The sequence below is a fragment of the Chrysoperla carnea genome, chromosome 4, assembly GCF_905475395.1.
Source record: "Chrysoperla carnea chromosome 4, inChrCarn1.1, whole genome shotgun sequence".
Classification (NCBI taxonomy): Eukaryota; Metazoa; Arthropoda; class Insecta; order Neuroptera; family Chrysopidae; genus Chrysoperla; species Chrysoperla carnea.
Genome location: NC_058340.1, coordinates 30,897,878 through 30,952,401, shown reverse-complemented (window position 1 = coordinate 30,952,401; position 54,524 = coordinate 30,897,878). Strand labels below are relative to the sequence as shown.

Here is a 54,524-nt window from a genome sequence, read left to right as displayed (position 1 = left end):
TTACAAGCACAAGCACAAACATTTTTAATGTTTTTTCGCCCTTTGGGAAGTTAGTTGTGTGGACTTAAGGGATCGCACCGACTATGCACTGCCAATTTATTAAAAAGATGTAATTATGAAAATGATGAAAAAATAGAGCCCACTTTTAAAAATTCTTTCACTAAAATTTGAATCAATTTTTGTACCGTCTATAATAATTGCGAAAAATTTTGTGTGCTTATAAAAATAGAGTTATTATCATACAATAAAATAGGTAATATTAAAAATTAACTCTCCAAAAAAAAAAAAAAAAATTAACTTTTATCATTTCGCCCCAAGAGATATGTTGTTATATTATATTAATAAATATAATAAATTAATGGTAATTTTTATTTATTTTTTGTTTCAGATTATGTTTTAAACGGGGTAACATCTGGTAACTAAGCATCATATTATATTGTTATCATCTCATAAATTAATTTCCAATTAAAATATGATATTTATGTACACGAAAAATATAGAAAATTCAAATATTCAAATAAATTTTCAAATAATTATGAAGTATATTAAATCTTGAGTTTTTACCGCAAAAAAAATAAATAAATTAATTAATTAATTAATTAAACTAGAGAATTCGTTTAAAAAATATTAAAGAAGGTTATAAATATAGTGGTAAAAATGCCTACACCACCGGCAGGTATTGAAGATCATCGACAATTACCAGACTGGTCAATTGTGGTTGATTCAAATTCACAAGCAAATGAATCCGAATTACCAATTGATATGCGGTTTAATGATGGGCATATGTTATCAATTATTGTGTATAGTATATTAATGGTAATATCGGCAACTGGTAATATTACGGTGTTAGTTTTAATATTACAACGGCGTAAGAAGACTCGATCCAGAATTAATATGATGTTAATGCATTTGGCGATTGCTGATTTAATTGTAAGTATAATTCGTGAACTTTTATATTTTTAAGCTACATTTATATTTTTAAGCTAAGGATAGTGTAGGCGTTGAGTGGATTTTGAATGCATTCACAGATCTTACCGAACAGGGAATGTATTTCGACGTATTTTGACCCACTGAATTCGAATTTTCAACTTGCTCATCGCTCGAAGCATCCGTAAATATATAGCCTAAAATCCGGTACGAAAACCTGATAGATTTTGCGAAAACAAATTCTTTGAAACAATCTCAAAAGGAATACACCTAATTCTTAGATTACAAACTTCTATACCAAGATTATATTTGATCGTTGCTTAATCCTATCGAGACCTTGGCTTTGTGAAAATTCATCATTGTGAATATCGTCAATAGATAAAATTATTTATGTAATTTTTTTATCAAACACTTGTTTTTTTTTTCAACTGAGTAATTTTGGTCCTCATCAAAGTTGTTTTATTTTCCACTAGGATTAATTTTGTGTTTTTTAATTAATTAATTTTTTAATTTGTAATTTAGTGGTTTAGTAGATTCGGTCCATTAGTTTTTAATAAAAAATTTTAAAAAAACATTGTATTTAACTTGTAAAACTACAATAATAGGGTTCTTGATATCATCTCAGATTTATAAAAGATTCTACAGGGCCTTTAAAAAGTGTTTACTGTCAATTATTTTATGTATTTCTTCAAAAAGAAAAAAAAAAAAACAGTCGATTTAACCCGGTTTCAGAAATTTTTTTGTAAAAGGTTGCTGAAATGTTCTTTTAATAATCGTTACATGGTTCCTATACTTATCACGAGAAAGATGGAAGATCCAGCCTAAGAATCCTTTAGAATCCAACTACCTACATTTTTTACTTCATGAAAACTTTAAATGTGCTAATAAGTCACTGGATTGTATAAAAAGAACGCCAAAGTATTATTTATATAAGACAAAATTTTCTTTCTGAGAAATAACACATAGTTCATAAGTTTTCTTATTTTTTATTCCTGTTTGAAATAAAATATTATATAATTTATACAGTCTTTATACGTTTTTCTAATAAAAAAAACTTTTTGTTTTTTGAAATATATAAAACGAGCTCGATACGTGCGGAACTCCGCAGTACAGTACCCGTGGCTAAAAGCAAGCTCGAGAAATAATAAGTTAATAATTTACTTTCTTTTTATACATAGGCAATTTTATTACAGATATGATATACAAGTTACATAACAAACAAAGTTATATTAAAATACTATTTTTCTAACATGGTTTTTCCTAAACAGTATATTTTTAGCGAGTCTATTTTTGTCATTAGCCAGCACCATAAACTTGTTAATGATGTAACTCATGTAAACTCTAACGGTTTACAAGATAAGTCCGTAGGAACCAATTGACCTTTATTGGTCATTTACGAACTTCATATTTAAGAAAAAAAAACAAGACTTTTATTCAAAATTGTTCTGCCACTCGTATATCCTTAATGCGAAATTGTGAAGTCTATGTTTACTTATGGTTAATTCTTAGCCAACATGCTCATGTCGATAATATATTTACGCCCTTATTTTCCGAATACATTCAAACCAATTGACAAATTATATATCTTGACAAAAATATCAACCTACTTATTTGTGAAAATATTTCTTAGATTAACGAGAAGAAGAAGAAAAAACATCGACTTTATAAAGCTTTCAATAAAACAAAAAAAGATAAAGTAATATATTATAAACCTATGCAAAGTTTTTCCTTTACTTTTACACACAAACGAAACATAAACTGCCAAAACGTATTTACAATGAAAGAGCTATACTTGACAAGGGTTAGTTTTTCCGTTTTTGTATGTGATCCCTAAAAACCTCATTTGTGTGTTGTGGATACTTTGATCGAAAACAAATATTATTTTTCTCTAAGTTAATTTTCAGGGACTTTTTTAATACAACTGTAGTTTATTAAAAATTCATTTACATTTGAAGTTTGTCCAATAAAAATGAAATGTTAGTCGAAAGAAAATATGATCTTAACATGGAGGCAAATAAATATTTATAGGATTACTAGAACCAAGACAATTTAAGATTTAGAGTTGAAACTATTGGTACTTTATTTTCAACTTTGGTGACGAATTTTGTTATAACTACATAACTACATGAATGTAGACGAAACATACAATATCGAAAGTTAAATTTTTCAATTTTCGATATTTTGAAAATTACTCCAGATTCTATAGCTTAAACAACAGACTTTTTTCCGTTCTTGATTAATAAATGATACAGAGTAAAAAATAATTACTGAATTAAAGTAAATGAGTTTACTTCGCTAGTCATATTCTTAAATTCGTTGAAGTAATAAAATAAAATTAAAACATAATAACATAAAATTAAAACATAAGTAGCAAGCAAATATTTTCTAGAAACTTATATATAAAGTCTATAGAAACTAATATAAACAAGTGAAAACAAAAAAATGACTGAGTTAACTTTAAAATACCATGTATAAACAGTGTTGATTACTCTGTCACATTACACATACATACATGTCACACATATATTACTGATATACCCATATAATATATAGTATACAATTTACGCATAATTAGCCCTCTCACGGGTAAACAGTGATGTTTACGAAAAAATGTTCTAAACAAAAGTTGTTTTTTTTTTTTTAAAAAAGGAACATTTTTTATATTTAAACTTTTGTTCTATCTCTAACGGTTTAAAATATGGGTTCTACGGATCCAAGATCCAATTGACCTATGTAGTTCATTTACGAATTTGGCCTCACTTTTTACGTCTTCAACACGCTATAAAAATTTCAGCTAGATATCTCTTTTCGTTTTTGAGTAATCGTGATGACAGACGACAGACAGACAGACAACCGGGAATGGACTAATTAGGTGATTTTATGAACATCTATACCAAAATTTTGTTCATTGCATCAGTATTTTTAAGCGTTACAAACTAAAGACTAAACTTAGTATACCTTTTTATATTTCATATACATGGTATAAAAAGTATCTGGAAGCATATAAAGTATTTGGCAGTTTTTCTGTACTTCTAGCGTTCCACTATTCAAAAATAATAATTATCTGACTTTATGTATTATATATGAAATATTTATGTAACGTATATATTATATATGAAATATTTCATATTGAATATTCGTATAGGAATGTAGACAGATTTTTGGAATTCAAAAATAAATAGAAACATAGACGATTGAAGAAATTATTAAAATAAGTATATTTTTATTACAACAAAGGTTTTCTATTTAAATTGATATGAGACTTTCAAGCTTAAATTTAACTTGATATATAGTAGAATAAAATTACACCTTGTGTATGGATAAAAAGTTCGGGCTTTGAAACTTTGGGGTTTTTCTTTTCACATCAAAATAAGTATTTTATGAAATTTTTTACTTTCCCGGAGTGATGCAACATGTTTTTCAGAAATTTTATCATTTTTATTTTATATTCGCAAGAGGAGACATCGGTGCAAATCAAAATTTGGTAGGTTTGTAGTCAATGCTAAGAACTACTCCTCATATTTTTTTTGGGAGGTTTCGCCCTTCCCCTCCCAGTTATATATATATATATATATGTATACATACCTATGGTAAAACAGTTCATTTGACTGTAACTTGAAAAATATTTGATTGATTTTAATGAAATTAATACCAATAGTAGGTTTTATTATTTACAACTTTCGGTTAAAATTTTAGCGAAATCCGTTAAATAGTTCGGATCCAAAATTTCTAATTTAGTGAATTGTTTAAAATGGCTGCCATTTTATGTCATACGATATTTGAATTTTTTGAGTCAAAAATAAACTAGAAACTGATTTTTATCCAAATCGGAGAGAATTTTTCTGGATAGTTCATAATCGGAATCATTCAATTTATTTAATTTTTTCGTACGGAACCTTTTAACATATACAAATTCATTCTTAGTCGATTTCATTTGTAAGTAAAGCGTGATATTAAGGATCGTTAATTATGAATTAGAATCTAAAGTTGTCATAAGTATTTGTATTTAAATATGTAGAAACATTTGTTGTTAGATGGTAGTTCTAAAATTAGTTTCTAATTTGGATGATAATTATGCCGTTGTCATTTATATAATACTTATTCCTGTAGGATTTTGAGATTCCTTCCTTCGATGTTGTACAATTAGTTTATAAATAAATAGAATAATAAATAGTTCACATAACAGTACATTTATGCTGTATGCACGTTACGTAGTAATTCAAAAATCAATGGATCGAAGTAAACGCCTTTATTTGGTTGTTGATATTCTTATAACAAGTAAATGTTTCTTAACTCAAGAATTTCAACATTTAATTCAAGAAAATGTGCATTTGAAGAATTTGAGGAATTTAATAAAATTGAAATATACAAATATGCAACAAGGTCTTAGTATTGTCCACTTTTGTCACAAGTGTACGAATATAAAAGCATGTCTTTATGGACTTAAACGTTCATTCTCCTTTAAAAATTAAAGTATAACAAGTAAATAGTTTTTTGTATCCCACGACAGTTTTCACAAGTAACAGGTCGAAATTTCGCATGTGGTATTGCTAGGACAAACTGAAACATTTTTAATTTGTGAGCGTAGGATATTTTCTTTCATGGGGCTCCGAAAATTTTTAACTACATCAATCTTTCAAATGATTAATAACTCTTTTGTTTGTTATTATAATAACAAAAATAATTAAACAATAAACAGAAGTGGTTGTACATTTTAAAAAGCAGAGTGTTAGTCAACCCAAAACCCAGAAAATTTCCAGTTTTTGGCATCTAACGATCGGGTGTCAGTCATGCCAAAAATTACTTGTAGAACAACTTCCAGATATTCCATAACCACGAGCTACGATCTAGGCAAGAGATGGATCCGCGCTTGTTTATTAATTAATTTTTTTTTGTCCCCAGGTTACTTTTCTTATGATGCCACTGGAAATTGGTTGGGCGATAACAGTGTCATGGAAAGCAGGTGATGCCATGTGCCGTATAATGGCATTCTTTCGAATGTTTGGTTTATATCTATCCAGTTTCATTTTAGTATGCATTAGTGTCGATAGGTAAGTCCGTAAAGTAAAGAAATATTATTTTTGAGAATACGAAATTGAGCTTCTAATTGAAATTTTGAAAGTTTTTCAAATAAATATTTAATTTCTACGGTTAAAATCTCTGCTTTTAAAGTAAGTTAAGTTCGTTTAATTCCAAATTTTTTTTATAGTTCATTTTACTTACGAATTACGAATTTGGGAAGTTTGTAGTCATCGTATACATTAAATTATTTTATGTTTCAAAAACGTTTTTATTCACGTGTGACTTCCAACATTTTTAACATGTTACCATGTAAACAAGTAACAATCTTAAATAATAAATATTTTACAACAATATGCCATAAATTGTTCACCATAAGTGATTATTACTTCCAAGTAATCGTATACGACTGTGTCACATATCTTCACAACGTTTCCTATACGATATTTTTCGCTTGACTATAAAATAACAATACAACAATAATTACTTTATTATATATTATCGTGTTCAATTTTCCTCAACATATTTTCCATTATAGTACGAGAACTGATAACGTTTTCGAGAGTTTATTTTAAGTTGAATTTCGAAGAGATGTTTCTAACTTAGGAATGGATGGAATACGTCTTGCATTTGAGAATGATTGCGTTAATTAAAGTGTGATTTGTATTAGTTAAGCAACTGAATTCTTAACTATAATTATAATGCTAAATTCATTTAAAATTAAAGCATCACTAAAACCATGCCGTTAATCCATATAACTTTGGTATCATTATTATAAAGATAAGTTTTTTTAATTGATTTTTATAGATATTATGCGGTCTTAAAGCCCATGAATTTTTCTGGCATCGACACCCGCGGAAAGTGGATGGTAGTTGGTGCATGGATTGCCTCAACAGTTTGTAGTGCTCCCCAGGTTAGTTTATATTTTAAAGTTTAAAGTAGTTCGATGACGATACAAATAGAGGTATATATATCGTCAAGTATATGTTTTAATATTTAATCACACCTTACAAAATATTGGAAACTAAAAAAAATTTTGACATTTTCCTTATAATACCTGAGGAAATGTAATTTTATGAATATTTTCCCTTTTACATCATTTTGAATGTTTGACTTTTTTTGTAATTCACTAGAAATTTAATTTTATTCGTATACAAAGAAAAAAAAAATATGATTTGCGACCCGAGAAAATACAATTTTCCATTTTTCAACACAATTTTCAGTGAATATTCAAAAAAATAGAAATAATAAATTTATTTTTATATAAAAATATCTCATTGTCTGTCATACACATATTTTTAAAATATTCTGTTCCGGTTAAATATAAAATTTTTGACTTTATTTTGTATTTATTTTTTTTATTAAATTTAAATACATTTTATGATTTAACTTCCGGGAAATATTTGATAAAAATATCCTTTTATTGTGAACATAAACAAAAATTTTTATACAATTTAAAAATTGGTGTAGATGTAGGCGTTATAGGTAATCTACAACACTACAAAAAAGGCTATAATGAGAGAGTTGCGCTTAAGTTTTGGGCTCGATATTATTTAATTGTTCCGCCTGCTCGAAAATTGAAGAATATCTCGACTAGAAATTACTTGGTGCTAGCTTTAGGTTTATAAAGCATCGATAAGTTGTAAGGTTAAATAGTTAAAGCATCAGAGTTCTTAATTTAAAAGGGTTCAAGGTTAGGATTTAACTTTAGTTTAGGATGCAAAATATGTATAATTTTGAATTTGATTCCAAAATTTAATATTTAATGTGCGATACTCCTTTCTCCGCATTCAAAAGTTCGTACTGTTCAGAAAATTCAAATTTTGAAAATTAAAATTAACCATTTTAATCTGCCATTTTAAAACAGCCAGAAACTCTATTTCCATAACAAAATTGGAAGCAATAGGTACTTTTTGCGTTACACGTTGTATTATAACAAAAATCCATTTTTCTACTTTGATTGATTACGAAAATAATAATGCTTCCGTTGTTCGAGGAGACAAAAATCACTTTCAAAAAGTGGCTAGGTTCGTCACCCAAAATAAATATATCCAGTTTAGTCATAATATATCAAATGTCGGATATCAAATAATGGAATATATGAAAAAAGAAATTGCTGAACATAAAATTTTCACATAGGTACATGATGAAAGGATTGCACGCATCAAATAAAGAAGAAGGTTGGCTATTTTTTCGTTACTATGATATTAGATAAAACACATTGATTATGACATCATTAATATAGAGAATGTTTTTTTTATCGTCTTTTAGAAACAAATTCACCAAAAAACAAATCATGATTTTCTGTCAATGCTCGTTCATTGACTCCTGATAACTCTTTAGGAAAAAATAAATTACAACTACTTTAATAGCTTTTTTCAAATAAATGGAACTTTGTATGAAGAATATCATTTTTTTATTTTATGAAAGAAATTGTAAAGTCGTTAGAATCAATTTTTCCGAAAATTTTTAAGAGTGGGAAGAATCCAAAAGGCCACCAAAAGCACGAAAAATTTTACTTTAATGTAGATTTTCCAGGAAATATGAAATATAAGAGAAAGTTTATATATACAAATCGATCAATAATTTTACGCTCCATAACTTTGGTTCAATTATTTTTTTTCTAAAACGCAAAAGTTTCGAGTAAATTGCAAAAATTGTGGAAAAACGTGGAAAATCATTGTTTTTTTTATCAGGTGACATAATTGGTGCACCCAAACATTTATCAAGAATATCTAGAAACCAATTGGAAATTCATGCACAGGCCATTATGGGATAAAAATTGTCTGAATAAGCAAAAAATGTACATAATTTCTTATTGACAAATTGTTAAATACTCTTCTAAGCTGCCAATTTGATTCTTAAAAATGGGTATTTCTCAAAAACTTGCATTTTAAATTGTCATACAGAAAACTATACAAGTTTTCTTTTACTAACACATCACACATTTTAGTTTGCTATAAATAGAAATTTCTCTATAGAAATAAAACACCGTTAATAAATACCGTTATTAACGCACGCGTTAATAGTCGCAATATAGACTTAGAATATGGTCTAAAATAGAACTGTCAATCAATACGGCCTCTGTAACTTAAATAAACGTTATAAAACCTGTACCTATATTACAATTCTCATAATTCAACTTTTATTAAAAAACATAAAATTATGTAAATCAGCAGCCGGCTTTGTAAAATGATAAAACTAATTAAAGTTTACCTGTATTTATACCAAATATATTTTTTATTCTAAACGAGTCGGAAAATCTTTTGAAACATCACCTGCACAGTTTGTTTTTTTCATGTCTAAGCTTTTTGTATTTTCATCGTGAAAATATAAATCGTTGTAAATTTATGTAAGTAGGAAACAATATTTCCTTTTTTATAATTATTACTAGCAGATACTCAACCGCTTTGCTGGGCAATTTCTCCTTTGAAAACAAAACTATCACGTTATAGCCCTCACTCATTCTCTCCTTTGTTCACAATTATATGGATTTTAATTTTTTGGTGGGGAACTTTTTTGAAAATGAAGCTTTACCCATGATACTCGCTGACATTGTAACTTTCTTTAGGTCCAATTATTAAATTGTCCTGATTTTTATATTTACCCGTTAGAAAATTGCAAAATCGAGAAATTTTTTTATTACCAATTTCCAAAAAGAACAAAAATCGGGTGCATTTAATGCCTGTTCAAATAGTTTTTGACATAGGGTCTAAAATCGATCCAAATATTGCAATATCTCAGAAACTCTCTGCTTTTATACTTTTTGGATCAAAATTACCCCATCCATCGAGTTTCATCAAATTCCAATACAAAATTTTTTTTTTGATTTTTTACTTAATGAAATTGCAAAAAATTGAGAAATTTTTTTTCTCTCCAATTTCGAAAAAACTCAATATATAAGGTAATTTTGACTCAAAAAGTACAAAAATTGGGTGAATTTGATGATTGGTCGAATAGTTTTTGAGATACGGTTGATCCGCTTGGGAACTACGATGCCATAAACCAATCAATCAGACTCGATTTTCTTTCTGGAATCAAATGAGGCTCAAAAGTACGTACTTTCGTTACAACCATGGACCACAGACCTTTTTAATTCATTTTGCACTCACTTGTCTCTCTTTTTGGGTGACTAAAAACTTCATTTTCAAAATTACTATTTTTGATTCACAGATGGTTGTTTTTCGTGTCGCACAACATCCAAATGTAACATGGTACAAGCAATGCATCACGTATGGTTCTTTTCCAACGTACGCACATGAATTAACATATTCGGTATTCGGTATGGTTGTCATGTATGGAATACCATTGAGCGTTATTATATACACATATTCATCGATATTATTGGAAATATTTCGAAGATCACGTGAAGGTACTGAAGGCAATGGTAGTGTATTATATATATTTTTTATGATAGAAAGCAAAAAAAAATTAAAAAATGAAATGATTGATGTATTTTAAATTGAACTTATTATTATTGTTAAAGAGCTGTCTTGTTAAGGTATTTCTATCGATATGCGAAGAAAAGTAGGTAGTTTCGCTCGAAAAATTCCAGAGTGGTAGTTTTAAATGATATACCGCTTTAAAAAATTGAGGACCGTTAACTGACTCTATTAGATGCTATAAATTTTTTAAGTGGTCGATATTTTACATGTAAAGGATGGAAATTCATACTATTTAAAAGAGATTTTTTAGCAGTTTTAGTTCGCCTTTTTGCTACAGAAAGAATCTTTTTCAAAAAAAATTAGATATATGTAAATAAAAAAATTAGGGGTGCTTAGAACAAAGATAACTTTTTGAAGAACATTTAGACTAATTCAGAAGTGAATTGTACAAGCGACAATGTTGTACACTTTACTCTGTGTGCTGAGATGATGGAATGCTTGTACACAGTATACGCAAATGAGCAATATTTGATATTATTGTTGTAGCGTTGACAGATTTATTATAGTTGATATCTTTAATACAACAACTAGTTATAGAAGTATGTTTTTGTTCGATCTAAGATATCGCGTTCTTTATTATGTTGATAGAAATACCTTAATAGAAAAGGCTGATATACTTTTAATTTGAAATAAAGACAAAACGGTATGAGATATCAATATGATTTCTTTTTAATTTAAGACATTTGATGTACATAATTCGCGGTTACAACAATGCTTTTGCTTTGTAGAGGAAATCAAAATCTTACCACCAGCGAGCCATAAGACTTATAACCCAACTAGCCATAAGAATTTAGTATATACAAATGCATGTCACCTCCAAGAATTAATATATTTGATATGTGTTTTTTTATGTCTAATCTATTTGCAGATACTATAAGAAGATCCAGTTTAGGATATTTGGGTCGTGCCAAAATACGAACATTAAAAATGACAATTATAATTGTTTTAGTATTTTTTATATGTTGGACACCATATTATGTTATGGCGTTATGGTGAGTAAAAATTAATTTTTTTAAATATTTTACTATATCTAGTTTTTTTCCGTTCTATTTTAATAAAGATTTTATTCTTACACTATGAAAAAGTAACAAGTTAAAAGAAAATATGTTTGCACTTTAAGGCACTGCATAGATTGAAATTTAGGTTTTGATATGTTGTTAATTGCTAAACTAGTAGGTATAAAATAATGTTTTGAGAAAAATTTTACCAAGGGTTTTCTTGTAATTAATCATTGAAATTTCAAATTTTAACATGTTATGAATAGCAAATGTTAAATTATTGTAATATCTTCAATAATGTTACTCCACATTCAATAGATTAGAAAATAAAAAATTTGTACTTTTATAAATTATATCTCGATCATATTTTGTATGAAAAATTATAAATAAAATCGTCTGGCGAAGAGTTGTGTTAATTAAAAAGATAAAAAATTCACGAAAATTTCCGTCCGGGCAAAGTCAAGAGACGATTATTCATTAATTTTTTTAATTAAATAATTATATGAATCCGATTACTAGTGAGCTATCTAAATTTAAATAATTAATTTACAGATAAAAGTTTTTAATTTCTGAGTGTATTTTAAAATTTTAGTGTACTGTTGGATCAACCCTATCAAGTAATTATTTTCTTCGTTGAAGAAAATTTTTAAATATCCAAGTACTAATTATCTTCTTGAATTAAGTGTTGAGAACTTTAACAGCCAATTAAACCCGATTACTTCAATTCACTAATTTATTTTTTAATGTTTATAGAAACAACGAAACAAATCTAAATTATTCATTTTCAATGTTCGTGAACGAAAATTATCGAATCCAAATCATTTCGTATCAGCAAAGGGAATAAAATACTTTTTGAGTTTGCAGATAATAATTTAATATTTGGCATTTCTGTTGAGATTTCATTGTTATAGGGATTTAGGAAAATCATCCTCCAAGAGGAATGGATGTTAAATTAATTAAAAAAATTTTTCATTTAATAAAAACTAATCATGACTTAATTTATTTCTGAGTCCAGAATTATTGAGTCTGAATTAAATAACTTTAATAAATAAATCGTAGTTTTTGATTATAAATCAAATCATCGGATTTGATTATGTATTTAAAAAAAAAATTCCTTTGTAAAAAAAAGAAACTGTAGATTTTGATACTAAATGTCAACTTTGGAATAGATTCCAAAAAATAACTCAAGAGTCAATGTGTCAAAGATGCAAAACTCAGGCAGTATACTATCTTAATCCTTGTTGATGTGACATTTTCAAAATTATTTTTCACAACCTTAAAATCATAAAGATTATGCCGACAATACTATATACAGTGTGTTTATTTTAATTTAGCCAGTATTTCTCTGGTAATTAATTAATTGTTTGGGATACAAAAATAATTATTTTCATCTTTCCACAACATCTTTTTTTATCTAACTATATTAAAAATATGAATAAAACCATCCCTGAGGCTGGTTATTTTTATTGTAGTGCCTCTTCAAATTTTTATTTAAATCCTTTGAAATTATTGTCTGATGAACATGGATAAATTTATTTTTCTTTTGAAATTCCTTTTTTTATGAACTGTAATGAATTTATTTAAACATTTTTGAAATGTAAAGAAAAAAAACGACTTTTTCAACACGTGTAACTGAAGGGCGTATTTATCTCTACATTTTTAACACAAATAATATTGCACTAAGGCTATGTTCAAAAAGATGTACAGATTGTTTAATATTATTTAAACGAAGTAAGAATCTCTATAATCAAAAATTTTTTTATTCAAACATTACCTCAATGAAAAGTGGTTAAAATAATCTTAAGAAATTTTGAGATTCGATTTACCACTAAATGGCATATATGTGTATTGTGCTCTTATTACATGCCACTTTTTAGATGCTCTTGTATCTCAAAAATTTGTACGAACAACTTCTCCTTAGAATCGGTCCTTGTAAGCTAGCTAGGGTAGTACTAGACATCGGTTCAAATTGTTCACTTTCGAAGTGTCTGCTGACAAAGCAATTCGGTGCATCATTAAGGTAACATAATCCAAAAATATGTTAGATAGTGCTTTCACTGTCCATCAAATACGCAATAACCATGCTAGTTAATTCCGAAATTCTTCCATTTCCATTTCCATCATGGTGATAGAAATTTTATTGTAGATAAAAAGTTGTGAATTTTTTCACAAAGTGATAACTGTATTGTATAGTGAACTGTAATAGTCTTGTCGGCATGTTGAAAATGCTGAAAAATAGAGATAATGCTCTTAAAAATATGTGCGATAAATTTTCTATTTGGGATAATGTCTAGAAAAGTGCACATTTTCTAGACATTATTCCGAATGCAACGGGTTATCACACATATTTTTAAGAGTATTATCTCTATTTTTTACCATTTTCAACTTGTGGTCTAGACTAGTAAGAGGTAAATTTTGGTCACTTGACGATTCGTTAGAGCTATGCAGCTGCTTATGCTTAAGTTTCAATTTTGTGTCGCAAAGTTAGCTTTCCTGTCTACGCCGAAATCGAAATAGGTTCATGTACTTTGCGACACAAAAGCATTGTCCATCAGGTAATGGATTGAGACCCACAGGGAACGAAACTCAGAGGGTGGAGCAAAACGCATCTGAAAAAAAAAAACGTTAAGGAAAAATTATTGGAGAAAGAATTAGGTACAAGCCTAGTTGTTTTAGGTACGTCCCTCTACTTGTGATATTATTTCTATAAATGCATTTCATTTCCCTTACAATCATATTTAAAATACAGAATGTTCAGAATGCAAGAGGGAGCTCTGATTAATTAAAGCCCTGATGAATCTAGTATTAATTAACATTCTGTATACAGGTGTATGCATATAGTTACAACATGTGTCGTATAAAGTGATGATACACTGTATACTCGTATATGTATAACATTATAGTAAAGTAATGTCTCATTATGATTGTTGAAATGTCATATATTTTAAATAAATAATAAAGGTCATACAGATTGTTATGAAAAATCAGTCTGATATACAAAAGAAAAACATATTTATCATCAATAAAATATATATGTATATATGTATGTGTATAAAATGTTGATTTATTTCTTATATCTCGTAATCTTTGTCTGTCACGAAACAATATTTATTGTATACCGGTGATAACTATAAAGTGTATCTATTGCATGTACCTATGTATATAGAGGTCTACACCAATCAGTGTCCGGTGGTGTGAAGAAAGACTGAAAAATTTATATACATGCGGCTCGAAAAAAGTTCAAGGTTTATATTGTAATGATCTACTTTTCGTAGGTGCAATACAAAATGAAACACCATCTTGGTGAATTCTTTGAAAACTTCGATATATTTTAATGTTTAATGCAAAGATACATTAATTATTCCACACAAAATCAATTTACAATATTTCCAAATATATCCACAACTAAAATATTTAACAATAATTAAACGACAACTGTTAACGCATTTTCGTAAATGTAGTTTCCATGGAAACCATGTTCTATTTTTGTTTTTTGTTATTGTATTCTTATAGAAACGACCATCACACACGATAGTAAACTTGTTACAATATGTCGTTTCAAATTTGGCTTTCTAGACGATGGCGACGATTTTCGTAACGGTGTTCTTTTGTTGGGGAAATTATTTTCTCTTATACAATCATTTTTTAGAGAGTTAATGACTGAATTTCAATGAGACCAAAGCTAATATTAATGTAGAAATTGCAGTACCTAATTCATTGTTAAGGAAAATGATCGAAGTTATTAAAACTATTTACCTACGATCATAAATTTATGAAAAATCGGTAATTCAGTAATATAGATTCGAAAATATATCCAAACTAGTGGTGCGGGCTCTTCGGAGAAAACAAACAACCAAAATCCAAGATTATATTCTCCTTATGCTAATATATTTATTATAAGTACACAGTTGTAAGTTAGCTCGACCCGAGAGGAACTCTGCAGTACCCCAGGCTTAAACAGCTGCTGGAAAAATAAAATAATATCAATAGTAATTTACTTTATTTTTATTTATAGGCAATTTTTTAAAAGATATGATACACAAATTACATAATGGACAAAGCTAAATGTTAAAATTATTTCGCTAGTTTTTTTTTCCTACGTGGTACCTTTTTAGATTGAAATTTGATATTAGTAACAAGAAAAATAAAGTTGAAAATGGGGGTAAATCATGGGATTTGATAAAGGATAATATGAATAGTATATATGTGCTTAAAATACGGAATCATAAGCTGTTACAAACTCCATCGATTCTCTTATCATCATGTAGTGGTTTATCACACACACTTAACACTTTTTTTTATTGATGACATTTGTGAACTTGGTCTTGAAGGTTGTTTACTGTTACAAGATATATATCAGTTATAATATAATATATACTTGGACATATTCACATATACATTGATTATACATTCTAACTATGTGAATCGAAGAACAACGACGAACGAATCGCTATCTCATCTTCACGATATACTTACTATACAAGACATTATACAAAATTGTCAATAATAATATTATTTTAAACTTGGTAACTTTCTATTAATCAAATATACTCGTTGTTCGATGAAATTCGAATTTTAATTAAGATATTAACACTTTGTTTTGTATGCTAATCTCCCTGTTTTGGAACAGAGAAGTCAAATTTTATCTCTGATAAGGTGACATTGTCTGGTACTTCATAAAGAGAATTTTATTAATTAACTTCTATTACATCTAAAGAGCAAATCTTTCAAATTTTTATTTTATCTTTGTATTTCCAATATGGACTACGTTAGGCTAAGTTGAATATCCACGAAGGACACATTTAGGCTATAGAGCCCATTGTGATACCTTATATGTGTCTTACCACCTTTTTGCTTATAATTTCATTTATCAGCTCTTCAATTTCAGAGGCTGAGTGCATCTTCTTCATGCCTATACCATGTACTACACCAGCCCATCACAACTATTAATTAAATCAATTTTGTTGCGACGACGGGAATCGAACCCGCTACCCTAACCATACCGCGGACGGAATTGGTTATGCCTTAACCAACTGAGCTAATTATTTCCAAAGTAAAATAAAAAACAATTTTGAATTTTTCTCAAAAATCAATTATTTGTGACAATTGTTTCGAGATCACAAACTGTTCTTTAAGGAAAAATTATGATTGTTGAAAATTACAATTTTAATTGCAAATTTTGATATATTCAAGTAAAATCAAATTTTTGGTAAATAAATTAAGTACAAAGCCAAAAATAATTATAGGTAATAAAAGTAATAAACAAAGCTTACAAAATAATACAAAAAATATTATTAATACAATAATAATAAAATTAAAACCAATACTTTGCAAATTTATATACACACCAAATAAACCTTTCGATTTTCTTCAAGTATACCCAATCATTACAAAAGTTTGTATTTTTAGTACTTTAGGCTTTACGCTGCATTATCAGTCAATCAAAGAGCTATCTATAACATGGATCGCTTCATATACCTACACTATTATGATTATTTTTAAATATCGATTTATCTTTGAAATAAAAAATGTGATTAGCTCCAGCGAGTGATTAATTCCAATAAATTCGAAGGATATTGAAAATCACTTTTGCGTAAAACAATTTATTTGATAAAGTTTTCTCTTAACAGAATTGAATAGCATTTGCAGAAAATAAAACTCAAAATTCAATTTAGCAAAGTATATACACAAATTTTTAATTAACAAAATTAATTAACAGAAAATAATTATTATGTATAATAGACCACAACAATTAATTTAAAATAATTAGATTTTTGTCCGTGTCTATTTTTGACATTTTTGAAGTGGTTTTTCTAAAGTTCAAAATCAAATCAAATTACATAATTTCTTGGAATTTTTCTTAATCAAAATATTTCCACTCGACTTAAGAAAAGAACTTATGTTTTCCGTATATTGTATACGTGTCCCATATAATAATATTAAATTAAAAATTTAAAGAAACTTCCGGCATAAAAATCAGATCTGATCGATTAATTAGTGACATTGCTGCTTCTAACCGGATGAACCGATTTTGTTTTTGTATGAATGGTAATTTGATCAAGAGTGTTCTTAGCTATGTTTCGATATAACAAACCCCCGACAAATGCAATTTATCCCTTGTAAACCGATTTTTGGAAACTTAGCTACAAAATGATCTCAATCAAGTCGGTACGACCGTTTATGGGCTACAATACCACTGAGAAACACACAGACGCACAGATAAAGAGTTTGAACTTATTACACTCTTTCTTAAATCAATATGAAAGTGTTGGTCAAGGACATCAGATGAGATGAAAAGGATACTTAGAGAGCTTTCATTTTTTGGGACAAAATTTTTGGAAATATTTTAATTGAAATTGAAATATTTGAGTTTACTTTCTTCTTTTAAATTATTGTTTTGAATTACCTAATTATTTTACCATTTCACTTTTTGAAATGAATTGAGCCAGGCTTATTTGACCATTGATATCCATAGTTATTATTCATATATTAAAATCAAATGTCATGCCTTTCCAAACTGAATCGATTTTGAAGATCATCGCTAAATTTTTAGTTTTTTCGTGGACGGAAACCTAAGCACGCACTTGAAACATAGCTATAAATACTCTATATCAAATTAACCTTCAAACAAAAAAATGTCAAAATCGAGTCTTTCGTTTAGGAGTTACGATGCCATAAAATCAGATCTGATCTATTCGTTTATGACATCGTAGCTCCTAAACAGATTTAAATTTTTAAGAAAAACTATTTTAAATCTCAGGATTCTAATATTTGATGCACGTAGCGTCGATATCATAGATCCTATCCATTAGGGACTTGTCTATATAAACAAACAAAAAAGAAAACGAGCTCATTTTTTACCTTTAGAAAAGAAGAGATCGAAGAAATTCGTTAATTAATTGATTGTTCTAAATTTTTTTAGGTATTGGTTGGATCGCGAATCAGCATTAAAAGTTGATCAACGTGTACAGAAATGTTTATTTTTATTCGCATGTACGAATTCATGTATGAACCCAATTGTATATGGTGCATTTAATATACGTGCAAGACGTGGTTCACGTGGCCAGGTGAGAGATCGTGCATATACTACTGCTTCTGTTACACGTGAATTAAATTATTCCGAAACAAATGGTTCAACAACGACACGGCATACGACCTTACATACTTCATTATCATTGTCGTTACGTGTTGTCGAATGACAGACATCTTCTACCAAAGTAGTTGATGTGTAGAAAATGATTTGTTGTTTCTTTCGATGTTTTTTATTTTTATTTTTTATTATTGTGCAAAGAATAAGAGAGGAGCTTTTATTCAATTTGTGTGTATGTGTGTGCAGAAAATACAGAAAGCTCACATTCTTACTTTGTTATTTTAAGATGCTTTTTATGCAAGTTTTGTTTTCACATGCAAATGGAATCGATGTAAATTTTTGTTTTTTTAAGTTGCACAAAGAAAAATATTGGTATAGACATAATACAGAATGATTCAAAAATTGTCTTATATTCTATACACTCTGAGATCGTGCAGCTGTACCAATCAAATGAGAGAAGAGCGGGAACTCTTCTCTTAATTATAATGCACCGGAATGGTCAATTTTCTCAAAACAGATATCAAAAATTCTTTCATGTGATAGGTCTCTCAATGTAGATATGTTTAAGTGATATCAATTCAATAGATCATAAACATAAATTTATCTTTTTTGCATAACTTATCCGAGGAGTCACAATTATTTTTTTAAATTTATTTTGCGTCCTGAAAGTGATTTGTTTGAATTAAGGATGTTAGAACCCACGCAGGCTTAGGATTATGATGAATTTTGAATCTTCTGTATTTTAAGGCATGCTATTTAAAAGTAGTAAGAATTTAGACTGGCAAGCCAATGGCACTTAAAATTATCTAGAAAACTGAAATTGATACATTTAAAAATTGTAAAAGATTGGCACTAATTTTCAATTCCTAATATTTGTAATAAAGACAGAGGGCTAAAATTAGCTCATGGTCGTAAATAAAAAAGTAAAAGAGAAATTAAACTTTAAGGAAGGAACGAAAGAGATAATTTTTATAAAGAACAACGTTCTAATTTTTTTTCTTCTATCTCTTACCTCCCTTTGCCTGGGAGAAATGGTGGAAATTGGAGTCAATCTTTATCTTTTACAACAAAAATGTATCAATGGAATATCAATGTAAGTTATAAGTCAATTATTACCCCGACTATTTTTAAATGATATTTTCTGAAAGTCTAAAACCTAGGTTTATAAATTATCTGACTTAAAATAAATATAAGTGTTAGTATACCAGAGCTAAGTAATTTTAAGAAATTTCTACTTAACATTTAGACTATAATTCATTAGTATAGTCCGGTATTGTCCATTATAAATGTTAAAAATTTTCGAGTCATTAAAAATAAAATAAAAACTTTTTTTAATTTAACTTTTAAATAAAAGTTTTTTTAAAATCAATCACCGAAAGAAAAAGCGGTTAACTAGAAAATTTACATAGGATTATTTTCATTTACACATAAAATTGAAAATACAGAGTGCATTTTTCGAATTTCGCCAAATATTTATTAATATGATTTCCATCTGAGATGATGAATTTCAAAAATAAAAGCAGAATCGTTTTGGTATTCTGTCAAATACTAGCTTGCGGCAACTCACCTTCACTAAAGTTAAAGATAGCTACCTAAATTGTACCCAGAGCTAATCTAGCTAGAATCAAAGTCTATGTTAACAAGTATTTGTCCTGAATGAATTGACAGTCCCATAGCTACTGTTTTTAATAACTCAGGTTGAAGGAGGCTTCTCTTTCAACGTTTATACTTCGTTTGCGTATGTTTTTTGTAGTCTTTAAAAAATAATATTATAATTGTAAAACATTGTTCATACATATTACAATATATCAATGGTACATTATGTTGTTTGATTCAAAGTACATCACTTTGCGTATTAACTTTAACTCCCTGGAATATGGTAAAATAATTTGCTCACCAATAATTTACATTTTTTATTTATTTTGCTAAAAAATTTTATTTGTTGCTTATCCCTTATCCGAAAACAAAGACAACCAGCCTCCAGCGTACCCTACTGCCAAATGATTTGCAGCCAGAAGTCTATCTTTTCGCTATTTACTTATATATCTGATCCTTTCTATGGATTGAATTACTTTTTTAGACTTGTGGTTCATCGAAATATTATTTATTATATTGGGCAAAATTTTAAATGGGATACACTCTGTATTATCAATAAACCTTTTTTAATCGATTTTATAAAGAAAAATATTCATTGAAAAGTCCTTCTATATCAATCCTATTTTTTTTTCATTGTTTTCACTACACGTGGGTTTATTTTAATCCTATACATATCAATTGTATGAGTGTTTTGACCACTCTTGTTTCGATTACGTCATAGTCACACCACCTTTATGTGAAAAGACGAAAGGTGGTCGAACTTTGTTTTATGTAAACAAATCGATGAATTTGATTCTTAAGGATGGATGGATTTCAAAGCATGTTGTTTACCATTCTTATAGAAGAACTCTTTTGGAAGATTGTAAAGGAAAAGGTCAAAGAGTCAGTACGGGAACTATTCCATAAGATTTTACCACGTTAATTTCGACCAAAAAGATGGTACCACATAAATGAGAGAAACACATTGTCCAAAAAGATATTACCTCATAAATGGGTGAGGCTTGTACTTTGAAATCGAAATGTAAAAGCAATATTTAATTTAAAATGTCTATAGGTACTTAAGTTGGCCTAAAATCTGACGTTATGAAGACGTGTCTACCTGTTATTCCTCCCGATGAATCCAGCACTGATTATGATCAAATTAGCTACCGTTGAATGAACTTTATGATGTTTAAATAAAAGTTGGAATGAAAAATAATTTTTTATTAACATTTTCCAAAGGATTGAATCAAAGGAAAGAATTTACAAACATCAAAGAACAAGTGAAAATAAAAAATTGATTGAAATAATTGTTAAACGCTACATAGGTTCACTATCATTTTATTCTAATCAACAAGAAAAGTTTAAAAAAACAAAAAGATTTATGTATAATAAAGTGGTGCCTCCCCCCGTTTACAAAAACTTTACTAGGTTTTTTTTTTTAAATCTACATGCTTTAAAACGAATTTTTAAACAAAAAAAATAACCCCGAAAAATGCCCCCTTTAACTCCCTTAATATTCGAATGGATTTAGTATGAATATCTCTGTCTTTGACAGTTTTTGGGAGAGGATAAACTCTTATACCATAACTTTGCTTGTAATATCAATATTTTTATTCGTTATAAACTTGGGACTAAACTTTATATACTCTGATATATTTGATTTACGTACTAAATATAAAAATGATAGACACTGAAAATTAAATGATGGGAATTCAAACATATTTCGACTTTTCTAAATATAATCAACTTGAAAAATTTACATGTATAATCGATTGGAATAAAAAGAAACACAATTTGATATGAATTTGATTAAATAGAAGCTTTTTTGTTCACTTTTTTTGAAACAAAGTTTTGATAACAACATTCTTTTGTTTCTTATTCCGGTAATTGAAGATTTGTAAACAAAAATTCAATTAGAGTAAAATTATTTTTTTTTTCTCAGAATAAGGTTCTCTCTTATTCAATTTATTGTCAGTTCACTTTTTATTCGCATTCAAGAAAAAAAAAACATTTCACATCATTCCTGGGATAAAATGTCAGATAATTTTAGTGGTTAATATTTAGCTTAACTTTAAACAAAATTTCACGCCTATATGATGTTTTAAAGTCCTAAATATGTGGACCAAATAGTTATTTATATTTATATACAATATAAACTAAAATATTTATGTACTGTGATAAGTGTTAAATTTTAAATTGTTATTTTTCAAATTTTCTACTTACAGATCTTGGGCCAGTTCTTAAGCTTTCCAACATTTTGTAATGTCTAATACTATGCCTGGCCCAAAATCTATTATTTTATAAATGTTTTGCATGTAGATATAATTAATTTTAAATGTATAATTATTATTATTTATATGATTCCTTATTCTTCTGAATATTCTGTTATTTTATTATTTTTATTTAATTTCTATTTTTGTTATTGCAATATATGCTTTGTAAATGTAGCTTACATTAAGCTCTCAAATATACAGATTGCTAATTAAATTTTTGTACCTATTCAGAAAAACGTATGGGTCCAAACTAGAATGAAAAGTTAACTAGGATCAAATATTTTGATTGACAATCTGTATAATATTATTTATGTTATGAAATATTTTATGTTGTTAAATGTTGAATTTGTTATTTTGTATACATAAAATAAATAATTAAAATTAATAACAAATAATTAAAAGTAAATATAAATATTAATAAGTGTCTTATTCTATACGGATGTTTCGATCAGATACCTAAATGTTTCGAATCGTTCGATAAGTTAAAAGTGGTTTGAGTCTAAGATAATAAAATGTTTTCAAAACAAATTTTTAATTTACAAAAATGCAGCATTTTGACAAGAAAAAAACCTTTATATTTTTAATTGACGCTTAATTGATTTTATACAGAAAAACGGCTGCATAGATTTTAACGAAACTACATTTTTTTTCGATTCATTTTTGTTCATTTAATTAAAATATACTACCAAAAGTGTTATGTTTAAAATAACGTTAGAAAATTTTATTTTCTTGTAAGAAATTATACTGAATTTTGAAATTTCATGCTTAAAGTATGTACCTGTTACATTTCAACAAACTTTCGTAGAGAGACTTCCGACAACTAACTTTATTATACCTATCCGCATTATTTAAAAATCAAATAATATAAACGTTTACATTGTAATCAAAAAATATTATTTTCGACACAAAATTCCTAGAAAAATTGTTATTGTTCATTGCATAAAGTTAGTCGCACATAAAGGCCACGTAATGAGACTAATAAATTTGTTTTTATAGTAATTTTGAGTGATGAATTGATTGAATTTATTATATTTAAAAACAAGTGAAAACAAACAATTGACTGAGTTAATTGTTGAAATACCATGCATAGACAGTGTTGATTACTCTATCACATTAAACATACATACATGAAACATACGTAACTGATATCCCCATATAATACATACTATACAATTTACGCTTAATTTGCGCCCTCACGGGTAAACAGTAAAGTTTACGAAAAAATGTTTCAGTCAAAAATTGTTTATTTTTTGATAAGGAACATTTTTTACATTTAATCTTTTGTTCTATCTCTAACGGTTTACAAGATGGGTCCTACGGACCCATAGGTCAAGGCCCAATTGACCTATGTTGATCATTTACGACCTTGACCTCACTTTTTACGTCCTGAGTACGCTGTAAAAATTTCAGCTTGATCTCTTTTTTCGTTTTTGAGTTATCGTGTTGGCAGACAGACGGACATACGAACAGAAGGACAGACGAACAGACAACCGAAAATGGACTAATTAGGTGATTTTATAACCACCTATACCAAAATTTTATTCATAGCATTAATATTTTTAAGCGTTACAAACTTGGGACTAAACTTAGTATACCTTGCATATTACATATATGCAAGGTATAATGAGTTAGTTCATGCTTGGAGCCTGCGCACATATTCCTATTATGGGTATTTTTCCCAGTATTCCATCAAAATGAAAAAGTCATTTTATTCGAGAAACCTTCTTAAATTATTTGAATAAATTGATTTGATTATATGATAGAAAAGAGCTTAGCAAAAACTAACAGCTTTTTAAAAGTGTATCGCGAAGAACCCCACATCATTTGAGATGCGTATGGAATAAAGTTTAACATTTTTGGTGGTGGCGTCCTGTAAATATATTATGTGTGCTTATAAAGCTAATTTAAATGCTATTACATGTTCTATGATTCTGAAACTGATCTACCTATTACAGAAAGTTTCAAGAAAATCAGTGCATCCGTTACGAAGTTACCAGGAAAGTTTCAAACCATCAACAATACACATCAAATGTATATACCCGTTAATAATCGTCGACGGAAAATACCCAACAAAGTAAACGAACAAAAACCAAATGTTTTTTTTGTATACACAAAATAAGAAATTGAACTTTTGTAAAAAACCACTTTCTTTTTGAAACTTTTTTTTCTCTCTGTGGTAGTAAAAATTTTATTTTTCGGTCAAATATTTTTTTGTTTTCTATATTCTAGATATGTTTTCAACTGAATTTGTTCTAGACTCCGGAATTAGGTAATTCGACACGTCTTCGAAGCAGTTGTCGGACAACAGTTGATAATGTGGATCTTGTTTGTATTGTATCATGGAAAAAATCATCGATATTAATTGATAATTATGCATCGGGAACACAACAATATATTGTTAATCATTCATGTTTAAATGAAAATGAACGATCATTTCATGTTAATCGTTGTTGAAATCTAAAATCTCCATCCTTCTTAAAAAAAAGTGTGAGTAGTAAATAAATAAATAATTTTATTTTTTAAATAAAAGACTTTAATGTAATTTTTTTAAATGAAAGGAAAAATACTGTTTTGTGTTCGCTATTAAATGTAATTTATAAAGTAAATGTAATTTTTTAATTTAATATTAGCCAAAATAAAAAAAAATGAACAAAAAAATATTATATCAATATGGCGCAAATGATATGCATTTTTTATAAATATAATTATATTCTTTTAACAAAACTATTTGGTTTTATTTATTTAAATTTATCAGGTGTGTTGTACCATATTTTCAGACTCGGATTAGGCTTCTGGATTAATTATAAATCCTGAAACATTTTCCTATTTCAAATTTTTGCCATCTATTATTATTGTTAGATCTGTAGCATCTATAAATAATCAAAATATAATCAGTTTGAATGAAGCAGATTATCTTTGCTTAGTGCATAAAATAAGAAAATTTCTATTCTATTTAACGGCTATACCAAAAAATCGAGCTAAGATCTCTTCTCTATGCAGGGTCAAAACAAGAATAGAACTAAAAATGTTTTTTAATTTATTCTTTTGAATAAATATACAAAAATTATTGAATTACTTCCTATATATTTATTTATTCTAAAAACATCAACATTTTAAAATAATTTGCCACAAAAATCCATTGAATTGTATCATCATCTATAAATTTTTGAAACAGGACTCCGCGTTTCTGTGGAACTTTTTCTAACCCACCCTAAAATGTTCTTTGGATCATTCCGATCAAAAATTCTCACGGCCACAAAAATCTTTAACGAGTAGTTTTCGAGCAACGGAGAATCAAAGCTACTAATATAATATAGTATATGACTAGAAAAATGGCTTTCTGTGAAAATTTTTCAAAACGTCCCAAAATGTTCGTCAGATTGTTTTGATCAAAAACTTTCATGGTCACAAAAATTTTTAACCAGTAGTTTTCGAGCTACGATCGCTTAAAGCCACACATTATAGTTCTATAGCCCGCAGCTCGAAAACTGCTCGTTAAAAAAAATTTGTGGCCGTGAGAACTTGTTATCGCGCAGAACATTTTGGAGGCAGTTTGAAAAAGTTTCACAGAAAGCCATTTTCCTAGTCATATATTAAAACTGTATTATAGTCGCAGCTTTGATCGCCTGTAGCTCGAACAGTACATGTTTAAAATTTTTGGGTCCGTGAGAGCTTTTAATCAGAATGATCCAAAGAAAAATTGGTTAGAAATAAAAATTTGTTGTAAATAACATAGGCCCTTTCAAGGCACCTATTACCATACACTTTGTATTGGTTAATACAGCTCTGGATATATATAAAATAACATAGCTATTGAGGTCACCCATAATAGTCCACGCATTTGCTTAATTATTGTTAAATATTTATTATATTAGATTCGTATATTTTCCATAAATTCTGTCAAATAGATTTTTTGTTTTATGCATCTGTAAACACAAGCCTCTTTTACACTCTATTTTCTTTTTTAAATATAGACTTATTTGCTGTAACGAGGATCAATGGAAAGAATGAGGTTTGTTATAAATCCACTTCAAGACTTCCAGAGCACAATTAAATCTGAAATCTGGTATATATTTTTCCCGTTGTATTCGTGTATCCCTAGCGGCTCCATTTTGTTCAAATGAACTAAACTCGGTAATTGGGGTTGGTTTATTAGGCGGATCGATATTATAAATTGGGCGCTTGATTGAAGACGTTTTAATAGCTGTATATATCAGAACAACCTCACGAAATTGGACTAAAGGGGCTTTTGAGGTTGTTAATTGCACAGTCCCCTTTCCACGTGATTTATGTTGAAATTTTGTGTTTTCTCACGATTTTTATGGCTTTGAACATCTGTACAGCCTATCCAAAACATGTTAAGTATGTGCTCTTTAATAAAAAGGAAAAGGAGAAAATAACGCCAGTGGTAGCATACCTTAAACATATTCTTATATTTATTGTATAATTTTAATATATATATATATATAATAAAAAGGAGTAAATATGACTTTAGTGATGGAGCTTTGCTGCTCATTAGTTTTTATTATCTGTAAACTTTTTAAATGCTTATAATTAAACAAAGTAGAATCAACATTTACCAATAAAATTTAAAAAAAGAAATCGTTTATATATTTCATTAAATTGCATTAATAAATAAATACACAACATAACTTGTTCTTGTTGACTCAGTGTACTACACTGAGTGTAAGTATAACACATGATAGTACAATGACAAAGTTATAAAGCTCTCCTTTATTACTTACACTTAAGGGTAAATAGTGTAGAAACTATGACAGGAAAAGAACATACTGAATATGTAGGTGTTTTCTGTACACAAAATAAAAACCAGTAATATGATAAGGTCTTCAAAATATAATGCCTTCCTACACGTTAATATGTCTTGTTTCTATATAAGGTCTGTCCACAAACATTTCAGTATAAAGTACAATTTTAGATATTTTTTATATGTACTTCTTCTGTATAAATTGTTACGTCATCAATTAGTATGTAAAATATATGAAATTGGTTAAAAGGTAAGAAAGAATTTGTAAGGAAAGGAATTTGTATCAATGTTTCAAAGTGTATGAGAAACTATTCAGTCTGCGGGCAAGCGTATAAAGCGATGTTAGCACTGCATCGTCAATCGTAGGAGAATTCAGTCAGAAATATAATAACAGAAAGAAATATCAATTAATATTTGCTCCAGTTTAAAAAAACTATAAGGGTGAAAGAACGCTAAACATTTTCTTACGTACAAAAGGTATCAAACATGATTTCAAAAATCTTTCTGGATTAAGCCTTTTTGAATTCCAGTTAATTTTTTTTCTTTTTGCGGATTGACTAAACTCCTCTATCTACATTATAGACGACATAATTTTTGTGATTTTTAGGCACAATTATCGAAATGGAAAATATTCTGAAATCAGTTTCTTAACAAGATAGAATTTTCAAAATAGAATACTTTTATAGAATATTTTATACTTTTTGGATCAAAATTACCCACTCCATTGAGTTTCATCAAATTCCAAAACAAAATTTTTTTGTGTGTTTTTTTCGATTTTTTCAAATGGGTAAGTACCTCTTAAAAAATTTCAATAAATCGAAAAACTTTTTTTATCTCCAATTTCGATAAAACTCAGTATATAAGGTAATTTTGACCCAAAAATCACAAAAATTTGGTGCATTTGATGACTGACTGGTCGAATAGTTTTTGAGATACTGTCTAAAATCGATCCGTATATTGCGATATCTCAGAAACTCTGCATCCAATCATTAAATAAACCTGATTTTTATACTTTTTGGATCAAAATCAGCCCATCCACTGAGTTTATTCAAATTCCAAAACATAATTTCTCTGCTAATTCCTGCGCTACGAATTTTTCTTAAGTTGAAATTGGTGCAGTTTTTTTGAGACAGGAATACAGACATGCCTTTCTGATCTATCTGCTTGCATCTTATTTTATTAAACGATTTTCTTTTTATTTCAACTTCAATTAATAAAATAAGGGAAAATGAATCAACTAAATACGAAGTACCTACTTGGAAATACTTTAATCAAAATCAAATTATGTTTGTATAAAAGGTTTTAAAAGTTTTTCATTTCTTTATTGATGAAAAATGCACGAACCTTTTTATATAATCCAATTAAGCAAGTATTAAAGTAATGAAAATAAGGTCAAATCTATAAGTTATATCAAGTAAAGTTATCAATTCATAATGTTTTTCACTTAAAGCTTGATTTATTACAAGCTTAAAACGGTACACGTGCAAAGGATAAAATAATGTTTATATATTAAACAATTGAACTTTTTCCGACATGAAAACATAGTTCTGATATAATAACGTATTACACATAACGAAATTAATTTATTTCGTATTGGGAGTTCCTAAATATTGAAAGCCAAATTTATAAAAGTTAGAAACTGTGAGATTGGTTATATTAAATTTTATATTGAACTAGCTGTACCCTTTCATGCTTCGCTGTGGCACATTATGATGCCATGAAAATAGGTAAGAAGTTTAACAGCTTGTAAAATTTTATAAAATTTGACAACCTCCCGATAAAAGAGTTCAGATTGTTCATCCCCACTTCCATTTTACTCCCATATGGGGGGTTATAGTTATGTAGGTAATGTACACGTCAAGCTCTTTTATTCGATACCTTACTTGGGTATATTTGAAAATAATTGATTGTTCATCCCCACTTCCCCCTTCATAACCCACTTGCGCGCAGGGTAAAAATAGATTAAAACCATCCTTTAAGCGGGTTGTATATCGTGTAAAAATTTGTGTCATCATAGCACGGGCTTGTCAAATTTGTTGACATACTGTATGATATTAATTACTTACATTTTATATGGTATTTCATTAAATTACGTCTTTTTTTTATTCTACGGCTTTTTATTAGAAAACTTAATAATCACGAGTATTTATTCTGTGTTGTAAATTCATTTTTTTAAAGCGTAAATTATATATTAAACTGTCACCAATTAACATATCACGTACTTATACGTCTACAACAGAGAGCGTCAAAAAACTCCGTTTAAATATCTCAAAATTATAATGTATTTTAAATATTTTTATTACACTTAAATACAGCATTTTTAAGCAGTATTTCTATTTTTTACTTTCTTATAACGGTGTAAACAATGAATTAAAAATATAAAAAAAATACATGAATATTCCCTATTATTTTTGAAAGATGACTGGAAGTTTTACAAACTTATTGTACATTTAAAATAGTTAATGTTTAGTACTCGATCAATGTTTTAGATAAAACACATTTGCATATTATTAATTATACAAAAAGTATTTAACAAATTTATACTATCATGCATTTGAATTTTTTAAGGATTTAGAGATCAGAATCTGATACATCATAAACAAATCCAAAGTGAAATAAACAATTAACTGAGTTAATTGTTTAAATATCATTTATATATAGAGTAAAATCGTAATTTTAAAAATTTTTCTATTTGATAGTTGACTATTTAAAGCTTTCAACAAATTTTCTTTTCGTCTATCTTGTATAGTTTTGGAGATCCTGAAAACTTAAGTTTTATCCTAATTTGCGCTCTTACGGGAAAACTATGACGTTTATAAAAAAAGTTTCAAACAAAAGTTGATTTTTTAACATAAGGAACACTTACTTTTTGCATTAAAATTTGTTCGTTTACGAATTCATTTTTTTCGTCCGGAACACGTTTTAAAACTTCAACAGACTAACAGACGGACGGATGGACGAACAAACGGGAATGGGCTAATTAGGTGATTTTATGGAATACCTATATCAAAATTTAAATTGTAGCATCAAAATTTTTAAGCATTACAAACTTGGGACTAAATTTAATATACTTTAATATATTTCATATACAATATCCGTATTCGCACCGTGCTTGAGTTATATTGGAGGTGTTTCCATGGTAACGATACACTACTTTAATTATAGAATTGTATGGATTGCATTTATGGCTTACATTAAAAATTTAATATTATTTTCTTACAAATTTAAATTAATAATTATGATAATTTACATTTAAAAAATAATATTTGTGCAATTTGATTTATTATTTTCACAATTTTTAATACATTAGTGTTTTTAATTCAAGTTTAATTAATTAGTGTTTTTCAAAAATTTTAATTTGACATTTACTATAACATTAACATGTAAAGAATTGCAAATAAGTCATAACAGCCTTCTTTATCGCCGAAATTTCACTGGAAGCGCTGGCATCGAGTTTATTGTCCCTACCATGACATACGCACACAACGAATAATAAACAATCAAGATTTGTTTTGTGGTTGTAAAAACCCAAGAATAGTGGAAATGATTAAATAAGGTTCCATGATTCATAATAACTATATGGAAAATTAATTAATTAAAGTAAACAAGTGTAATAATATTCTTATTTTAAGAAACTTTTCTATCAGCTTGAATTTATACGATTAAGTATTTATTTTGATAAAAACATTCAAAACCATAAACCTATTATTTTACCGAAAATATATGTTCACATATAAAATTTTTTTGAAGCGAATAAAAGTAAATAAATGTTTAACTAGATTAAAATTATTTTTACTTGGATAAATTTTACAAATTAAGTTTATACGAGTAAACGTTAAAGCAAAAAAAAAAAAACATTTTACAGTAAAACTTACACATAAATAAAAAATTTCAAAAATTTGACTGATTTTTTTCAATCAATTTTTTCAAGAACATAGCTCAGTCATGGGAAATTTTCTTTCAATTACCTACAATTTGTAAAGATAATTTTCAACTATCGTCAAAAATAAGATTGCCATTAGACGTCTGTCTGTGACTCAAAAAAGTGTTATATTTTACGATGGAAGATTTCTCAAAGGAATTGCGTAAATACTTTTAAGCCTTAGCTTCTTCATAAACAATGCATAGATTCTACTAGATTTCTTTGTATTCTCTGGGATATTATTTTTATCTGAATGCAAAAAAATATGTTACTTTAAGCTTATTTCATAATTTTCAACTACTTTTAAAGTCGTAAATTATTTGTCTGAAATTAAAACTATTTTCAATAAATAATTGAAAAGCAATAAAATATTGTTAAGGTAGTACCAGCATGAAATCACTTTTCGACAGATTTGGCCGAATTTTTTTTCTCGGGTTTATAATAGCTTTATTTATGAATTCCTAAAATTTCATAATTTTTGACCGTTTAGATCGCGAGATATTTAAAGACAAAGTTCGCGATTTTGAGGGTCATGTCCCATTTAAAGCATGTAAAATGTCCGGTCTCTCCAACTATTTTTTATGATATTATTATATATTGAAGAAAAAGTAGAAAAAAATGTTTATACAATAAAATTCTAAAAAAAAAATTTAGAAATTAATTTTCACTTTCGAGATATTAATTTTGACGTAAATTGATCGAAATTGGGACGTTGGCATAATTATTTCCCATTTTAAACGGTCAAAATTTCTGAAACTTTGGGAATTCTGTCGAAAAAAAAATTGTACCATTGCTTTAACATAGAAACTGCAAATACCATGCTGGAAATACCTTAAATGTGTCATCTGTAATAAATGCTATTTATAAATTATTATATATTTTTTAGTAAAAAAGTAATGTCAAGTTTAAAGTTTTATTTAATGGAATTATCATTAAAATATTATAATGTGTTAATTCAATTATTCTACTCATTAATTGGCTAGACATTATATGGGGTGAAACATTAGTAAGGTCCATTAAACATTAAAGAATTTGTTACTAATGTCAAGGATAAGTTTAATCAGCAATTAAAAGAATATTATCTTGTAGTCGGTTATATACTTTAAATATTCATCAAAACCACACATGAGAACTGTGGGTTCATACGAACTTATTATCCTAGCTTTTTACCTGAATGTCAAGGAGTGGTCATGTTTTTCGCACCTATCTTGAATGTATGTAATGTATGTGTGTAGATTTCTTTATAACCTCGTATCTTCCAAACGGATCGATTGATTTCGACAGTAAAAGTATCTTTATATTCTTCTTAAAAAGCCAAGTGTCCTTTTTCTATCCTGAGAAAAACAAAATGGCGTATTTTTGGCACGAAATAGTAACACTGATGATATTAATGATATGAATGATATTAAAAGAAAATTAATGTACTTTGGCTCTATAGACCGATAAAATGTTGCATCTTGTAAATTTTCATTTTTTATTAGTCAAGTGTTAAAAGCAATCCTTTATTTTAATGATTATAACACTACAATTTATTGTGATTTTAATTTTACAATTTAACTGTGAATAACAAAACATTAAGTTATATTAAATAAAATACATAAATACCATGTATCATGATCTCACAATGATTGCAAAAAATAGTCTAGAATATTTAAACAGAGCAGTAAATTTTTTATTTTTTTGACCCCAGTTTGACCTTAACGAATACCCACAAATAAATCTGGAGGACTCTAAAAATGTATACATTATTGATCTTTAAATTCTTTCTAATGCATAGATCAATTTTTTTAAAATCATAAATGCAACTTAAAATAAAATTTTAAGAATTAATGTTGGTTTTGAATTTTTGTCACTAAACGAACAAACAGAAACAAAACAGAAATGTCGTGTCGAAAAAAACAAAACTGCAACTTTTTAGTTATCTATTACATTATCAGTCTTGCTCAATTTTTTTTTTCAAATTCAACTGTCCATTTAGTTGAAAATCGGCTTAAAGGGGCCTTTTATCTTAAAATCGTATTTAGTTATAAGGAATCTGAGAAATGATTACATTTACTTTTTAACGAAAGCTATTTTTGACATATTTTTAGTAGAATTAATGGATTCGATCGAATAGTTACATTTTGTTTCAGAAAATTCGTTAAAATTGTTTGAACAAATTTGGATTAGATTTTCGCCTGGCAAAATATAGATCTGCAAAATCTAATAAGAAATAAGAATGCGAAGATGTCATCTTATCTAATTATTTTGTTTACAATTTCAAAACGAATAAAAACATTGGAAATTTTATTTTGAAATATTATTTCCAACTAATATTAATTGATATAAAAATAAAAATTGACTTATTATACATAAATTAAAGCTCTCGATAAAGTTTTACTAATTGACCTAGTTTGATAATAATTGATGCGTAAGAAATTCCTCTTATTTGAATATTTCACAACTTAATTATCATATTGTGATGAAACTATTTCTAAGAAATTAACTATATAACATATTTAAAAGAATTACATTTGTTATTAACTATTTATTACTTTGCCAAACCACAAATGTATTTTTCTTTACTCAGTTCTCACTTTACGCACTGTTTCTCGTGCGGCAAGCTCCACATTATACATTCGCCATTTCCCGGATAATTGTGCAGAAAGATAGAATTAATCCCTCATTCGTAAAAAACAGGAGAAAGAAGTTTTACCTCGAATGATAAAAGCCATAATTTTATTCCTTCATTTTATCCTGTTTTCCTGTGCAACTGACAATTTATGAAACTGGTTGCATAATATACTATTAATTACTGGGTATTTTGGGAATCATATATGAGGTCATTTGTTTATGCAAACAGATGAGAATATAATGGATATTATGTGCTATTATGCTACTATACCAAACTGTTAATAATGACTCAACTAAAGTTATCCGGTCACTTCAGATCTTACAGAGTGCGCCATAATATGGTATACGTTGTTTTGTTCAAGTATCTTTAAGTTGGATTGTAACATTTGTTTGATATATTTTTTTGTGAACTATCTGAATAAAGAACTAAAGATTTTCATGATAATCGGAATCATAAATAAATATTTATTAACAATTTTCCTGTGTCGTCTTTCAAAAAATTATGCAAAGACCTATTTCTCTAATTTATCTAGATACTCGAGAATATTCTCTATTCTTCCACTAATAACTGTAAAAGATGGCCACCTTTTCATACAAATGGAATGCCAAATATAAGAGGTGTCGAAAATCACCGGACCAAACAGAAATTATGTATTCCTTAACGATTAAGGTCTCGTTAAATATCGTTTTCAATTTCAAGAAAATCTTGATTAATATTAGGTAAACTTAAATTTTTAAAATAAGCAAAGATAAAGGCAATAAAGTTTACTATAACTTAATATTTACAGAGAAACTTAAACGTTTACAAGTCACTTGAATAAAAAGTTTGAATATTTATCTTCGAGCTCTGATGATAAATTATAGTAAACTTTATTTCCTACCACTTTCTCTGGTCTCTGTAAAAAATTTAAATTTTCCTAATAGTAATAAAGAAATTCTTAAAATAAAATAAAAAAATTTGCAATGCTTTCTTTGTGTATTGGTCAATCAACCTATACTTATTATCCTGCGTCTATGAAGCATTATTGACTTACACACTCTTGCAAAATTCGGTGTTGATAAGTCTGCATGCATGGACAACGTTTTTAACTGAAATTCTAAATTCGGCTATTAAATTTAGTTTCAGAAAAGAAAAATCATTAAAACTTGCAGCTTGTGGTAAATAAGCTCCTCAGTCGATGTGGAGCATTTTCTCTCATAGGACATATACATGGCAGTTCATCCATTTCCTAGATAGAGGGGAAGAGGGGGATAGAAAGAGTAAAAATTGAAAAAAGTTACTGTTCCTTGCCAAATAAATTGCCTAACGTCCGCACAAATGTTACGTATTGCTAGCAGACATATCCTTCGTTCCCTTTCAGACTAATATATCAATCAAACCATGTTACTCTTCTACGGGCGTTTGGGAGGAGGGAGAGGGGGATGTCTTTCAGCAGTATGTAACGTTTGTCGTACTTCATAAAAGATCTCACCATGGCTTTATACCAAAAATACCGTTTTACATTGTTAATTCCAAATGTGGACTATTCAAATTCAGTTTCATACAATAAGGTGTTTGTGCATTTGCAAATTTAAGAACTTTGGATAATTTCCCAGAAGTAGTTATAAGACATGATCTCCTAGCCATGCATGCTCAAAATGTGGTCTATTAAGTCAATTAAGTTAATCGTCCTATATCCGTTATTTTCACTCTATTAAATAGAAAAGAGTCACTAGGTTTGTCAAGTGCGTCTTCATATCTGGGAAACGTCCTTAATAAAAGATCACATCATAGCTTTATACCAAAAGAACCGTTTTACAATGTTAGTTCTAACCGTGGACTGTTAAATTCAGTTTCAGAAAAGGATGAGCTTGAATACTTGCAAATTTAATAATATATTCGTTTGACTCTGGAAAATTACCCCATTTATTTCAGAAAAAATTGTACGGCTGAAGATGGAATACCAAATAAGTTAATCATCCTATATCGATTATCTTCACTCTACCAGGCGTTACAGAATCATATATGGTTTAGCAAAATTCCTAAGTGCGTCTTCATAACTGGGCAACGTTCTTAACAAAAGATCACACCAGCACTTTAAACCAAAAAATCGCCTTACAATGTTAGGTCTAAATGTGAGCTATTATATTCAGTTTCAGGAAAGATGAATCTTTAACATTTGCTAATTTAATTAAATCCAAAAAAAGAACAGAAAAAAAAACAATTGAATTTAAAACCGAACAAAACTCTTCTCAGATTTTAAGAAGAAGAAAAAAAGTATTTAAGAATGTTCGCAAAGTTGAAAACAAACCAGTACTGATCTTGCAACGCAAGAAACATTGTACTAAACAAAAACGAACAATCTCTTCTCTATTAATACATAAATAAAAATACACATAACAATATGCAACAATTAAGCGAACAAAACAAGATACAGTGAACAAAATATTATTACAATGAATTAAAGTGTTTTATATCACAATTGTCCATATTTGTTATTCTAAATTCTATTAAAAGAGTGTAGGTGGTCACAAACATTTGATTTAATTAAAATAAACAGGCGCGGTTTTTATGTTGCTACAAAAGAAACAACAATCACTGAAGAAAAAAAAACTAATAAATAGTTTTTTAAAATAACAGTTTTTTGTTTTTTTTTTGCTTGAAGAATATTTTTTGGAAGTGGAATAGTGTGCGGAATCGATAAATGTTGTGGGTTTTTAGAGGAGTAGAAATTATTAAACTTTTGTATTAATTATTGTTATTAAAATGTGAGATGGATGTTTTTGTAGAGTGAAGTGAATTTTTATTTTATTTTTTATTGTTTTTTTATTTATGTGTGGTAAATAATTAATTACATGGATTAATTAGTTTTTAACAAACAAAATGTTGTTACGTAAATTTTTATTATTGACAATTGTAACGTTTTTATCGAACGTTCTTTTGATTGGAGTTCAAGCGATCATTGATGAAGGTTTGTAATAAATTTATGTCAAATTAACCAAGTTGTAACGGAATATGGAAAATTCCAATAACAAGTTTTGTAATTTTTACTAAACGATTTTATAAAAACAACGGAATATGGGATATAGAGGGTTTAGGTAAATTATTAAGACATCGAATTTGTAGATAAATTCGATGTCTTAGATTGTTGCAGAATTATTGTTGTCTCTTCAAATTTTGAGGATCTAAAATGAATATCGAATAGTAGTCCAGAAAACATCATTAAAATTTCAAACAATTATCACATCATTGGAAGTAAAAGATAGACTTTTCTCGAATATTTCAGTTATTTTATTATTTTTTATAACGGTTTTTTTTTGTTTTAAACTTGTCTTTATTGTTTCTACATTAGATGACTCGATACCTACTGACCTTGACAATATTGAAATTTTAACACTAGAAACCTAAAAAGTCGGTTGAAACCGGGATGATCTATTTTTGTTTTTTGATCGCAATCTAAATTTCTGTCAAACTTATTATGTTCAACGATATAAGTTCAAGGGAACGGGAGTTCTATCTAATTCACAAAAAAAATGAAGAACTTATTTCTAAAAAAACAAACTACGTTATTTTTTATATTATATTTATCGAAATGTAGTGAAAAAGGCATTGTCATGGAAAGACGTTTCATTTGAAGTGCAATTAATATTTTACTGCTGTAGATCACTTAGCTTCGACCAGATTAGAATGAGAACCGAATTTATCTTACAGAGGGTTTATTTCTAATTTATAAAAGTTTATATTTCACTGGAAAACTTATTATCATGTAGTTTTCTGATTTATTTCTTTATACTTACACAGGTTTCACTACAATCTAACTAAATTTTGTAATTAACACAGTTGAAGATGCGTTATAAAATTCGTTATGTATGTCATCTAAAAGGAAATGTTTAATTTTTAAGTTCAAAATCATTTCTCAAACTTGAGCTATAAATTGATGATGTAAGCAATGATTTTAATGTATTAATATATTCCTAAATGCTAAATTAAACATCCAAGGAGATGATTTAGATTGGCATATTCCTTGTTATTTAAGTAATAAATCAAAATCGTAAGATGACCCAGATATAATTGGCCAAAATGTGTTAATAGGAAGAATAAAAAATAATTTAGAACACAAAATGCCCACGATTGTGTAAAAAAAAAAACTGTTTGTGTTTTGTTTCGTTTTCATAATTATTTTTCTTTTTGTCAACAGCATAGTTTGCCTCGTTTCACCAGATCTGATCTGATTAAGATCAAAAAGCTTAGATTACCACGCGCCTATTGTATTATAGGCAATAATAGCAAAATGTTCTCAATTATCTTATGGTCTAAACATGCAAATAATGAGTATAGTAATTTAAACGTAACTATAAATGAAACATTAAATAAAGGCTATCATTATCGCTAATGATAAGCGCCATCGCCTTCTTAGGAAACTTTTAAGTGTGACTAATAACCAAGTCAAATTATGGTGAAGACTATAACAAGAAAGACGATTTTATTGCAGTGGGCGAACCACTCATTTCATATAATATGTTCCTGCATAAATTATCAGAAAGTGAATTATTTATTTACTTTGTATTACTTAAAGATACGAAAAGGAATTGGTCTCAGTGACTTCGTTTGGGTGGTCTTTAGAATAAGGTACCTATAAAATTCGTCCAAAAGTGTATTCCGTTCAATTTCTCGAAATTAATTAACTAATTGGTTTACAGTCTAAGAAAGCCTTATTTTTTGACTCCTGTCTTTAACTTTTGATTAGCCAAACACGAAAGTGATTTATATATTACTACGATACGGCGAGCGATACTACCATATTGAACCAAAAGACTTAAAAGATGTTTTAAGCAGTCATGTGTAAGCGTGGAAAATCATATTTCTAGAGTATTTATAACCTGATTTTGGAGGGTAATAATCAAAAAAATTAACATTTTAGCCGTGGCCCGAGTGTTAATAAAAATGAGTTTGTTCAGTTTTTGTATTGTTCGAATTTTTTGTCTGTCATTTATGTTAAAAGAAGTCTGACAACACATTAAATGAACAAGTGCAAGAAGGAAGAAGTTTGCAAGTGTCGAAAGGGTTGAAACGTGTCTGCTATACTTTTACACATTGTGTTTTCAATAAGATTGAAAACATGACAAGAAACATGACTTCATCAATTTTCTTCATAAAGACAAACTTTATCAATCCTCTGAAAGTATTAAAAGCTGCCTCTTGTACGGAAGCCTGAATGGTTCATGATCAATTTATGATATAGGCCAGACAGTTTCGGCAATAGTTATCACCGACTGACATTTTCAAAAAGGTTTGTTTCCATAACTACAAGTCACAAGTGCCTTTTTTTAAAGTTGGTTTTATACTTGTGGGTAGTACACATTTTAAAAATAAGCTAGTGTAGCGCCACTTTTTCATAAATTGATCATGAACTATTCAGGCTTCCGTACTCTTGAATTACTTAGCATATTGTTTCAAGTAAAAAAGGATTTTTAAACCATTGTTTTTTAATTGCAATATTAGAAACAAATAAATTAGCAGGATTTGATTAAAGAAACTGATTTATTTATAATACAAATTAAATATGTTTCAAGGAAAACAATATAATTATTATTTTAATATTCCCACACTAAAATAGTTCTATATTGTTGATAATATAAATTTATTATTCTTAAACAATGTATGAAATAAATTAAATGTTGTGTAAGAACAAGAAATATTGACATTTTAAAGATGATAATAAAGACTTCATCCAATAAATTACATTCAATAAATTAGTCTAGAAATACTAAAAGTCCATATTAATGGTAAACGAATTAAGTCACTGTTAATGATTAAGAAACTGGTGCCATTTTTAAAGGTATATTAATGCTCGTAGGGAACGATCTTAACAGATTTAATTATGAAGAGTAGGAAAGTCTTTCTCTCAAAGGACACCTTCACCTAGAACGAACCGATGTCCAATCAAGTGAAACAAATGAAGCGTCGCCTAGGAGCATCCTAAAGTTTATTAAGACTTTAGGAATTCTGGAGAATCTTTGAAGCAAAGGTGGTACAATAAATCACACTAATTACAATACAAAATATCTTACTCCTAGCTCAAATCTAATATAATCTAAGATATGGATATTTCCAAATCGATTACGTCTAACTACCGGGTTTAATTGCTACTTACTCTTTTCATTTATTAGTGTTTCAACTACAATTTCTTTGCGCGGAAAACTTGTAATCCCCCCCCCCCACTACACTCTCGCAGAGTATCTTCGCTGAGTATACTCGGCAATAATCCAATAATCAAAAATGTTCAAGCTTACTATCCCCAAATTCCAAATACCTCTAAAACCTCAATATAATAATTTCATAATCAATAAAGTGCAACAGGTATGATAGTATGCATTACCGAAAGTGCTAAATATAGGCGCTACTTCTTATTTAGTTGATTAAATACAATCATGTTTCCAAAATGAAAACTTGTCATGCAGAAAATTCCACAGAAAGACATAATAATATTACTTACCGTTATAATTGAGTAGGGTAAGATGTAGTACCTAGAATCAAAGATACCTTAAATCATTATGTGGCTTTGTTTTTGAATAAAATATATAAATATTTTCGAACATCCATAAAAAAAATTATGAATTCCAATTTTCGAACAAGAAGACGGATGGATATGAACAAAATTATTAGTGATATCTGATTATTCAACAAATTTTATACGATTTGTTTTCCTGAAAATATACATATTTTCTAGAAGAAAACATGTTTTAAGGTTGATCGGACAGCACATTGCAACTTTACAATAAACTTTAAATTTTTTTTAATAGAAATTATAAATTTTAATCTGCAAATTAATTATTTAAATTTAGATAGCATATCACATCAATATTAATCGGATTAATGTAATTACTAGCAGATACTCTCCTAGTTTGCTGGGCAACAATACAGAAGTAGTGCAAAGTTCAAGTTCCTTATAAGTAGGTATAATCTAAAAATTAAATCTAAGCCTTCAAACATAGTGAATTTTCTGTGTATTTCCTCCAGTTTATTACCTTCTTAGAAAATCCTTTTTCGTCATTGTTTTTTTGCCATGACACACTTTAATAAGGATTAAAAATATCCTTCAATTATACATATTCTATCTTTAATAACTGTATATATGTCGCGTCGTACAGACAATATTACTAAATGAGTGATGAATAAAGAAAAATGTTTGTATTTTCGTTTTAGTGCAAAATACAAATCTTTTGTCCTTAAATGTCTTTTATTAAACTAGTATTTCCACGTGGCGGCACTAAATTGGGTTATATCCAAATCGATTTTGCACAAATCGAATACAGTTCTAAAACATTCAACCTGTTTATTAAATACAAAATAATCTTTTAAATGTATTTATACAAGACCTTTTATTATTTAAAGATCAAATTACAAAATAACATTATTTATATTTATTATACATTTTATATATAATGTACAGGTTGGGTCATTTTTATCGATAATGGCTAATAGCTCCTTTTGTAGAAAACAAATCAAAAAATAATTCGAAGAAAAATTGCAGAGCTTGATGGGGAACATCATGTTTTGACAGCAGATTGTCCCTAGCTCTTCAGATTTCTTTGAAGCCAGTTTAAATCCCAAACAGTAAAAGATAGAATAACACTTTAAATCAGAAAGTTGATCCTCATAGATAAACTCATAAACATTTAATCATAAACATTTTTAATCTAAGCAATTCTTTCGGAAATCGTCAGCTTTCGGAGAAAATGCGACTTAAAAATATGCCATTATTGCATTTAATGGATAAACATGTTAAATACGGAAAAATGCTTTAACATCAAGTTAAACATTAAAAGTTGTCAAGGGCAAAAGAGGACAATTGCCTATGTTTATGACTTTGATCCACAATTATCGATAAATTTTAAGCTTTTTTTCGATTAAATGAAATAATGACTTATTTTAAGTGGCATTGCTTCCTAAAGCTGACGTTTTTCGAAAAAATGTTTGCAACAATAATTGTTAGTTTTTTTTTATGAGAATCAATGTTCTAATTTAAAATGTTATTTTACCTCTTACCGTTTAAAATCTAAATTGTATATTAAAGCAACTCGAAAAACTAGGTCCAATCTGATGTCAGAACATAATGTTGCCCATCAAACTGTACAATTTTTGTATAAATTATTTTTTGATTGGTTGACTACAAAACGGCCAATTAGCCATTATAGATTAAAATGACCCACCCTGTATATTATATGCCCTTAAAGAAAACAAAACAATTCTAAAAGGATTGCGTTGAAGATGGTGACTTAAATGGGTTACATAACTGTATAAAAATAAAATTAAGAGAAGAAAAAGAATATAAAAAAAAACAACGCAAACATTTACAACTCAACGGGTTTATGTGTTGTAATTTATTCTCTACACATCAATTCACCTTCTATGGATTACTTGCTATCCAATTGTAAGTAATAAATAAATAAATAAACATACATACAATATAATACTACATATGTCAGTTATCTTGTTCAATTGTATCTAAAGTCTACGACAAACGTTATTGTAAGACGTCGATCATTACGATGAAATAAGTTATTCGAGTGAATAATTAACCAATAGGACGACGAAGCAAACGTAGATTTGCAGAGGAAAACTAGGGCTAGAAACTATTCGGGAGTGTACATGTTAACCTGTGAGTGTACATGTGCTGTCATTACAATATATGGTATTTGAGACACCAACTACCTATGAAGCCAGCGAATAAACTGGCAAAGCTAGGAGTAGGGAAAGAATCTTGTGAAAATCGTGAATTCACCGCAGTTTTCGATGTTATACTTGCCAAATATGATAGTGTAAGCACAAAGCAACTGCTGAATCTTAATAAGTATTTCTATATAAGTAGTCATAGAAAATAAGTATTTCGGAATAAATTGAAGTAATGATAGTAGATCTAAATAATAAAATGATGTTCAAAATACGACTAGTTTGACTATCTGTATCTTTCACACTTATTAATGTACTTCAGTCTTGTTTTTACACATTAAAAAGATCAGAAGTTACTCGCAAGACCAATGTCTAAGATAAAGACGCTAAACTCGCAAGATCTAGTGTGTTAAACAAAGATGGTCAAACACAGTCTTCTTTTGGTCTTGGTCTCGGTCATGCTAACTACTCTGACATTTAAAACAGATTCATCTTAACCAATTGGAAGGCATCCGTGAAAACATAGGAGGACTTGAATAAGCTTTGTTAAAGGGTAGAAACATTTGAAAGAAGGGTAATGCTGCTTTGAATGATCAATGAGTAATAAGTTTGCACTGCAAGTCGATTCCGTCAAGATAACTTAACCTAGCCTGTCTTAGGAGCAGGACAAGTGTCGGCGATTCAATATATCTACCTTTTAAAATAAGAAATAACATTAATTTAAATAAACCCCTGCGACAAATTCAGGATCGATCAGGAAACTGATTGATTCGTTTGTGGCATTGTAGCTCCTAAATGGATCAACCAATTTTTTTTATTGAAAAGTAATTTGATCGAGAGTTTTGTTAGTTATGTTTCAAGAAAATCCAATAGAAGATCGTCACTTCTTTTCTAGCTTTCTTTTCTCGTGTACGGAATCCTAAACTTGCACTTGAAACATAGCTAAGAAGATTGTCGTACAAATTATCTTAAAAAAAAAAACTCAAAATGGTTCATCCGTTTAAAAGATATACGATGCTATGTACCTCCCAAACAGGCAGGCACACAAATACACAGATGCATTCACCTAATACCCCCTCTTTGCTAATCGGGAGTAAAAAAAGAAATATTTGACAGAGCCAGGAGCTTAAAGAGCGCAGCTCTCTCAATAACACCCTTTCTCAGAGGACTTTTTATATAACACCTAAGGACGTCTATACAAGTTATTGTAAAATAAGTTCAAAAAAAGTACAATAGCTTTATACCTAATTATATGAAAATCAATTCCATTTTAATTGTCTGGAAGAAATGTAGGCTAATATAAAAGACCTTTTATGTATATCTATTATTTATATGATAATGAACTTAAAATTAACATTACATAACTTCAATAATAATAATTGTAAATTATGCTTTTAACATATTCTGTTAATAATAATGATTGTTTAAATCCTTTTATTAAATTTTAATTGGATAATATTGTAATTTTAATAAAATCACCTTAAGGTGTACCTATTCTATACAAATAATTTATTTATTAATATAAAATATAATTAAACTTTCTATTAATTTCATTACCAATATTGTTCTTAGAAGTTAGATTATTACAATTAAATTTTCAGTGTAGGTAATAAATATATCAAATTAACATCTGTTCAATTTAATTTTTTTAAACATACTTAATTTAGTGTGTTTAAAGGTATGTGGTTTAAATGGAAATGTTTTTAATAAATTAGAATAAATTAAAATGTTTATTTTTTAAATTTTATGTAAAAATAATAAAATTGCTTAATCAACATGAATACTTAAATGGTTTCTTAATTTGAATGCTACTTATTTTGGTTGAAATTGAAATTCTCATCAAGCAGGGAAAAGTACCATTGCACTTATTGATATTTACTAGGTTCGTTTAACGAAAATTTGGTATTTCTAAGCAATTTGTGTAACAATAATAATTACACAAAATTCCTTACCATCCACCCGGGAATTACTGCCAGCAGGAGTAGAATCTATTATCGTATCTTATAGATACTAGAAACTATAAATGATAGAGAGTTGAAAATTGCAGTGAACTTGTGAAATATTCTCGAAAAACTAAAAAAAATAAATGACGGCCAAAAGGCTGCCATAATTGTATTTTTTTTTTCAAATTCTGTTAATTTAATTTAAAAAAATGCTTGCACTCATATTCAACTCTTTCTAGACAGAGTATTTCAACAATTAACTCAGTCAATTGTTTGTTTTTTGGACAGTCTCTAACTTTTCGATGAACGATCAAAGATACTCGTGTATATAAACCTGCGTAACATACTACTAGAAATAAGTAACGAAGATCTTGGCAGCCGTCGTCGTCTCTTCAAATGAATTTTTTTTGTTTACATATACAGTAGATATCTCTACTTAAAATAATTTCCTATAACAACAATAACGCATATAAAGTCACTTTCATACTTACATACATTTTTGAGCCTACATACAGTTTTCATGAAACATCAAAATCAAAAATAATTTTTTTCCAAATTTTATAAAACTCGGTTATCCAATTTTGTTAAATCAAGTATGTAATCCTACTAAATTTGGGTTATACTTTTCAAATTTGTGATCAAAATTGACCTAGCTCTAATAGGTTTCAAGAATGAGGTGTTATGGTCCCGGAATTAAGCACATTAGTGATATCTAGCGAAAAACTGGCATCACGGCTGAAAATAATGACCCAAAATTAGTGGGTTTCAAAAAAAATTACAATAAGATCGGATAAAATTTGACTGTGTTATCAAAAAAATCGAATTTGTTAACTTTGTGACGTCATCAGAATCCAAAAAATTTAATTTTGCTCTATCACATCCAAATTTTATCCAACTTTGTTAAACCAAGTATGTAATCCAACTAAATTTGGATTATACTTTTCAAATTTGTGATCAAAATTAAAAGCTAAAGAAACCTAGCTCTAATAAGTTTGGGGAATGTGAAGTCCTGATCTCGGAATTAAGCACATTAGATGATAGCTAACAAAAAACTGATATCACAGATGAAAAGAATGACTCAAAATTAGTGGATTCCAAAAAAAAATTTTAAAAATCGGATCAAATTTGCCTGTGTTATCGAAAAAATCGAATTTTATCGAAAAATTAGCTCACACTCGTATGTTTGTTTAAGAAATAAGCTACTTATTTATGACTTGCTACTTATTTAAGCTACTTATTTAAGATCTAAGCTACTGATTTATGATTGAAATTATTAATGACTTTCCCAATATAACAATAGCTCCATTTTATATATAAGTGTGATCATATCTCAATATTTATTGTAGCTATCTATACGTAACGTACGTACGTGCGTACGGTAAAATAATATATTTATTACTTAAGTCTGACTGACGACTGGAATCCCGTATATTAAATCGCCATATTTAGTTTTACACGGAAATATGTGTACATTACAACAAGTTTACAATAATAATAAAAAAAAGAAATAAGAATTAAATGAAGAATTGAGTAGCCGAAGAATTTATACGTGATAAAATCACTCAATAATTTGTTTACCAAAATATTTATGCCGATATACAAATAGAGTACAATGTACCTTGAATCATTCTGTTGTTTTTCGACAGATATTGCTATATATATTGGACAGCAATTGTTTTCAAATAAGGGTATTTTATCAGAATGCAGAATAAAAAGCGGCTTTCGCATGTGGTTTATTTTCGAATAAACTTAAGAATAAACAGGGCCGGATTAACCCTCAACGGGGCCCTAGGCAACCATCAATTTGGGGGCCCTTTTTTTTCACGTCCGTTCCCTTCTTTTTTCGATTAAAAAATACAAACTTTTATCTTTCATAAAAATTTTATTGTCCCAATGTAATAATATCAATAAAATTACTATCTACATTTTAAACATGTCGTTTTCTACATTTGTTTTCGGCAAATTCATCAATTATATCATCAGTATCGATTTTGTTCAATAAATCTGACTCAATGCAAAGTATACCTAACATCTCGAGTCGCTGTATAGCAGCGTATCTAAACTGTATTGAGGTTGTTGTATAGCAGCGTATCTAAACTGTATTACATGCGTTAATTTAGTATGAACACTGATGTGATTTTATTTCATGAATATTGATGAACTTTAATACGAACATTTTTCTATGTATATTAATTCTTAATTAAATTTCTAAATTATCCTGTACGTTGTTTAGTTGTGTCCTATTTGTCCCTGCGCAACCCCAAATATTACAAGTTCTGATTATATTTTTCTTTCACTCTCTAGAATTTTATGTTTGTAAGAAAATTTTAGAAGTCTTTTTCATTTTTCGGGGGCCCCCTAAAATCGGGGGCCCCAGGCAACTGCCTATTCTGCCTACTTGTTAATCCGGCCCTGAGAATAAACAACATACTTTGACATAAAAAGGGAAAAAAGGCCTGAGTAGATGATACCCCTTAGACACTAACACTTCGCATACAAATTTCCAACTGTCTAACTCAATATGGAGGGAATCTTTCTGATCTGATCTGATTGAAATAAGTCTTTGAAAACTTTAAGGCTCTATTCCTTTTATCGCTTTATTATACAAGACTAAATATTTTGATTTATTTCAGATATAACACGTCAATTGGAAGAAACAATAAAGGATGATAATTTAGTCGTAGCTCTAAAATCAACTCACCAACGAAAACGACCACGTTCATCGCCAGAATCATTACTAGTCGTCGATTTTATTGGATCTGATCAAAAATTTAAATTACTTTTGGATCGAAAAAATGAACGAAGTAAGCGCTAACATTTTACTTTTAAAGATTTTTGTTACTGGAAATTTTCTTATTTCAGTTGTTGCTGAAACTCACGAAAAAGAAGAAAGGCATAAGCAACATTTTAGTATCAAAAATCATTTGGAAGCTTTAAATACGATTGTTTTCGATTTTCAACAACAACAACCAGATGCACATATTTCATTGTACATAAATTCTGAACCATGTGGAAGTATCGAAACTCCACGATCATTGCGAGATATGTTCACAAGAATGAGCGAGCCAAAATTACAAGTGGTAAAGTATTCCAAAATAAATACACTTTCAGCAAGGAGATTTTAATCAAAGTTTTAAAGAAATGAAGGAAATCTAAGGCCATTAAATTTATGTTTTAGTATCGTGATCGACGATATTCAATGAAAATCGAAAATGCAGACATTAATAGCGTTCTAGAAGAATTAAAAGTAGAAGCTAAAAATATTACGAACAAAGAAGCTCCAAAGTACTCATTCAACGATGACGATGATATTTCTGAAATGCAAGCCATAGAGCCGTCCCCTTCCACAAATGAAATTTTGTATGAAAGAAGAGGCGATATTCCAATCACGAGTCTAGATTGGGATGGTTGGTGTTTGTTTTATAAATCAGTTTTTTTTTTCTATAAATTAAAAACATACAAATTTAATTCCAGAATCTGCCATAATAAAATTGATTAATGACCTTAATGCAAGAATTCGAATCATACAAGCGCAATGTGATAATAACAAAGCGGAAATGGCAACTTTACGAAAAATGATTGAAGATTGTTGTCGAGAACGTGAAAATATTGAACAACGTATTAGTTGCCGAAATAATCCATATCCTTGTTTTCCTGGAGTACAGTGCCATGACACAGTCGAAGGTCCACGGTGCGGTTCATGTCCGCGAGGATATGTAGGTGATGGTCGCAGATGTAAGCCTGGACGTACATGCGCTGAACGTCCTTGTTTTCAAGGAGTTCGTTGTCAGGATACGATGGAAGGGTTCAGATGCGGATCTTGCCCACCAGGCTATGAAGGAAATGGTGAGAGATGTGTAAGACGATCGGGTTGCCAGTATAATCCTTGCCATCCAGGTATGAATATACATCATGTTCTATTATTAAATATAATTATTATACTACCCAAAATTTCTTTAACTAGGTGTTCAGTGTCAAGCTATCGATAGTCCGCCATACTACCGATGCGGACCATGCCCAGCTGGATCCACCGGAAATGGAACTGAATGTCATGACTTAGATGAAGTAAGTATACAAATTAATTTTGGCCTGTGTCAAATTTTATAACTCCGAATTTACAGTGTGATTTGGACGAGCCATGCGATCCTCGAGTACGATGTACAAATTTATCACCTGGCTTCCGTTGTGATCCATGTCCACCGGGGTTTCGGGGAAGTAACGGACTACAAGGAGTTGGATCCGAATTTGCACGACGGAATAGACAAAGATGTTACGATATAGACGAATGTTCCATCAATAATGGTGGTTGTGCTCCAAACTCACTTTGTACAAACACTGAAGGCTCCTTCCATTGTGGTCCTTGCAAGTAAGTTGGTGAATTTAAAATAATTGTCCAAAATCTAGTTCATATTTTTATCTTACAGACCGGGGTTTATGGGGAATCAAACTATAGGCTGTCGAAATCATCCTGGTGTATGCCCGGATGGAAATGTTTGTGATCGAAATGCTCAATGTAGGCGTGCAGGACATAATTCGTATACTTGTAAATGTAAAGTTGGTTGGACTGGTGATGGACATGTCTGTGGTCCAGATCGTGATTTAGATGGATGGCCAGATTATGATTTGGGATGTTCCGATCCTAGATGCCGAAAAGTATTAGCTCCCACTTAAAATTGCGAACAATTTTTAATTATATTCACTCTTTCTAGGATAATTGTGTGACAATACCTAATTCAGGACAAGAAGATGCTGATAGAGATGGAGAAGGAGATGCTTGCGACAAAGATGCAGATAACGATGGAATTTTAAATGGACCGGTAATATTCCATTTCAAAAAAAAAATCCAAGGAAAACGTTCAATGATTTTTTTTCTGTAGGATAACTGTCCGCTTATTCACAATCCCGATCAATTAGATACCGATCAAGATGGCGCTGATAAACAAGGAGATGCTTGTGATAACTGTCCAACTATTCCAAATTTAGACCAAGAAGATGTTGATAAAGATGGAATTGGTGACGCATGCGATGACGATATTGATAATGATTCAATTTTAAATCATCGTGATAATTGTCCAAGAGTACCAAATCGTGATCAATTAGATTCTGATGGCGACGGTCTTGGAGATGTATGTGATAATTGTCCAAGAGTACCAAATCCAAATCAAGCAGATTCTGATAATGATCTTGTCGGTGACGCTTGTGATAATTCAATTGACAGAGATGGGTAAGTAACTGAAATTTTACCAAATAATAGACTTTTTATATTAATCATGTATTTTTCAGAGATGGAATCCAAGACAATCGTGATAACTGTCCAAAAATTCCTAACAGTGATCAACAAGACACAGATAATGATGGCCGTGGTGATGTTTGTGACAATGATATTGACAACGATGGAATTCCAAATTTAAGAGATAACTGTATCTACGTAAAGAATCCAAATCAAGAAGATAGTAACGGTAAACTATAGAATTCTACTAATGGGTCTTACGAAATGAACTTACATTATTTACTCGCAAAATTAAAACAAATCAAAATCATAATAAACTTCCACAAATTAACGCTTTCTACAATTAAAATATAAATTCGTTTTTAGAGAGAAACATTCGTTCGTTATAGGAGGTTAAAATAGGCATGTTTTTCAATAAAACGTCACGGCGACGAGATTTGTTTTATCATCAATGAATAAATAAAACTTTTCTAGAATTCGTGATAATTTTTCTATAATATCGATAATCCCAAGTTAAAACCAAAATTCCAAAATTTAATTAAGCCTATTCTTTGAAATTTCGTTGAAATCACATGCATATTAATTTTTTTTATTTTTCAGGGGATGGTATTGGAGATGCCTGCGAAAATGATTACGATAATGATAAAATACCAAATCATTTGGATAATTGTCCAAATAATTCAAGAATTTTCCGTACTGATTTCAGGTAACTTTTAAATTTATTTGTCATTTTCCAAAATTAATTTGGCCCGTTTTATTTCCTAGCAAATATCAAACAGTTGTCTTGGATCCGGAAGGTGATTCACAAATTGATCCTAATTGGGTGATTTACAATAAAGGTGCGGAAATTGTACAAACAATGAACAGTGATCCTGGTTTAGCCGTGGGTTACGATCAATTTGGTGGTGTTGATTTCGAAGGAACATTCTTTGTTGATACTGAAATTGATGACGATTATGTAGGATTTATTTTCAGGTAATTAATAGATTTTTTAAATTTAAATTCTGAAATAATTTTTTTGAAACTGTTGCTTTTAGTTATCAAAATAACCATAAATTCTATGCTGTAATGTGGAAGAAAAATACTCAGACCTATTGGCAAGCAACACCATTTAGAGCGGTAGCCGAACCGGGTATTCAATTAAAACTTATTGATTCAAACACTGGACCTGGACAAATGTTGCGTAATTCATTATGGCACACAGGAGACACAGAAAACCAAGTAATTTTCTCTAATTTTTGAAAATTCGATAACACTTGGATTCTAATTTTTGTATTTTTTCAAGGTTCGTTTATTATGGAAAGATCCACGTAATGTTGGATGGAAAGAGAAGACCGCGTATCGTTGGTTACTCTTACATAGACCTAAAATTGGTTTAATTCGATTAAGAATATTTGAAGGTGAAAATATTGTTGCTGATTCGGGTAACGTATTCGATTCAACGCTAAAGGGTGGTCATTTAGGTGTATTCTGCTTCTCACAAGAAATGATTATTTGGTCCGATTTAGTTTATAGATGCAATGGTTCGTATCTCAATTTTAATTAGAATTTCTATTTGATAAAAGTAATTAATTTTAATTTTATTACTTTTAGATCATGTTCCAGAAGCTATTTATCGAGAATTACCACCAAGACTTCGTAAAGAAGTACAAATTGATACAAGTAATCCATTACTAATGAGTACTGTATAAATAAAACTGTATAGTTTCAAAAATTGTTCTTTTCTTTAAACAAAATTTTTAACGAAATACTAAAATTCAAATGAAATGTTATTTTTGAAATATTACTGACCTCAATTCTATTTCTTTTTTTATAACAAGATTATATTTTTTAATAAATTTAAAGCGAAACTATTTTTGTTAAATTTTTGAGTTTTATTTTTGTAGAACAATAAACCTTTGATAATCGAATTACATCGTATTAGCTCAAATTCCGTGTTTGTGATTCTGTTATGTTTCGTTATGCCCCGGACACTACACCAGTATTTTAAGCCAGTATACCGTCGCAATAGCTTGAATTATTTTGCTAGCTTGGTATTTAGGTCAATTCTGTCTAAGCGAGAATAGGAAATTCAAGCCAATAATGTATGATTTGTAGTGGCATAAGTGAAGTAGGGTAGTGGGAGAAAGTCAGTTATTGGGTTGGTAGTTTAACCAAACTAATTTTGTTTACACAAAGCTAGTTTATTATCATGCTGGCTTAAAATTAAATTATCATGTAGACAAGTACTTAACGAGTTACATTTACAAATTTTGAATACCACCGATCATACCGCTCTTGCCAGATATTCTTAAAACATTGCTAAAAACACACTCGGTCAAATTACCTTTCAAAATAAGAAAAACAAAATCGGTTTAGGAGCTACAACAATTTTGTTTACACAAAGACAGTTTAACTGGCTTGCTGGGTTGAAATACTTGTCTTATGTGTACGAGGGCATTATAGGAAAGCTATATCTCGGAAGCGTCAAAAAACAAAAGCGTAACATTTTACATTATATATTTAATTTTAGATTTTGTCACAGATAACAATAGTTTTACATCAAATGTAACATTAAGTAATAGTTATAAAGATAATATCATTAATCATTTCTAGAAATTATAAATTAAATGCATTTTTTATTGATTTTTTGTCTCAAAAAGACATTTTAAACTTTATGATTCGAAATAAACTTTTATTTTTTAATTTTCGTCAAATTGGCACTATAGAAATTTAAAAACAGGATTTATAAATTATAAATATATATTTCTTTTTTGCAATAACAACAATTTACATTTATAAAATTGGTACTTGGGCTAAATTGATTACAGGATGTGTATAAGCTCGTCGTTTCAATATGATTTTTATTAAAATGGCACAAAAATAAAAAACTTACGGCAGTTTTTTTGTTAAATGTAATTAAAAATAAGACTTACATTAAAATATTTTGAGTGTATTATAAAAAAAAATTGTGTACGCATCTCTAGGACAACTAATCCGAGATCATTCTGACTTCTGACTTCTCACAGAATATTCTTGGTGAGAGTTGAGATTCATCATCCATCTGACACTTTGTAATAGGTTAAACGACCAAACATTCCACGGATCATCTTGTGCTATCCTAAAGATATTTTTCGCGCTTATGAAAATGAATTCAAACGTATTTTTTTGTCCGAAAATGTTAAAGGTTTTCCTTTTCAATCTAAACTTATTTTAATTTACCCACTTTTTTAACCTTACTTGTTCTACACATATCAAAACAAGTGCTGAGAATTATATTTTCTTAACCTTAACTAAATAGCTGAAATTTATTTTAGTTTCGTTGCTAACTTTGTTGGAGAAGTTGTGAACTTGGTTCACAGTTTGAACTAAACAGGATGCCTAACAATAGCCCTTCAGAACAGCTATTTTAAAACGTTTTTTTTTTAATATTCACTCTTAGCACTTGCGCTTGCGCAACAGCGTGAGATTTTTGCTCATCGCAAGAGCGATGATTGTAGTACGAAAGCTAACTAGTCAGTCTGAAAGGTTAATATTACAGAGTATCTCCTATTTGTGTACGATCTTAATTTTGCTTCAGCGCTTACTCTGTTTTGGACTAATTTTCGACTTTCACTTGTTTTGATATGTTAAGGCTTTGTACACACTAGTAGCCAAAGTTGAGGGCTTTAAAATAGGAATGATAGAACAATCTTTAGACAAAAATTGAACAATATTTCGTTGTGAGCATAAAATATATTAAATTTTAAGTGTGGATCCGTAACAAAATCTTCAACTGTACATATTGACAGAAAATTATTCAAATTTGCCTAGCGTGTAGAAAGCCTAAAATAATTTTTAAATAAGATGATGATTAGTACGATAAATTTTTTATTTGATTTATATACAATTCAACTCGAAAGATTTATTGATTCTCATCATTAAAAACTAATCACTAATTATACAATCTAAAATCTCAATATAAAATAAACTTGATATATATAATTTTAAAGATCATATAACAATAATTTAGATTTTATTCTTATTCTTTACAAATGGTTTATTCTTACAAAAAAAATAACATTTATATTCTAAAAAAAATGGAATAAAACAGCGATGTCAAAGTGTTTTCAAATTATATTAATATCAATAAGTTTTATAAAAGCTCGAAACAAATTATTTTAGTAAGTAGAGCGTAAAAGAGTTAAAATTTTTGTGTATTGGTGAAATTATATATGAAATATGAGCAATGAGAAAATAGCTGTGTTCTTCGGATGAAAGATACCTTCTGCGTAAATTCTAGCGAAAAGTTGGCAATTTTGACAAATTGCGACTGTACAAATGAACACAGCTTTTAATGTTTCGATAAAAACAACTTATATTTCAAAGAATTAAATCAATGATAAGCTCTTATTAAAATCGCTATTCGCTTTGTCGTTCTATCTATATTACGATAAATGTTTGAGAAGGAGAAAGTTTTTAAACTTATGTTTCTATAAAACCAGAGGTAATGAGAGTGGATGATTTCTTTGGAATACAGAGCACTCTGTATGTCATACACTTAACTAATAAGAGATGGCAGTATTCGTAGTATATGCAGATCTAAAATCTTCCACTCTGTTGCTCTGATTAGAACCCATTAATTAGATACAATAAAAGCTAAATTCTCATGGAATCTAGTTCGTTGAAGAACTATTTTGACATTGCACTGATCTTTCGTAGCTTTGAACTACGAAAATCACGATTAACACTAATATTTACGAACGTAATAACTTAAGTAAATAACCATTAACTAATTTAATGATTATTAATTAATGGCCGATATCAGAAAATATCTTACTTGTTTTTAAAGGATACACTGTCTTTGTAAAGTTAGCCTACATTGTATATTTTTCTGTATTTAGAAAAAGATAGATAGTATATGAGGGTGCTTAGTTTACAGAGACGAGTTCGTTTTAAAAAAAGCGCGTTTTATGAGCGAAGTATTTTCTGACCACAACCAATGTGTTATGACCCATGTTCCTTGTGTGGTGTCACATGGACGATATTATCAACTTGTTGCTCGAATTTGTGCAACGTTCATTTTTCAATATATAAAAAATATCGATTC

At 28.7% G+C, this 54,524-nt stretch overlaps 2 protein-coding genes across 4 annotated transcripts; both read left to right on the top strand.

Moving 5' to 3' along the window:
- Positions 1–530: 530 nt before the first annotated feature.
- Positions 531–24,793, top strand: LOC123297568 (gonadotropin-releasing hormone II receptor). 3 transcript variants are annotated; one of them, XM_044879291.1, is made up of 7 exons: positions 533–930; positions 5,830–5,978; positions 6,754–6,859; positions 10,120–10,333; positions 11,260–11,383; positions 18,312–18,456; positions 24,560–24,793. In XM_044879291.1, exons 1-7 carry the CDS (start codon positions 658–660, stop codon positions 24,584–24,586), a joined length of 1,038 nt encoding a protein of 345 aa, XP_044735226.1. In that variant the 5' UTR covers positions 533–657; the 3' UTR covers positions 24,587–24,793. The 3 variants fall into 3 exon arrangements, with proteins under 3 accessions (XP_044735225.1, XP_044735224.1, XP_044735226.1); XM_044879290.1 differs by lacking the exon at positions 24,560–24,793 and having other exon boundaries at positions 531–930; positions 10,120–10,318; positions 18,312–19,595; XM_044879289.1 differs by lacking the exon at positions 24,560–24,793 and having other exon boundaries at positions 532–930; positions 18,312–19,595.
- An 11,163-nt stretch (positions 24,794–35,956) lies between these two features.
- Positions 35,957–51,238, top strand: LOC123298610 (cartilage oligomeric matrix protein). The gene is made up of 16 exons (XM_044880695.1): positions 35,957–36,581; positions 46,860–47,030; positions 47,089–47,306; positions 47,405–47,633; positions 47,701–48,123; positions 48,191–48,291; positions 48,348–48,592; positions 48,651–48,879; positions 48,936–49,043; positions 49,104–49,450; positions 49,510–49,685; positions 50,057–50,162; positions 50,222–50,431; positions 50,494–50,677; positions 50,742–50,979; positions 51,050–51,238. Exons 1-16 carry the CDS (start codon positions 36,494–36,496, stop codon positions 51,145–51,147), a joined length of 3,171 nt encoding a protein of 1,056 aa, XP_044736630.1. The 5' UTR covers positions 35,957–36,493; the 3' UTR covers positions 51,148–51,238.
- The last annotated feature ends 3,286 nt before the right edge of the window (positions 51,239–54,524 follow it).

Coding starts and splice junctions, on each gene's coding strand:
- LOC123297568 (XM_044879289.1), top strand. CDS start 658: ATGCCTACACCACCGGCAGGTATTGAAGATCATCGACAATTACCAGAC. Junction 5,979..6,753: donor GTATGCATTAGTGTCGATAG/GTAAGTCCGTAA, acceptor TGATTTTTATAG/ATATTATGCGGTCTTAAAGC. Junction 11,384..18,311: donor TATTATGTTATGGCGTTATG/GTGAGTAAAAAT, acceptor AAATTTTTTTAG/GTATTGGTTGGATCGCGAAT.
- LOC123298610 (XM_044880695.1), top strand. CDS start 36,494: ATGTTGTTACGTAAATTTTTATTATTGACAATTGTAACGTTTTTATCG. Junction 50,163..50,221: donor ATTTTCCGTACTGATTTCAG/GTAACTTTTAAA, acceptor TTTATTTCCTAG/CAAATATCAAACAGTTGTCT. Junction 50,678..50,741: donor CAGGAGACACAGAAAACCAA/GTAATTTTCTCT, acceptor TATTTTTTCAAG/GTTCGTTTATTATGGAAAGA.